This window comes from Camelus bactrianus, chromosome 12, assembly GCF_048773025.1.
Source record: "Camelus bactrianus isolate YW-2024 breed Bactrian camel chromosome 12, ASM4877302v1, whole genome shotgun sequence".
In the NCBI taxonomy this organism is placed as follows: Eukaryota; Metazoa; Chordata; class Mammalia; order Artiodactyla; family Camelidae; genus Camelus; species Camelus bactrianus.
In genome coordinates, this window is record NC_133550.1 from 54,739,965 (window position 1) to 54,812,053 (window position 72,089).

Here is a 72,089-nt window from a genome sequence, read left to right on the forward strand (position 1 = left end):
AAAAAAATGTTTTCTCTAAAAATAAGAATATGCAGATATTCTATTAAGATATAAAGAATACATGTTTTCCCTTGAGGGTTTTTATTAAAAATGTTTTTGAGATCAGCTAGTTGAATCTTGTTCTTAAATCTAATTTATGATGCAGCCGAAAATGTATTACTGTGATGAATCTAATGTTATATTTTAAATATGGTATTTTTCTAATCAAGTGGAGAGATTTTCTGCAATTTTATAAATGTGATTTGGCAAGTGGATAAAATAGTTAATCAAAAATATTTCCAATATATGTGTCATTAAAGCTTTAAAAGTGACAGTATGTCTACATAAAGACAGGTAAAATGAGAGAATTGTGTTTCTTACAAGTCTTTGTCACTTTTTTTTATAACTTAAATTTCATTTTTACTAACTAGTTTGAGACATAGAGTGAGGTGAAGCTTTTTAAATTTCAAATTATAAATGAGCTTTCAGTGTGTAATTTTGCTAATGGCTAGAATTTATTGATTACCAAATAAAAGATGGTTAGGAAGTGTTACCTACATTTCTCAGAACTATCTTGTCATGATTATCTCCATTTCAAAGATAGGAAATTGAGATTCAGAAATGTTAATTTGCTCAATGTATGCAAATACTTAGAATAACAAGGATTTTAATAATCCAAATCTTATATTTGTATTCATTAAATATACTGCCCCCTTCAAACTGACTTCCCATGTGTATTGTGTGTGTTATGTGTTTGGTACATGTGTATGTATATATATATATATGTGTGTATATATATGTGTGTATGTGTGTTTTACCTGTGTGAATATAGATAAAAAAATAAATACATCAATGTGTGAGTAACAGGTATTACTATACTAATTGGAACACTTCTGAAAAGAGTAAATACTTGCTTTTTCCTCAGGTTCGAAAGCCAGGAGTCCAGAACATGCAAGAATCAAAAGCAAATGTATTTCCATGTAAGTTAATTCATGACTTAATCTGCATCTTATTATCCCATTGTATGCTTGGAATTGTAATTGGTTAGGGGAAGTCAAGACCATTAGACCTCAGATAACCTTACAATTGCCTAAGTTAGGTTAGCCTAATTATTTACTTGGGATAAGGAAATTAACCTCTCAGATTCCCATTTTTTTAAAATTGTAAGATGGATAGCAATCTCTGCATTACAAGATACTTTTTAAACTAATAACATAATATAGAAAATACCAAGATAATTGCCTGGAATAATCCAGACTTCAAGCTTCGAACTGGGAAAGTAGACTGGTTCCTCACATATCAGAAATAGGATGCTAATTCTCTCTAATAAAACCGAAAGACTTTTTTATTTGTACTTAGATTGCACTCTCCCCAGCTAGGCAAAATCAATTACCGGTTTTAAGAAACACTATAAATATATGGCTTAACAAATGTATTCTGTAAAGATATTCTTGTTAATAAATTTATTTCTAATTTTGCTGTATGACATAAAGAAGAATGTCCATGAGCTGAGACTCTGCCTACTTCAAAGGAAGTACACGCTTACATTAGCTCAGTAATGCCCAGAGGAAGATAAGCAATGACCTCTTTGATTCTATAAGCAGAGACCTCAGGCAGCCACACATCTGAAATTCATCTATTTGTATTTTTTGAAAAATGTCATAGATGAAGATTCAAGAGTGTTGATATAAAAGATATCAATATTAATTTCATGGGAAAATATCAATATATTTAAATGCCCTCAAGTGAACAAAATTAAGAAGTTTAAGTGATCTTAATGATCTTCTGTATTATATGTGAATTGCAAATGTGAAATTGTTGGTATCATAAAGTACAAATACTGATAAAATCTTCTTATGTGGATGAACTGAAATTATTAGGGTTTATTCTCAAAAGCCACACATGTAACTATTTGACTTTGTTGACTTTTTCCGTATTTAATTTGCAAAAGTAACAATGAGGAGTTAGAACCCTGATCTGATCATTACTGTAGGACAAGGATGAGTCCTTCTGAAAAAACTATCCTTCTCTCTTCTAAGGAATACTAATGTTGAAGTTAATAATGTTTTTATTTCTCCTCAACTACAATTCTGAGGAACACTGAGAAATAAGATATAGATGATATATATTTCATCTATATGCACATATATATACATAGTAAGTTTTAACTTAAAGGGTAGACTATCTTCTTGATTTTACTCTACATTTTCTATGTTAAAATGCTTTTCATTTTTGGAATTTATTAAGACAGTACATATTGGTTGAGTATGTGTGTGCATTTTAATATTTTTACTTGCTCTAATAAAACATTTACAAACGTATGCCCTATATTTAAAAGCCAAACTATGGATTTATGAAATGTATCAATCTGGCACAGTCAGTGCATACTCTGGCACAACATCGAGGTGCTCCATTCAGAACCCAGGCAGTCATTCCTCCGCCTACCAGGTGTGTTGACTGCTGAGAGCTCACAGCTGAATCCCTCTCTAGGTGTGATCTTGACCTGAAAGGACATGCGTAGCCCAACACCAACGACTCTGTGAGTGTAGCCAGCACACCATGACTGATCCGTATTGAGCTACAAATGCCGAGTTCTGTTTTCATGACTGAAAACGGTTCTGGAGATCCATCCTTGCTCCAGTGTCCCTCGGAGGACTAGCCAAGGCCCCTGTTAAAACTATGTCTTGCAGATGCACCACAGTTTACCAGTGCAGCTTCCCTGACACCATTACAAGTACTGCCCCAGAGAAAAATCCCTAATAATTGACCTGCACATAAATCTCATTCTCAGAAATTTGTGTTTCTGGGGCAAACTAACTTCAGATATAAGCACTATTTTGGAGGTTACTCCAATCATGGCATTAATGACAATCAGTATTATCTCCAGACAATGCCAAGCGATACTCCACTTTAAAGGTAAGAGTTGCATTCTTTGATAAATAATATTTTATGATTATTTGTACCTTAACCATTACCGAGGTAGTAATGAGTGTGAACTTGTAAATGAGGTCATAATAAATAACAAGATAGCATTTACCAACTGCTTCCTGTATGTCGCATGATTATGCGTAATCTTAATTCACTACTCTTTACAAACATGTAGTGATGGGAAAAATCAGAGCTCTGGGTTAAGTTATTTACTCAACATAATTTAACAGGGCCAACATTCAAGACAAGATCTGTCTTATCCTAAAATCATGTCATACTGTAAATTTTCTGCCCTAAGGGCTGCGAAACAAACTGAGACCAAATCAGTAGGTCACACTGATGTAACACTTACGGAGTGTGTGAGAAAAAATAATGGATAAGGAAAATGGATACAGCTGTACTGAAAGGGCGGTATCCACGAGGAAAAGTCTTCCTGAAGAATTCCAGAAGAAAGAAAAGTTAATGTCATTAACGTGGTCCACACCAGAGGAAAGACGTACAGATCATGATAAATAGCTCACAACATAGACCTGTTGTTGATTTTAGAGATTTCGCTGGGAGTTAAAAGAAACCATGATAAGCTTCATAATTAACATTGAGTAATGCTCTTTGTAGTTGCTAAAAAAACGTTTTAGTTACTTTATTGTTAACGAGTTTCCAACTGGGGAAGAACCACATTGTTCAACAGGAAATATTTCTCGTTTTTGAGGGATGGGGTCTGAAAGAAGAGAATTGTGACACTCTCCCAACCCAGGCATACCACAGATAGTTTTAAAGTGCTCTTAATGACTGTCATCCTTGATACGAGGGTGTGTGTGTGTGTGTGTGTGTGTGTGTGTGTGTGTGTGTGTGTGTGTGTGTGTTTTCCAACTTTGATGTCACTTTGGCATCCTTAAAAAGTTGTGAGAATTGGCTTATCTATGGCACTGTTATATTTAAGAAGAGTACGAAAATATATAATTTTTTATGTAATTAATAAAAACTCGTCTTCTCCATAAGCTATTTTTGGAAGGGTTTTCATATAAACAGAATGAGGGGAATGCTGAACAGTGTTGTAGGCGGAGGGTATCCAATGAGGAGTCTCTGCACTTGTGTTAACTCATCAAGCGTGAACAAAATGTCCCACTCTCTAGTATATTGTTTGTTATAGAAGTGCTTCAGATTTATTTTGATGAAAGCACTTAAAAGAAATCCCTGTTTCAAGCACAAACGCTTATAACACTTCAGTTAAACATGAGTGTCTATAGTAGTCAAAATTGAAACCCACAAAAATATAAATCTCACACACTAGGAAAATATTTTTATAAAGTATATCTTGCTTTTATAAAATTATACAAAAACCTGTAAGATTTTTACCCAGTCTTTGAAATATAGGCAATACTTGTTGTAAGACATATTCAAGTACAGTCTTTAGAAAAAAGACATTTGTAAAGTGTGTTCTATAGTAAATTGATCAAAGTTCAGTTCTATATACTGAGATAAATTCATGCTTTGAAGACTTTCCCAAAGTGACTAAATGAGGAATCATTCAACAAGAAAATTAGTTCATACCAAACAAACAAACAAACAAAAAAGCCAAACCAAACCAAACCAAACAAAAAAAAAACGGTAATCAGAAAGGAAGGTAACTTGGAGTAGGACTTGGTCATTTTTTTATAACATGCATGAAATACTAAGGGATGAGGGTCTATAAATCTGCAAGTGTCTCAGAGGGAGGATATAGTTTCATTAGAATACAGTATGGGAAGACTTAAGTTAGCTAAGAGAAGGGGGAGTCTGAGAAATTGTCTAGGATGAATGCATCCTTAGATAATGCAGTAGACTTTTTGTAGAGGTGAGGAAATCATTTACAGTTGGATTGTAAAAGGGCAGCAGATGTTCCCAGCAGCTGAGAGGAAATCTTTAACACAAAAAGGAGAGGTACCGACAAGGGGACAATGGCAGGGATATCTAGCATCAGATATAGGAGTGAGAGAGACTTTCTAGCCAGCAGAGAACTGGGAATGAAGGAGAGTAAGCCAAGACTTGTCAGAAAACTACTGTATGTAATGCAGGATGAGAGACTCAATACAGCATTCATACTCATTCATTCCCCCATTCATTTATCTTTTCATTCAGCAAGTATTAATTGAACATCTCCTATTTGCCAGGCACTATTATGAACTAGGTCACAAAGAAGGTTCTTTACCTCCATGGAGATTACATTTTAATAGGAGATGCAGCCAATAAAAGTGGATGTATGATTACATACACATTTTGTTAAATTATAATAAATGGCAACAAATAAAGTGAAGGTTAGACAGTATGTAACAAGTATGGGAGAAACTGCATTTGTAGACTGGGTGGCCAGAGAAGGTCTCACACAGAAGGTGCCATTTGAGCAAAGTCCTGAAGGAACTGAGATGGAGAAGCATGCAAATCTGTGGTGACAGCATTCCAAACTTCCTCAGGTGGGGGCGCACCTGGACAGTGTGACCGTGAAGGAACGAGCAAGGTGAAGAAGAGCAGGAGATGTGGTAGATTATTTAGATTATTTAGATCTGTATAGGTCAGGAGGGAGATTTTGAATTTTAATCATTCCAGAAAATTAAATGTCAGAGAATTTTGCAATTCAGTACAAACAGGACTAGATTTGGCATCTATGTCTGAAAATCATTTCCTCATAAGAGACTCCTATTATATGCCCTGTTATGTCCTATTAAGCAGATTCAGCATTCTGTCAGTTGCAAATATCCTCTCCCTGTCACTGAATAAATACCTGAGTCAAAGGATAGTTAGTTCTCAGTGTCTCCTTAACATGGAGTCTCCATTGTCCTGTAATTCGTTGCTGGACTTTCAGGATAGACAATACAAGTTGTTTATTTAGATTCTGACAGCAGCAGTGCCTCTGAGTGCCAGCTATGTGGCCTTTTGTAAGTACCTCAATCTCCCCATCTGTAAAGTGAAGAAACTAATCATTTAAGTATAGTTTTGAGGATGAAAATGATACGACTATGGGAAGCAACTACATTTCTTTCGCAAAGTAAATTTCACTGAATGTTATTATTAACGTATTAGCATTATTAAGGTATTAACAAATCAAAATGCCAAAAATGTGCACATATGCCAATGATATGCGCCATCTTTGCGTTACCTCTCTCTGCTGCCAGCACATTTTCTTGATATTCTGGCATGTTTCTGAAAAGTCAAAAATAAAAACAAGCTTGGGCTAACAGCGAACTTTTGTTGATGCTAAGTTCCCTTGCACTTGAAAACAGACTTGCCCGTATCTGTTAAAGATGTATTTCTTGCAAGCTCTTCTTCCACACATTTATTAATTCAGACAGGCTTCCTCTGGATTTTGGCCTGTGTGTATCTTCATGTAAACAGAGCTACAGATGGTTATGACAAGTTCTCGTTTGTGCATATTGCAGGGCATGCTGTGTGGCAAATTGCATTCGTGTTTTTCCTCAAGTAGATTCAATGAATTTTCTTCCAGTTTCATTTTTCCCCATGATAGGGCATCATATGGCTCACAGTGAACAAATGTAAATCTAAAGTAGCATGGGTACAAAGTAAGGTGCTAATAAAATAACATTTCTATTGTATCAAGATTTAATAAGGCCTGTAATTGGTTTTGGTTGCCAAACATATGGGTCAGTGAGAATAACGCGGAAAGTAGATTAGATGCAATTCAGGCAGCTATATTAAGAACTCAATGTGGTGAATTTTGCTCCTATCACAGAAGTAGAGATGTTATGTCACTGATGTCAGTGTGCTCTCATTTCATCTAAAACCTTAAGTGTGCACTGAAAGCCAAAACTACAGAAGTCCTCTCAGGTGTATAAAATTAAAATCATTCCATTGTATGAATGAGATGGTGGAGGAAATTCATTCACAACCTTATGTTACTGATACTGTATTACTAATTAACTATACTAATAGTAAAATTGAAAAACAGGTAACCCCAGAAGTCTCCATAGAATCACAAAAAGGCTAATTTCCAGTGTTGGGTCACCAGATAAGTATTACTAAAAGGGCTTGACTTTGGTTTTTGCTACCATGGAAAGATTTAAAAATTTCAGTAACAGAAATTCCTTCCCTATACTGGTCCTTCTTCTAATACTAGCAATAATCAAGTAACTTATGCCAAAGAGGGCTTAAATTAGATCGGGGCCCAAAAGCATGGTATTCAACTTTATGGAATAACAGAATGAAGATTTTATTCCCAGGGAACCATGCAGAGTGCATGGAATAGGGTGTCTGAATTAAAAGTAATTTCCTTCTGTAATCCCAACTGATTTCCTTAATGTACCTCAAATAACATTTCTAATTAAAGCTCAGTAAAGTTCATATACATATCAATTCTTAGGAAATCATCAATAAAATAGCTACTCACATTTCTCAACAATGCAAAGCTACCAGACTGATTTATTATTTTCTCCCCTGTTTTAAGGAATAGAGATTGACAAAGTAAAGCTAAAAGAAACTGACAGCAAAGATGAAAATTAGGTTGGATAATTTCTAACTTTAATTCTGTATTCAGCCTACTAATCACTAGAAAAATTGAACAAAAATCCATAATTCATTCCATAAACCTATCTACATGTAAGTCATCATAACTTTCCCCCAATTGAACAATTTTTACAAATTTATCTTAATCTTTTTCTTCCACAATAAAAGCTCCAGAGCTTCAGGTCTCAGGTTTATAACTTCAGCTGCTTTTGGGTAATGTGAGTGCAAATGGATGCTGGAGGGATTTTTAAGAAAATTAACTTTTTTTCATTATCATATAAGTATAAAGAAAAAACCCTACTAAATTGATTTTGGCCAAACTTCCCAAAATATTCACTTTTAGGGTGAGAAGAAAAGAAAATTAATTCAGCTCAAAAGGACTTTTTGATGAAGTTATAAGATATTGAGATAGATACTCAAGCTCCAAATCATTTTCAACTTTAAATTCAGGGCTCATTATCACAGCAGTTGATATCCTGTACTTTTTATTGATCTCAGGAATGACAGAAAGGAAAAGATAAAAAAAAAAAAAAAAGCGAATCCTAGTAAAAGCAACAGGAAAATATAAGCCAACATGAACTTTCTAAAAAATAATATAATCTAATTTTGAAAAGGTTATAGAATTAGGGTGGGTATGGTTTTTTTTTTTGGAATCAAATATTTTATTTCTAGTAGGAATATATGGTAAGTAATTAGTTCACTAGTCAATTTTCATTCATAACTCAAAAATCTCATGTATCAGTCATTGATTACAAAACATAAGTAAAGATACACAAAAGGCCTCTAAAGTATAGATTATTTATTCTGGTAGGAGTTTTGCTGAGCAGGGGATATTAAGGAAAATTATATTAAAAAAATAACAGCCCTTGTTTTAAAAATTAAATTACTATGAAGCATCATGTTCACAGATGTATGAATACTAAAATTGAAAAGAACTTCAAAGACACTCAAGTTCAGTGTTTCTTAATCCAGTGTTTCTTTGCATTTTGTCCAGAACTTCGTTATATTTCCTTTTTCATGGGTTAGGAAACTAAGGCATTATAAAGCTAAAAGAAATTGACACCAAATATGAAATCACTCATTGGGCAGAACCACTGGATTGCACACCACTGTGAATGCCCTAAATGCCTTTTATTTATACATTTTAAAAATGGTGATCACATGAATTTTGTATCAATAAAAAAGACATTTCCTCTTGTGTTATCTTAATATATTCAACATGTGTAGTTATTATGTTCTATCACTACTTACTCAATGTTTTGTAAGTTGTTTTCTACAGAGTAGTGAATGAATAGTGAGGTGATAGGTATACATCACATGGAATTGGGCACCACTGTAAAAAAATCGTCTTTAATGTAAAGCATCACACTCTTTTACCAAATTACAGGAGAGAAACAGATACATACTTAGATCTTTTTGCCCCGGGCAAGAAATAAATTAACTCATTTAGTATATAAGCTATTTTCTTGTTCTTTTGCTTTGTTTGGTTTGCTCTTTGGAGCTAGGAGACTGATCCCAAAGTTTTTTCACCAGGTTGAAGTAATAATCAGAGAACCAGTGGGTATGAGAAATGTCTTTTGGATTTAATCCTTAAATACTGTCCACCCTCCCTCTTTTCATAATGTGGTCATCATCTTATCTTTACCTTCATTATTGAAGATATACAGTGTGGTGAATGGAAGGGAAAAGGACTAAAATTTCTCAGTTGTATTTCTTAGAAGTAAATTTTAGCCAATTAAGCTATTTGTTTTAATTAAATATTGTATTATGAGATTTCCTGTTGATTGAAGACTGCAGAGGTACAAATCTTGCTCCAAATCTTGTGTTCTTATATTTTATAACTAATGAAAAAAAGAATAAAAATTAGAAGCTATCCTAGACATATTCTAGAGATGTGAATAGTGTCGTGTTCAAAAGAGAAACCTTATGGAATTTATTCTAGCAATATGAGAGCTATAAATGTCCTAAAGATTATTCTTCTAGCATGCTTTTTTTACTTTGTCAATCCTATTAGGCTTTCTGAATGAACATTTGAATTTTATTTGTTTAACCTTAATAATGGGTAAGAATTGTAAATCTTTTTACCTAAAATTAAAAATTGGTAACATAAATCAGTACATCCCTTTAAAGATGGCTCCAACTCTTAAAAGGTATTTTGGAAATGATTTGGAGGATTTTGCCAATTATTAAAATTACAGCATCCCCATTGGCTTTCTGTGCATCAGGCAGAGATGTTAAACTTCATATTATTTGTAGAATTGCCTCCTACACTTAAGAATTTTTCCTGAATATGTGTGACTTATGAATAAATCATAGAAAATTCATGTATGTAAAATGTACTTATAACTCTCTCAGGCTAGAGCCTAAACTGCACAATATAAACATACACAAATTATTTTTTGTGTAGTGTAATTTATAACAAAATTTCAGGAGTGAAATTACAGTACAAGGTGAAGAAACAGTGTGCTTTGTTTTGCATGGAAATTAAACAAAAGTTGTCTTCCATTGTCACTGAAATAATACCACATGATATCTGAATTGCCACAATTACCTGTGTTTGTCTGCATTGTAAATTTGGCAATTCATGGTGACTCTACACACAGGTGCAAGTTTCTGATTACTTGTCATCTAGTGGAGTAATGTTCCAGCATGCACAGATTTAAATACATACACAGATTTAAATACATGTATGAAATTATGAGCATAGGTAGGTAATATAATGATTGAATTAACCTTCAAGGTAACAATGTCCCAAATGTCCCAAAAAGACAGTACAAATTATTTGTTGGAAAAAAGGAGATACTGAATTTGGTATGGTTGACAATTACTGATAACCATGCTTCATTATTAGCATCTTTAGCATGTCTTCCCAGTTTCTTTGTGTTCTAGTACTTATCTATCAGTCTAAATTTATTGTTCTCCAATCGTTTCTTCAATACAAGCTCCAGAATATTGACATTTAAGTTCCTCCACGGACCAGTCTTACCTGCTTGATATTATTTCTTCAGTTTACAATGAGCCCTGCCTGCTTCTATTTCTTGCCTAACTCTTAGGTCTCTTTTAAGCCTCAACTAACATTCTACTTCCTTAAAGAAACCTTCCTTGCTCTTTCATTAAAGACTATATTTTTATCCTATCATTGATGATATTTTAGAGTTACATATTTGTTTGAAAATTTGCTTAATGTCTGCATTCTAAGTCAACTATAAGACCCATGACCATAGTTAAACTGTAAGGACGATAGTTTTTGTTCACTTCTGTATATCCGACAGTTTTTCCAGTGCAGAGTCTATAGTGTGATTAAGCAACAAGTAATTAAATGAGTTATAGTCAAATGAAAACAATGTGAATTTCAAGATATGCCCTATAATAAAATAATAAGTTTTAGGTCTTTTATTCAGTAAATATCTTTTTGCATACCTACTATGTAATAATAAATGTTCTTAGTACTGAAAATATAACAGTGAACAAAATAATTTTTAAAAATTGCCTCATTCAGTTTACATTCCAGAGGGAAGTAGAATGCATATATATATATACAGTAATTTTAAATGTAGTGCTATGTCTGTACTAGATTCTAATCAGTGCTAAGAATAAAATCAAGGGTAGGAGGAGAGTTAGGAAGTGTTAACGGTGGTGAGATTTTTAGAATGGGTAACTAGGAAAGGTGTATTTAGAAAGTAGAACTTTAGTAGAAATCAGAAGAAAGAAGGACTAGTAGAAGTTAGCAAATATACAATGAGGATGTGAGGTAAAGAGCAAATTAGAAATTCATAGAGAAAAATGAAAGATAAATTTGATAATAAAAACTGGTAGAATATTCAGTATAAGTGAATAAATGGGTTATGCAAATCAAAAGATTGTTTAGAAATTTCCTAACAGCAAATCCAAAGGGATATTTTTTATTCATATCCACAAAACAAAAATCTATAGTAAATACACAAAAAGATAAAAGAGAAAGAAATAAGAGCATATCACTAAAGAAAGTAATCAAACACAAAGGAAGAGAATAAGAGAAGGAAAAACAATAAAAAGGAACTACAAAAATAGAAGACAATTTTAAAAAATGGCAATAAGCACATGCCTATCAATGATTACTTTAAATGTAGGTAGATTAAATGTTCCAACAGAGACTTGTTGAATGGATAAAATACGAGACCTATCTATATGCTGCATACGAGAGACTCACTTTAAATATAAAGACACATGTAGACTGAAAGTGAAGGGATGGAAAAATATATTTCATGCAAATGGAAACCAAAAGATAGCTGGAGTAGCTATACTTATATCAAACAAAATAGAGTTTAAAACAACAAACTGTAATAAGAGACAAAGAAGGGCTTACATAGTGATAAAGCGGTCAAACCAAGAAGCTAAAATATTTGTGAATATTTACACATTCAACATATTAGCACCTAAATATATAAAGCGAATATTAACAGACCTAAAAGCAAAAATGATAGCAATACAATAGCAGTAGGTGACTTTAATACTCCACTTGCATCAATAGATAGATCACCCAGACAGAAAATCAGTAAGAAAGTATCAGCTTTAAATGACACATTGGACCCAATGGACTTAACAGATACTTACAGGACATTCCATCTAAAAGCAATGGAATACACATTCTTTTCAAGTGCACATGGACATTTTCCAAGATAGTTCGTATGTGAGGCCAAAAAACAAGTCTTAATATATTTAAGAGAATTGAAGTCATATCAAGCGTCTTTTCCAACCACAGTGGTACAAATGTATAGATACTTAGATGAAGAAAACTGGAAAAATTATGAATATGTGGAGATTAAGCAATATGATGCTGAATAACCAATGGGTTAAAAGAAATCAAAAGAGAAATTAAAAAATACCTTGAGAAAAATAAAAATGGAAATGTAACATACCCAAATTTATCAGGTGCAGGAAAAGCAGTTCTAAGAGAGAAAGTCACAGAGATAAATGCTTACTTTAAGAAACAAGAAAAGTCTCAAATAAACAGCTTAGCTTTATACATCAAGGAACTAGAAAAAGAACAAACAGCCAAAGTTAGTGGAAGAAAGAAAGATTGGAGCTGGCATAAATGAAATAGAAACTAAAAATTATATGCTAACAAATTGGACAACCTAGAAGATATTAATAACTTCTTAGAAGCATTAACAACCTACTAAGACTGAGTCATGATGAAAGAGAAAATCTGAACAAATCAATTACTAGTAAGGAGATTGACTCAATAACCAAAAATCTCCCAACAAACGAAAGTCACATCCAGATGGCTTCCCTGATGAATTCTACCAAAGATTCCCAGAAGAATCCATACCAATCTTTCTCAAACTTTTCCAAAAGACAGAAGAAGAGGAAACTCTTCCAGACTCACTTTATGAAGTCAACATTACCCTGGTACCAAAAACAGACAGGGATGCCACAAGGAAAGAAAATGAAAGATCTATATCCCTGTTGAACACAAATACAAAAATCTTCAAACAATATTAGCAACAATATATTAAAAGGATTACATACCATGATCAAGTGGGGTTTATTCTGGGGATTCTAGATGGTTCAATATCTGTGAATCAGTCCATGTGATACACTTCATTAACAGAATGAAGGGTAAAAATCATATGCTCTTCTGCATAGATGTGAAAAAAGCATTTGACAAAACTCAACATCCATTGATGATAAAAACTCTGAACAGGGTGGGTTTTGAGGGAATGCACCTCAACATAACCAAGGCCGTATTTTCACTATTGGTGGGAATGTAAATTGGTATAGGCAATATGGAAAACAGTATGGTGGTGTTCTTCAAAATATTAAAACTATATCTACCATATGACCCAGCAGTTACACTTCTGGATATGTATCTGAAAATAAAAATACTAACTTGAAAAGATACATGTACCCCATGTATATGGCAGCATTATTTGCAATAGCCAAGATATGAAAACAATCTAAGTGTCTACCAGTGGATGACTAGATAAATAAAATATGAAAAAGATATATACATAGCCATATATATTCCATTATATGTGGATATACATATACATGTACAATGGAATATTACTCAACCTAGCCTTTTGCAACACCATGGATGGACTTTGAGGGCATTATACCAAGTAAAATAAATCAGACAAAGACAAATACCAAATGATTTCTTTTAAATGTGGAATCTATTTATATATATGTATTAAAAGGAGCTCATAGATAGAGAACACATTAGTGATTGACAGAGGTGGGGGTTGCGGGGTGGGAGAAATGTGTGAACTATTCTGGTTTTTTTTTTAGTGTAAACAAATTGAGTTTTTAAAAAATGATACTAAAAAAATATTATGTTTCAAAGTGTTGATTCTGATGCCTGACACGATACAAGTTGATTGAAACAATTTTTTTTTTTCTTACAGTACACATGCCTTTCTATGCCAAAGCTTGCTATCCTACTTTGTATCTACATCCTGAGCTGAGGTGTAATAACCTATTTCCACCTCTCTTAAAACATCAACTCCAAAGAATCCCGCCTGTGACATGATTATTTAATGCTCTGCTCCAATACTTTTCTTCTGTATTGGATACATGCATTTGCTTTGTATCTCTTCATATGATGACCTCCTTTCCATGTGATGCTGAGGGGATGACAGTTGTAGACCTTCAGCCTCCCTCGTTGTAATCCCAGCTGCCAGAGCCGCAGTTAAGCACTTCATGCCCCAGCTAAATGATTGGCCCAGTGGTGACAGAAGCAACGTCAATGCAGATTTAGTCTTTAGGGCTCATAGCAGCCGGATTGCCTGCCATGCAGGATCTCAACAGACCACCTAAACTAATTCTGTCCCTGTCCCTCTTGATCATGTCAATTAATAATTGTATTTGTTACTGAGCTACATTGAGATTATTTGTTTGCCATCCTCATCCTAAAAAGGTTTTCATAACATATTCACCCTTATGAAACTACTGTCTCTGCCTAGAAAATTGATTTTCTAGTTTTTTTTTCCTCTAGCATTAAACTTCTTATACAAAACTTACTAAACCTTAACTAAAATGGTACAGAACAGATTGAAGCAAGAAAGATGGAACTTCAGTCCCAGTGAAGTCTCATTTCTCTTTTGCTCCTGGAAGTGATTCTAGAAGTATTTTTAAAGAATCTATGCACTCCACAGAATATTAATAGAAAGAACAAAGTTCAATATTTTGAACCAGAAATTCAAACTTACCCACCATCTAAATCTAAATTGTCTTTTGTGCCCTACTTTCTACTTCTACATGTATTTTCTAGACCAACAAATGTCATCAATCATTCCTGACTCCATACAGTTATTTACATTCTTTTGCCAGTGCTTTTATTGAGGTTAAATTCTACATAAGTAGAATCACACTTGTATGTGGACGTCCCTAACAATTTTCCTTTGAAACCATTTCATGTAACTCTGAACGAGTCTACCAAATACTACCTGAACAGTTCACTTAGAGATTAACTCTGTGCTTATTCTTTTCATATCTAGTTTTATCATGATTTAAAAAAATAATTGATTTTTAGTTTTTCTGCATTATTTGGTTTCTTCCAAACTGTATAATCATCATCTTGAAATAAGAATTGTATGTTGATATTTTGAATTTCTACAATACCTTGTGCATAGTAAAACCATTTCAAAATAATACATATTCAACAAGTAGAAATTCTACACATTTAAAACCCTATAAATCTTTCCATATGTAGGAAACCCCCAAAGTTACCTTATTTACAATCCTGGCTTGAATTTTGCTATTGATTTTTAAGATTGCCAGCTTATGCATCAATACGATGGGAAAAACTAACAGCAGACTATTGACTGTAATTCTTTGCATACTAAATGTAGTACTGACAAATCTTTCCAGTTACCGGTTCGGTTAACTTTTTTTTTTTCCCAGTAACAGCTGAGGATGCCATTCTCTGTTGGGATTGCAAATTGGAAAGGATAAATATCCTTTACATTTTCAAACTTATAAATATGAACCATTTCTCTAAATATAATGCACACCATTCTTAATTCCTTTAGAAGCATAAACATTTCTTGACAAAATCTAAAGAATTTTTGGAATAAATATATTTTTCCTTGAAATTACATGGGTTTTTTTTTTCAGTCTAGAGTCACTCTCTTTCATTTATGCGTGCAGTAGTTTTAGAGTCTGTCCTAGCATATTTTTGCAATTTTAAAATATGTCAAAACCAGTAATAATCTGACTTACAAAGATGAAGCCTAATGAAATGATCTACAGCCTTCCTAGAATACTTTAGCATTATGAGTCCTTTAACTTTTTCATAGTGCAAAACTTACTCTCTGAGATATTCGTTACCTTTATGATTCAATAATGACATCTTTCTAACTTTTCTACATTCTGTGCTGGAAAGAATAGATTGTAGCACACTCTTCTGGGAAGGAGCTGATGGCTATTGAAATAATTTGATTCATAAAATAGCATCACTGCTAGTGATTGTAGGGGAAAAACTTGAGTTTGTATTTATATTTTTGAAATGATAAATTTCATAAATAATGCTGGTTTGAACTCTGGCTCTCCTGAACCACAATGCCATTGTAGTATCTGAAGTTACACCAGTAATCAGTGGCCAGAAGAGACATATGCAAGGTATTAACATTTAGCTAAATTATTTTGTTTAAGGGGCACATATATATATTCAGAATAAGTAAAATGTCAACATTAATCAACCATTACAAATTCTACTAGGAGATTAAAAAAATTTTGAGTACTTGACTGAAAGGTCTGATTTGTTAATTTTGCACTACAGTAAATGTATTTATACATAAAGAAAAAAGTCTATTGTACTCAAATCTCAGAAAATAAGTCAGTATTTATGCCGTAAATACATCATTACACTAATAAAAATAAGGTAGCAGAGTAAAATAGCTACAATAATCCATCAAAATCACATTTTTCTATAAATATAGTCAATAGATATACGTGATTATGAGAGTAAATACCTACATGGAATATACTTAACAGTTTTGTAATTTTATAGTTTCAAAGTATATATTCACATAAATCATCCAATATAATCCATATTGTATACAAATGGACATAATTAGAATACAAACATTAAAATGCACACAAAGCCGCAAAAACCAAACATGAAAAGTCATAACTCTCTAGACATTCATTGATAGAAACATGTCATGATAGCCTTCCAAAGCCTACAACGTCCCCCCTTTTCCACACTTACTAACACTGAGATCCTAAACACCCTCCTTTTTCATCAATCCAGATCTCATAACTTGCTTTCCATTTAAATGTAGCTATCCCACGTTTTATCCTATATACAAGCTTCTTTTCCTTATTTCTTCTACTTATCTCTATTGGCCTAAATCCATTTAAAATGATCTCATTAATGAAGTATCCAAAAGGAGCTGATCTTACATTATTTCTACTATTATTGTTTATATTATACTATTTAACTTACGTATGAAATCGTTTTCATTCATATCCCACCTTCACATCTATAGACTTTGAATTCCCAATGTGTGACCAGCATATATCTTTCTCAGATAACTCTCATTTTTCTGCTATAAATGAAATTTAGAAGAAGAAATGGCTTAGAAATGTATACCTTTTAAAAATACTTTTTTTTAAAACATTCCTACAATTATCCAGTTAGTAAACAGAACAGGACATTTAATTCTCATTTTTAAAAATGACCAACCTGATACCCAGGAAAAAAAAAAAAAAGTCACTTTCCCAAAGTTACATCAGAAATTTCTCTAAGGCTGAGAACGTCCCTGCTTTAAACTTCCTGTCACCCACCTCCTTTCCTCTTGGCTTCATGCTAATTCCCAACTAGCCTTTTAAACCTAGAAAATGGGAAAGGGGCATCTTCTTGAGCAGGAAAAAGTCTTCTTACTGTTGTGTTTTGCCAGTTCCAAGGAAAGTAAGAGAGGGAAGAACTGAGCCATAAGCTAAAAGTAAGTGTCAAATAGGAGAACATTTTTCTGTAATCCAATTTTATTTCTAATTTCTGAATCTCTTGCTTTAGAAACGCCACCATATAACACTGTTGTCTAATTATGAAGTTAGATTTCATTTTATCCTTTGAACACTGAACTTACCCTTTCTTGGGCGTGAGATGCATTTTGAGATGTAGTTAGAGGGAGAAGAAGGGAACTTTGAGGTCTCTAGTGTTTAATACGCTACTAACATTCATAAATACCTTTTACACAGAAGCAAGATAAATATAGTAAAGTTTGACTTTTTGCTTCTCAAATCCTCTTTTGCCATCTAAAGATGATTGACTTTTTGATTTCTGTTTATCTTTTTATTTTATTTTTTAAATTGAATTATAGTCAGTTTATAATGTTGCATCAGTTTCTGGTGTACAGCACAATGTTTCAGTCATACATATATATATACATATATTCCTTTTCATATTCTTTTTCATCATAGATTACTGCAACATATTGAATATACTTCCCTGTGCTATATAGTATAAACTTGTCTTGTTCTTAAGCCAGAATTATATATCCAAGAGTTGAGTGGTTCACAGTAACCAAAAAAATCAAGTGGGATGTACAATGTAGAGAAACTTTAGTTAAACCAAATTACCACAGTTTTAAGAGGGCCTTTACTAATCAACTCTCTACAAGGCATTGGAATAGGGTGCATGAATGATAAATCAAAACTAGTGACAGCAAAAAATTTCACCCTCACCTTTGAGAATTCATGGAGAGGCATTTTGAATTCTTTTCAGGCAGAATGATTTTGGAAAAGTCAAATAACCTACTTGTAATTCAGCTGAACTTGCTGTAGTCTTGAAAAATAATAGCAATTGCTAACTTACTCTGACTGGTTTACCAAATGGTAAGGATCAAAAGAGATGTAATTAAAGTGGAACGAATACACATTAACTATTAAACAGTCATAGTAAGTGTTATGCCCTGAGAATAAAATAATGAACAGACCTATTTCCCCTACCCTGGTGGAGCTTACAGTCTAATGGGAAAGATAAATTGATATAAATAATCACACTATATCAGTTATCTATTAATTGATAATTCTGCATTACTAATGATCACAAAACCATGGTGGCACACAAAAATAAGAGGTTATTAATCACCTATGTAGGCAGTTAGTGGCTTTGCCTGGTTGAACTCATTCACATGCTACAGGGGTGGCTGGCTGTAAGATGAACTAGGATGGCCTAGTTTGGGACAGCTGGGGCAACTTGACACTGCCCGCATGTTTCTCAACTGATAGCAGTATGGCCTGAGCACAGTGTCTCGGTAGTGTCAGAGACACAAGAGAGATCAAAGGAAAAGTAAGCCTCCTTTTGAGACTCTGACTCAAAACTGGCTCACCACATCGTCACTTCTGCCTCATTGCAAAAGCCAAATAAATTGCATGGCTGATCCCAGAATCAATGGGTGGGAGATTAATTCCACCTTTTTAGTGACAGGAAATTCATATTCACATGGCAAAGGGCTTGAATAGAAAAATGGGTGGAAAACTGGGCTCCTTACTGTCATCAGTCTTTCATGTACACACTTCTGTATGCATAATCTCAAACCTTGCCCCAGTGGAAACAGATAGCACTGTAACAATAAAAACTGACATAGACTGAGAAAAGTTTTGACATCTTCACCATTGCTTTGGAATTACAGGCTATATTAATTTTTTCACTGTTGCTGTTCCAAATTACCACAAATTTAGCAGCTGAAAACAGCACAAATGTATTATTTCAAAGTTCTGTAGGTCAGAAGTATAGTCAAGGTTTTGCCCAGTCTGGGATCTTATCTGGAGGCTCTGGGAGAAAAATCTGTTTCCAGGTCCACTTAGGCTGTTGACAGAATTTATTTACATGAAGCAATAGGACTGAGGTCCTTTGTTTCTTTACAGACTGTCAGTCTGGAAATTCTCTCAGATCCTTACTGCCTCCTGCATCCCTTGTCATTTTGCTCCCTTCATCTTCAAAGAGAACATTGGCAGGTTGAATCCCTCTCTGACTTTTATTTCTGCCCTGAGTCTGTCAATTTAAATTGGAGAAAGTTCTCTGCTTTCACAGGTTCATATGATAAGGTTTGGCCCACCAAGGTAATCCAGGGTAATCTCCCTAGTCAAGGTCCATAAATTAGTTACATCTATTTTCCTGTAATATTGCATATTCGCAGGATCTATGGATTAGGGCATGGCTATTTTTAGTAGGTCATTCTGCCTATTACTGTCCACCTGCTGACTTCCAAAAGTTCATGCCCCTTCCAAATGTAAAAGGCATTCGTCTAATTCTGAATCCCTAAAGGTCTCCTCCCATTACAGCATCAACTCAAGTCCCAATCATGTCTAAATCTCATCAGCTCAGAAATTCCAAATATCATTTTAAAAAAATCTAATAAAATCATCTACATTATGAGGCTGAAGTTCTCAGCATGATCTGTTAAACCTAACTGCTGAGGCACAATTCTTCTCCATCTGTGAACCCATGAAACTGAAGACATACGTTATCTGCTCCCAACATGCAGTAGGAAGACAGGCACAGACAACAGCCACAGATATCCTCACTTAAGAAGTGGGAAAACGGAGAATCAAATGGAGGCAGCTGTCCCAAGCATTTTTAAACTGAAGGCAAGCAAACGACATGAGGTCTCAATGTTTGGAAACAATTGTCCTCGGTCTTGACTCAGGCCTCTGGGTGCTTGGCTCCACCTCTGGAGTCATTATTCCTTCTTTATGAAACGTAACACATATTTTATGTTGAGTACTTTTGTCAGCCTGTTTCCTGTTGTAGGATTTTGGAAGCTGCTGGAGGATTTGCTCCAATAGACTGAAGCCATGCCTACAATCTCTTTGAGATAATCTTACGTCTGTTTTTGTTTCTGTTAAGATGACTGAAAAACAGTGACCTTAAACTTCTCTTGAGATCCTGGTTTGATTGATGGAATCTGTGGTTCATTGCCTTGATCTCTTCAAAGAGCCTTTTGTGTGACTGTACTCTTGAACCTATTGTCATCTGGATAAGCTGAGAATTTTCCAAATCTTCATGTTCAATTTCTTTTAGTGGAACGGTTCTTCCCTTAATTTACGTGATTCCCCTTGCATTTTACTACAAGCAGCAAGGAGAAACCAGAACTGAACTCGGTAATCTCCCCCGCTAAATATCCAAGTTCACATTATTCACAAATTCTGATTCCCACATAATCTCGGGACACCATTACACTTAGCTCTACGACACTGTGTAATAAGGGTCTCCTTTCTCAAGTTTCCAATGACATACTCTTCAGTCATTTCTGTGTGCTCACCAGAAGTGTCTTTGAAGTCCAGATTTCTATGAGCAACTGGTTAACAGAGGTTTAGGCTTTCTCATGATTCTCATTGCTTCCTTCTGAATCAATTGGCGTGGTGTGGTGAATTCTGGGGACTTCCTGACTTCATCTCAATTGCAGCAAATAACCCCAGTAAGATGAAAAATTTCTGCAGGACTGAGGATTGCCTTGTACATGAACACTGTCTGCCAGACTTCTGTATGATTTGCTAAGGAAGAACTTACTAAGAATTTATTTTCCATGTATGTTTTTGGACATAAATCTACCTGGCATCCTAAACTGTGGGGATGATAGGAAATAGCCACACAACAAATGTTGAAACAGAACTAAAACTGCCAATCTGCTCCTCAAGTATGTGAGAAAAACCATCTGGTGGTGTCTTCAAAGAGCGATTTCTCAAGAGTAATTTAGGTGAGAACCACTAAGCAAAGTGGAAAGGATCTGTCACCTATTCTGTGAACAAGATGACATGTTGTTCATCAGATAACAGGCATGTGCTTCTTCCAATGCAGAACTGGGCACATCAGGAAATGTAAAATTGGTATTGGGCATGGGAGAGAGAATGCAGATGGGTTTTATTTTTTAAGTCAAAATGAATAGCTAATGAGTTGAGAAATGAAGATGGAATTTAAAAATTGTCAATTAAACAGCTGTTGCATCAGACACCTCTCTATCATAGAAAACTTCACCATTTCAATAAAACTCTCGGTAAAACTGTTACAGATGTATAGTCTGTGAAAAAATAAGCCACTGTATTTGTCATGTTAATGAACCATTTTAAAGGAAATGCTTTTTGTTTTTTTTAAGTAACATCATGAAAAACTCCAGAATATGTAGACCATTTAATAGAAAAATCTCACGACTAAAATACTTGAAATTTGACATACACATTTATTCACTTAGACATCCAACAAGTTTATGATTATGTTACTTCTAAGAAATGCTTATGGGTTCCCACTTGCCTGTATTATAAACTTGAAGGTTCTAGTCTTTACTGTATGCCCCAGTATTGTGTTCACCTGTACCTTTTGACATACCCTGACAACCAGCTGCGTGGAGGCTCTCAAGACTGCACAAACAAGCCATTGCTCTGCTTTGAGTGAACTCTGTTCTTTGTTAAGCCCATGATTTTATGGCATAAGCTCCCACTAGCCTATTTCCTAGAAATAAGCCCCACTCAGTGTCTTATTCTGTTTTTGTTTTTTTTCCATTAGTTCCTAAGGGTGAAACAAATGACTGAGTCAAGCATTTATCTCATATAGGTGGTGGGTGCTTTAGATATATAACTTGTGTGTATTTCAAAACTAGTATTCTGGAGACCAAGGGGGAGTAAAGTTTAACCAGCACAAGAGAGATTAGTGTGTTTGTCATTTAACTTAAGAGGATAGCTGGTTGATGACTGTGACTGGGTTTGTATGCCGGAATCAACCACAGTCCCATATGTCTAAGTTATCACTTGGGAATCTCCAGGAATCACGATTTCCTTCCCTTCATGTCAGCTTCATACACTGAAAGAGGCAGAGGGAGTATTTTCCTAAGTATACAAGAGATTTTTGAAACCACCTGGCAGCTTAATAGAGAGAATAGAATATTTTTTAAAATATAGATCAGAGACTCTTTTGTATTTCTGTGTCATAACTGAATTTCTTTCTTTTTTTCCCTACTGTCTTTACATGATCAAGTCAAACAAAATCCAACAAGAAATTTTAAGATAGCTAAAAGGTAGTTTCAGAATTAAGTTGTCACCAAAAAAAAAAAAAAAAAAAAAAAAAAAAAAAAAAAATGGAGACAAGTGTGAGGGAGAAAGTAAAATATAGCAGTGAAAATTTCACTTTAGCAATGTCTACCAGTAGGTAAACATACCTATCCTTTTCATTTCATTCCTACCTTTTCTTTTCATTTCTAAGTGATCACAGCCACAATCAAACATAAATGAACCATTCACCATCTGTCCTTTTACTAATTTCTTACTCTCTTTTATCTCAGACTTATTTTGATTATAACTTACTGGCATTTAACATACTGCTTAGCCAACACTTTTTGTTTTTATAATATTGGTCAATCTGGGAATATCTTTTAGACCAATTACATCCTTTCATTTTCTTATTTTATTTTCTCTGACTCAGAGCTGTAACAGACAGGCAATCCATCATTTCTCTTTTCACAGTACACATTTTTACATAGTTTATTCTGTTTTCTTACAACTTAATAAAACTGCTATTCCTAAACAAAAAGTAATTGTCTCAGGAGCCAAACAGTCTCTTCACCACTGCAAATAGTCCCTCACCACCTCTAGTTAAATTTAATTGTGTATTTGCACGTATTCTTCAGATCTCCCCTGATATCTAGCCTTCTAATTGGCATCTTTTTTTTCTTCCTTTTTCAATAACATCAAACACAAAGGAGAGTTAAAATTAGTGTTTTCCTGGGGTGAGGTACAAATACATTGTCAAGCTCAAACCTCTGGCCTCCAGCCATATTGACATCATTCCCATCATTGTCTGTGAACCGCTAATCTGGGAGCTGTGGGGATTTGCAAGAGAGGCAGGAATCTCCACCGCTAACCCAGATGACCTAATTATATAAGGAAAAAGCAAGAAAAAAGTAACTTTACAAAGATACATACTTAGCTGCTATGATTTAGTAAACAGAGATGATGGGGGGGGTGCATAGAGAACTTTCCTACATAAAGATAGTAAAATAAGGTTGCATTTATCCTACATTAGATAGTAATTTGGTAGGAAAAAGAAAGATATTTCAGGTAAGTGGATGAAAAGAAGAAAAGATACAATCATGGAGACGCATATGTGGTAGAGAGAATATTTATTTTCAAGAAATATGGGAAAAGGAGATCAATGATAAAGTGTACTCATAGAAATTTTTGCTTAGAGTTTGCTGACTGGCCCATAGTAGTCACTCAAAATGTACTTCCTAGTTTTGTTAGATAACGTGGAGGGAGGAATTCTCAGATCTCCTCCGTAGAGGAAATGAGCAAATGGATCTGTGATTCATTGCAAAAACGTGCTTTCTATCCCTACATCTGTGCTCCTGGTGATGTGTTTTTTTCATCTCTTCTCATCAAGAAACAGAGTGAATTTCTCTACTCCTTCCATCTGGGCTTGACTTGTGATTTACTTTAACCAGTAGAATGTACAGAAACAACATCATGCTGATGTGAACACTTTCATTCTCATTCTTGAAATTTTACTGAGCTACTATGTGGACAAGCTCCTCCTGGAAACTAAGAGTCACAGAATTAATTGCCCCTGTGCCCCAGTCAATAGCCAGCCAACTTCCAGCAGAAGAATGTTCTGGCTGGCTGACAGCTGACTAGATTTATAAATTAATCTGGTTGAGATTAGACACTGGCCACCTAAGTCCAGGCAAACTGCTAACCCACAGAAAAGTTAAGTTAAATAGAGTTTTAAGTCTCTTAATCAGATGATAGTTTAATTCAAAATAAAATCATGCTGCATCAGCTGACAAATCGTAAATGTAAAGTTTAAATGCCGTAGTTGAATAAATATTTGTATTTATCTATATATTTATTATAATACTCCTGTTTAATACAGTGAAATCAGAATATTGAAACAAATATAAATCCCTGCTCTTGAGGAGCTTAGATTCTAGAAGGAGCGATACACAGTAAACAAAGGAAGTAGTACTTTTGATACATCAGGTGTTGTTCAAATTATGGCCAAAAATAAATTAGGAAATGTCATTGGGAATCACTGCGGGGAGATGGGAAGGAGATGTGGTTTTAGTTAAGGTAGTATTTTGAGGTTGAGTAACTATACACATACACACACACATGGAGAGAGGGGTAAGATGGATTCCCACCCAAAATGTGGTTCAGATAGCAAGACTGTTGACACTCCACACCTCAAGAGAATTTGAGAGAAAGTTTATCCCTCACAGAGGGACTCCCGGAGGAGGGGAGAGTGGGAGGAAGAAGACTTGGGCTGACTTGATGAAGGCAGAGGAAGTAGGTTATGCCTTCAAATTGCCAGGGGATGAGACTGTGGAAAGTACCCCATGACCAAGCTGGAGATGTGTAAGGTTTAAATTTCCTGTAGGGACCGCAAAAGGAGGCGTATATGGGCTTTCTTGTTAGCCTGTCCACATGGGGGGCCTAAGAGGAGCAAAAGTGAAAGTTTTAGAAGAAATTACTGGTCGAGCATGAAAAAAAATGACATCAGACTCTTTATTACTGATGATCAGGAAAAGCCTTACTGAAAAATGTGACATTTGAGAATAGATTTAGAGGATGTGAAATGCAGTATCATGAAGAGTTTCTGGTCTTTGTCCCAGGTTTCTGATATAGAACTTCTAAAACCTCTGAAATTTCCAGAGTGATAAGCCTGTCCCTGTTATGTTTATGAGGTGGCTTATGGCAGGGCACTGGATAGCTTCAGGATGGGACTGGTCACCCGGAAGACCAACTATGTGACTAATGAAGAGGAGGGAGGCTGGAGATAGAGTTCAATCACATGACTGATGATTTCCTCAGTTATGTCTACATAATGAAGCTCTGATAAACTCTCTGGACACTGAGGTTCAGCAGTGCTTCCAGGTTGGTGAAACACAGGGATGTACTAGAAAGGTGATGCAGTGCTGTGAGTCCATGGGGAGAGGGCATTAGTGCCGTGAGTCCATGGGGAGAGGGCATTAGAAGCTAGGCATCTGAGATTCTCCAGGCCTCACCCTGTGTACAGTGCTTTTCTGAGTTCTGCGAGTCATTCTTGGGATCTTTTGAATCTTAGAGGGTTGGGGAAAGTTCTGAATTTATAACCAGTTGGTCAGAAGCGCACATGGCCTGGGAACACCTGAAGCATAGCTGGCATCTGAAATAAGGACGGTCTTATGGAGAACTGGACCCTTAACTTGTGGGTTCTGATGTTAACTCCAGGCCGATGGCATTGGAATTGTGTTGCAACACACCCAGTTGGTGTTACATCAGTTGGATTTTTACCACATTGTGAGGGGATAATGTTGTGTAGGAGGAAGGGGACGGAGCATCCCAAGTAAAGGGAACAAGAGAAGCAGAAAGCTTGAGGTTGGATTGGGCCTGACGCGCTCCAGCGACAGCACCTACGCCATCGTGGCTAAGAGGTGCAGGTGGCTAGGTGAGTGGCCCGGACTTCAAAGAAGGGGACCCAACATGTGGGACCTTGTGGGCCACGCTAAGGGCTTTGTCTTTTACTTTGAGTGACACCATCGAGTTTCAACTAGAGAAGAAACATAGCTTGACTTTTAAAAAAATTAAGAAATGACTGCTTTTGTTTCTTTGTTTTGGTAGCTGGAAAGGCAGAAACAGAGAGATCTGACAGGAGTGCTACTGCAGTAATGAGGGATGATCATGACTGAGTCAGGATTTAACTGATGTGATGGAAAGAATTAAAACTCCAGACAAATTTTAAAGATAGAAAGGGGGAAAAAAAAGATTTTCTGATGAACTGAATATAGAGTGTAAGGAAAGGGTGGAGTTAAGATTGAATAATCTTGTTTTTGCATCTTCTAATTAAGGCCCAGTTGAAGCCTAGTGGTGGCTTCATCCTCCAGAAACGGCCTCGGAGTTCCAGAGTACCACCTCATGTCCCCTGTATCACCAGCCTGCACTAGGCTGCCGTCTGCGTGTCAGTTCTCTGACTTAGCCTCATAAAATTAATCTGTCTTATTTAGTCACATGATCAATGTTCAGCAATACAATTAAATGATAGTCTCCTGATCTAAAAATATGTTTATATACAAGGGGTTGTTTAAACACTCAGAGCTATTTTTTTCCAGGGGCTATATTATCAAATTAATTTTGCTTCAAAATTATTAATTAGAAAAATAGTATCATTTTACTACTGTAATTAGCTTTCTATTTCAATAAAAGTGTCACTGTAAAAACAAATGCATAGTTAAAAAACTATTTCCCCATAGACAAGATTTCTTAAAATTATTTGGTGACATTAAATTACCCTGCATATATTTTGGGGAAATTATCTTTCCTGGAATTGCATATTCATATTCTACAATACCTCAAAACATGTGCAAAATATTTAGCTAAATTTTAAAGGAAAAATATGTAGAATTTCTAGAGCATAGAGTATTAGTTTAATGTTTTGTTCAGTTTTTTTTTTAATCATAACAAGCTAATTAACCCTCTAAGTTTTTAAAAATTCACTTCTGTCATAAAATACAGACATTTATTTTGTAAATTACTCTGGATATTTTCTAATCCACATGTAATACATAAACAATTTTTTTGATAAGTTTTTAATTGATGCTTAATTTGGTTTTACCAAAGTGCTCTAATCAATATTACATCTCATATTTGTCTTCTGATTGTGATTCCGAATAATCAGCTGTGTTGATAAATACTGCTACAATCACAAATTTTCTCCTACTGCCCTGGTGACCCCCTCACAATACACACCCACCCACCCACCCCCACAGACACAAAGCATACATGCATATGTAATTAATAAACAGAAGAGGGATTCATTGTCAGCCAGTTTAGTGCGCACTGGGATATCTCAGTTAAATGTGTTAATCCGTCATGTCTACTGTAAGAGTTAAAAGAGCAAGAGTCAGTGTAATGTGTTCTAGACCCCATTATTTCCTGACAGTGGGACCCATGTCTGTTCTTCTTCAGGAACCTGGCAGTGATTATGAAGAGCATTATCAAGTGGGGATTAAAGAATAACAATAGTTGCAGTAGAAACTAACGTGATTTACAACATGACAAGTTTTCACATAAAATCCTCATTTTTTACTTTTAATCTGCCCTAATGTTGTGTTAATATTGCTCTTTCTTAACATAATTTTGACCTTTTTCTTCACCTTTGCATATAAAAATAACTGCCTCCGTCTTCTTAGGAGGATCATAACATACAGCTCTAAGCCTTTTTAGTGTCTTTCTTCTTGTAACATTTCTTAAATTGAATAATGGCTTTGAACTTTTCTGGAAGAAAGCCTTAAGGTGAAATAAAAGAGAAAAAAACATTTTAATGCCAACCTTATTTACTATTTGTGAGAAGTACATAATGTGAAATAAAACAAACAACTAGGCAGTTTTTGCAGTAATGACGATTCCAAAGGAAATACGTGAAACTAGAGCTCAGAACATGGGTCCATGCAGTCCACTTTCTCCTTGGATATAATGTTCCTATTGCACAGGAATGTTAGAAGAAAATTAATCCCGTTAGGAAATATATGAGAATCCTCTGAAAATGCTACATAAATGTATTGTTTAATTTTTCAAATCAATATTAAAAAATTTCTTTTAATAGTAAAATGATCTTTGATGATTCAGAAGTATGTGTTATACTGTATTTAGACAAAGCACTGCGTAGGGTGCTTCGGCAAATCCACCGTTAACAAAATGCCACTCTTCCCCACAAGTTATTCACAAGCAAGTGAAAAGACATCATACACAGAGTTAATGTTAAAAAGAGTAGGATTAATTAAATGATGTGTTAATTGCAAAGTTCTAAAGAGAGAAAGAATAGCAGTGATTAATTCAGAACGTAGCACCAGTCAAGGTTTCATGGGAAAGGTAATTTGCAGGGTGTGGCGCTATACACTCCTTTATTACAATGCCAAAAGTTTTAAGAGGCAAACGTGGGAAGTATTTTTTTAGGCAGTAATTGACCACTGAGGTGAAGGTGTTAAATAGTAACACAGTATGCCAAGAACTGTGAAGGACTTAGATCTTAAACCACTTCCAAGGTAACAGGTGACCTTACTACCATTTCAAGGATGCTGGCAGAAGACACAAGACTCCTGGCTCAGATGCAGAATGCTTTATTGCTCGTTGCACAGCAGGAAGCATGTGCTGCATGTTCCTATTGGTTCCCCTTTTCCCCCTGTGTCTCATGGAAATAATGTGGAGTAGTCTAGGAGGATGCTCACACTTGTAGGAGATTTGCCTCCTAGCTAAGGAACTGAGCTTAGGGAAACTCCTAAATTATAAGGGGGCAGCGAGCAAACCTACCCAAATTCTGCCACAGGAAAGCATTCTGCTTCTTACCCTGCATACGAAACAAATCTGCCCTTGCCCCAGAGGAAGACAAGTGTCTGTCATCCGAGGCTGTTTGCTACACAAACTTCCTTGAAAATGTAGTCTAGAACCAAAGACAAAAGCTGTCAGCAAATGTGCAGAAACGTGAGGGGCTAATGAAGAACTGTCATACAATACAGACACACAAACATACTTTTCAGCAATAAGTTTAGAGGAAGGAAAAAATTTCCAGACATTGCTTACTTTCCCATTTTCTCTTAGAAAGCTATTTTTAACCCAAAGATAGAAGGATGGAAGTTGATAAGCACTCTGCATGAGGTCTCCGTTACATTTTAATGCCAACTGTTTTTTTTTTTTTAGCTCATTCCTTATTATATCCAATCTTTACCTAGATTTAGTCAGCCAATTTAATAAAAAGCAAGTTTGATCTAGTGTCTATATATCTGTGTGTGTGTGTGCATGTGTGCATGTGTGTGTGAGTAAGGGGGCATTCAAATTTAGAAAGAAGAGGGGGCAATAATGAAGGGAGCCCTGGCACTAGGAAAATTAGAATTCACTTGCCTTTCTTTACAGAAAACAGAACCTGACTTTCTGTAAGCAGCCTTTCCATTTTGAGAAGAGAGAGATTAGATGTCTAGAAACTCAGCTTTGTTCTGGTTGTTCTCCACTACAGAATCTTCTGCACATATTTTCAGGATCTATCTAAGAGATCAAAGAGAGGGCCTTAGGAAAATTATATCCAAATCACTCAGATCTCACAAAATTAAGAACTCTGAATGCCCAAAGCTGCTTCAGAAAATTTTAAAGAAACTGATGGCAAATAAAGACAATTCTCCTACAGTGGCAAAAAAGCAAAAAACCAACAAAAAAATAAACTTTAATCTCTTGCAAAAAAAAAAAAAAAAAAGAAGAAGTTAGACATTCCACCGCTGATATGGTAGATCTAATAATATTAGAGGCCCAGGCTCTTTCTGTCCTTCTACTCCGTTTTTCTTTGTATGTGTGCCTTTATCTCCACGCTTATCATCTCATGGCTGCAAGACTCTTGCTGCAATGACATTTGTTGTATATTCATTTTAAAAGGGGAGAGAATTGTGGGATATGTGTATCAGAAGATACGGAATTTTCTCAGATACCTTTAGCTGTCTCATTTGCCAGAACATTGAAATAATGTCCCTACTCTCTGCAAAGGGATCTTAGCTGACACGGTTCTGCCAAATAAAACTGAGGATTTCTTGGTAAGGAAGTAGGAAAAATATATATTATGTTGTCAACCAGCAATGTTGGCCACAAGCATTTCCTGGACCCAGAATAGGGATTTCTTTTAAAGATAGGAAAAAAACAAATGGCCACAACTTGAGAATGGAGGTCATCTGAATGATTTTGAGGCCAAAGATCAAGTGAAAATTCTTTCTCTTGCTTTAGGCTGGAAGGAACCAAGTGGATTTTCTCACATTCTTGTTCAGTAGTATTTGCACCCACATTCTCCATCTTCCTGCCCCATACCTTGAAGAACACTTACGTTTTTCTTAAGCAGATCTCTCTACCTTTTCACCATATCCTGTCTCCTCTCACTTTTCAAATATTTTTCTCTGTCAATCATTCCCTCTCACCATAAACACTCTCCTGCAGCATTTCTAACAGCAAAGAACAAACAAACAAGCGAACAAACAAATGCCTTTGTTTGAATCCAGTTTCCTGCCAGGTACAGCCCTAATTGCTTTGTGTCTCAAAACAGTTGTCTATCCTCACTGCTTCCAATTTCATGTTCCTGTTTTCTCTTAAACTCACTTCCACCAAATTGTCCTGCTTTAATTCCAACAGAACTGCTCTTGTCAGTAATGCATCCAGTGATTTCCATTTTGCTAAATTTAGTGAACAATCCCTAGTTTTTTATTGGTTTATCATCATTATTTGACGCAATTGATCATTCTTTCATTTTTTGATATATGTTCTTTGCTTGGCCTTTAGAACACAACATTCAGGTTTTCCCTCTCACTTCACTGGCCATTCCACCTCATCTCTGCTGCTTTTCACTCTTCTCCCTGGACCTTATAATGGTGGAATTGTAATGTCAGTTCATAGAAGGAAAACCCATGATTAAATGAGCATCACACTACTAGGTATTCAGGCATGTCTAATGGAATGTTCTAGAAGGTAGTCTAGGCTTTGAAAAGATCCTTTACACTACCCATGACAACAAATTAGCATATGTTTTTCTGTTTTTATTTTTATCCAGATATCTGACCTACTTTTTCAATTATTTTCCAGGCCTGACCTTTTCCCACTTTTCCCCCTAATCTAATATTAAATAGGAACCCAGCTTAGCATAATTCTGGCAGGGCTGCTGTGGGTCTGACCTGGAGTTGCTTTGGTGTCTCATGCACGGACTATGGAGTAGATGCTGGTGGCAAATAGAATCCTTTGTTTGTAAATCAACACCAATGTACAGATTTAATATTATCCCCTACTGTGTGGCCATTAATTTTGAAGGGCTGAATTCAAGTCTCTGATACTTACCTCAGTTTCCAGCTTGTTCTAGAACTGAGCCACACACCTTAGCTTGGAGAGCTGGGTAATCTTTATACAAATATTTGATTTCTGTCAGCTTCTTTTACTGTAAGAAGGCTCCATTTATAATACTCCTTATATTAATCATAATGTGTCACCAAGAAATACCTGCAGGAAGTCCTCAAAATAAAACATAGGTGTTAATTCTAGGAAGATATCTAGGAAGATGTTATTAGAATTGTGTACGTTCCCTTGAATAGTTATGCAACTATTCCATCGGGCCCACACTTCTCTTTCTTTTAGATTTCCCTTGTCTCATTTGGTTGTAATTAGTTTCCTCCTGCCCATCTGGAGTTCACTCATGATCAGAGCCAAATAGGATTTGTCTTTGTTCTTCACCATAAGATCTAGTACATACATAATGGATAAATATTAAATCACTCTTGCTTCTAAAATCCTGAAGCAGATTTATATATATACATATTTATATATATATATGTGTACGTATGTATTTTTTTAATCCTCTCAAAAAGAAATATAGAACAGTCAAAACTATAAATATCAGTTATCCAGAAATCCCAGGAGTTATGCCAAGACTCATTTTTCCTACTTTAGCTAGATTCATTATTAGTATATTAAAAATTTTAGAGACAAAATAGTGACTGATTTCCACTGCATCCATAGCATCCTTCTTCCATCCCCATTTCCAGAATGCCTGACTTTAGTTTGGAGATCCATACGGTTTTGTGGAGACTGACTCCTCTTCTGGCTTCAGTGGATGGAATATATATATAATATATATAATACAGCTAAGCCAGTGTGTGGGCTGAATTTTGCTGCCCCTACCCCTCAATTCATATATTAAAGTCTGAACTCTCAGTACCTCAGAATGTGACAGTATTTAGACATAAGATCTTTCAAGAGTTGATAAAGTTAAATGAGGTCGTATAGATGGGTGCCAACCCAATGTAATTCCTGTTCTTACAAGAAGAAGAGATTATGACACCGACTCAGAGAGAAGACCATGTGAAGACACAGAGAGAGGACGTTCCGCTGATAAGCCAAGGAAAGGACTCCAGGAAAAACTAACTTTGCTGATCCTTGACCATGGACTTCTAGCTTACAGAAATGTGAGAGAATGTATTTCTGTTGTTTGTTACCCAGTCTGTGGTATTTGTTAAGGCATTCCTAGGAAACTGGTATAGCCAGGTACTGTTATTGATCCAGGGGTAGGGAGGAGACCTCAGGACTTGTGGAGGGAATATGGTGAAGCAGATATCCCCTCTTTCTAGTGGAGAATAATAAGGAAGGATGTAGTACTCAGTGCTGGTATTTATCTTAGGGGGGAGCCTTAGGATGAAACCAATCTCATTAAAGCAGAATGTTGAAAACATGCCGGGTCTGCCTGCAGATTTTTAAGTTATGTGAGCCAGTAAATTAGCTACACTTGAGCCATATGAAATAACTAATATTTGACCATTTTTGAGCATAAAAAAGGGCAAGGTCATGTTGATCAACCCGATGTATTGCTTAATCCAGAACTTCTGTTAAAAGCTAATGAAACTGTCTCAACTGAAGAAATGGACACATAAAGTCCTATGCCTCTGAGAATTTTTAACTTGTTAAACTACTGCCAAAAATTAAAAATTAAAGTGAAAATATACGTTATACAAGGAATATATTGATATCACTGGAGTCTCTGATGAAAGATTTCAAAAGGAATTTTGAGTCTGGTTATAGAGATATGAAGAAAATTAGAGGAAAATGTATGGGTAAATTTATTACTCTTGATATAAACTTCAATTTCTTCCTTCATATCTGGTGGCTCTCTGCCTTTCAGCCATTCATTAATAAATTTTTAGTAAACCTTTCCCATGTATCAGGCACTGTGAAACTCATGGGTATGGAGAGTAAACAGAATGCACAAAGTCCCTGGCCAGAATTGCTTATTGCCCAGAGGAGAGAGGCATTAAGCAAACAATTACAAACATGCATAAATACACACATAAAATTCCTTGTACTGATTAACCCTTTTCCAGTTGAAGAAGCTCTCCTTAACCTAATTCTTTGCAGTAATCTTAGCATGGGCATAGTATGCAGGCTGGGTACTTAGAGAACCTGTGCCCTTGCCTATAATAATGGTTTATGGATGGATGGATATGTGATTAAACTAAGAGAATAGTAAGTCCTCTCAAAGTCTTTGCCAGAGCCAGTCATGAGAAAGCGCCCTCTTCTCTTAATACCTTTAGCTGTAATGAGGATTCATGCCTGGAACTGATGATAGCCATTTTACACACCATACAGGGGAATAAAATCAATACAAAAAATAGCAGCAGAGATAGACAATCTTGATGGTATTTTTGAGCTTCTATCTCAATTGTGATGGAAAGAGTTTAATCCCTGGAGCATTCAATTATGCAACACCATACATTTTCTACATTTTTCTTTTCAGTTGGATGTATTTAGGTTCAACCTACTTGGATCAAAATTATTGTTAACTAACACATCTCTCTGTTCACTTGGAGATCTGCATATCTGCAAAAAGTCAAAATACCTTTTTTGTCCTGATCTTTATATTTTAAGAGCATCCTATGTTTAAGTCTATCATTGAATGTCACAATGTACATTACAGTTATCTATTCTTTATTTTATACTCTGTTGGAATTAGAGATCCTTGAATAGTACAATCTCTCATTTATCTTTCTATACCTGGAGCATAGTACATGCTAATATTTATTAAAGGAATGAATACTCAAAACATAAAATTTACGATTACTGACATGCTCATCAGCTTAACATACTACAAAGTAAAGCATTTAAATTGGAATTTAATGAGATAAAAGAAAACTTACCATTTTAAAATTCCAAAAGGCAAGGTGTTTTGATTCTATAATAAATCTTCAAATATGTATGCTTTTTTCACAGTTCACAAATTCCTCTCATAAATATTTTTCCCATTTTATTCTCACAAAAACCTTGTGAAATAAGCAAGGCTAATATCTTCATTTTGTAGAATCAGAAACTGAAGTTCCTGAAGTTAGAGAGAATACATTACTTATTCAAAGACATGTCTACAGTAAGTAGCAGATCCAGAATTAGAAACTAGATATATTATGTATTTATAAGATACCTTCAATAGCAAAACTTGGTAACCTTTATTTCTTCTTCTGTAGCTTGTACTCGCATTGGCAGTCTGTGGTGAATAATAATTTTTCCAAATAAACATGGATAGCAAGGTCTTCTTAGGGTGTTTCAGAGACTCATGTATTATTGATATGTAAGTGGAAAATACCCTCCTATTTGTGGTATTTAGCCATATTTCCTGACTTGGAAGGATTATAAGATCTCTGTTGAAATATCTCAAAACTTGTCCACACATTTAGATATAGAGATATCATTTAGAAAGTGTTAGAAAGTGTCCCAGTGGAAATTAGATAATAGAGAGGACCATGGGAACTGAGAGAGAGACAGGGAGAGAGACAGAGAGAGGGGACACATGTGAAAGTAAAGAGTATGGCATTATGTACTTGAATCAGTAACAGACTAAGAAGAAGTGAGCAATTTCTCACAGTACAAAAATGGACTTCATACTTGAATCCTCCTGGTCCAGACCCTAAGTTTCTTATAAACCCTTGGAGAGAAACCAGTGTTTAGCAAAATGAAAAGAACCCCTGTCTTCAGTGCTCCATGGGATTTTTTTTTTTTTTCTGGAAATCTCTCTGCACTCTACCTCCTTCCAACAGATGGAGAGCAAGAGGGGCAGTGGAAGTCACAGTCAGCTCCTCACTACCGTGTGGATGTTCTGAAGAGAGGCACGACCAGTGTGAATCCCATGAGAGAACTGGGAATCCAGAGCTCAAAATTGAAGCACCAAGAGAGCAACCAAATGAAGACCAGTAGCCACCAAGGTTGAGGGAGGTCAATGTGGATGAGTGCTTGTATTAAGATAGTGGATCCCTCATGCAAGCAGAAGCCAAAATTGCAATGTTTTAAACAAAGTGATAGATTATTTTCTACTCATGACATAAGCACTTTAGGGCTTGGATAGTGACTCCATAGCATGATTTTGCTCTGCTGTGCTTAGGAGATAGCTCTTGTCTGCATGATCCAAATGGCTCTTTAGTTCTTCCACAGTTTAACTAGGTCCTGGGGCAAGGAGGAAAGAGGATAGGAAAGGTATGATGTATGCCTTGAAATTTGCATCTATCATTAGCCAAAGCTTAGTCACATGGTCATACATAGTCAAAGAAAACTAGGGAATGCTGTCTTTATTATGAACAGCCATATGGTTCTGCTAATAATTGAAGATTTTATTACATTGAAAGCAAGGGGAAGCAGTTATTTGGGGATTTACTAGGAGTCCGTAACACAATGCTATCGTATAGGCAGCTTAAGAAGAAGGTTGACAGGAACAGATTTGTGCAGTGTGCAGACAGAACAGGAGAAGACAAAGGCCAAGAGGGAGGGCAGGAGTAGCAGCTGGAATAGAGAAGTCTGGCAAAGGTTAATTTCAATGGACACACTGTATGTAACGACTGTTCCCTTAGAAGGGTCCAAGAAAGGTATTAAAGGGAAATGCCTTTCTTTCTGACAGATGAGAAAAAATAAGTCATTCATCATGGACGCTTGGGCTTTTAAAGCGGCATACTAGGTTCCATAAGATAACAGACAACAGAACCAAGGGGTCATTTTTAGATACATGTGGATTAGAACTTAAATAGCACTCACATGCAAAGGTAAGCATATCCATATGTAAATGGAGTCCCTTTATAATTGTAAATTTATATTTTTAAGTTGTCTTATTGGTGATATGTGGAGTAGACAGAAAAATATAAAATACATATTAAGCCCAAGATAAATATAGATGTGAATATGAAGGAAGGAAGGGATTCATCTAAGGCACTAAAAGCGAATGAGTTTCAGAACAGATAAAGTCTATTCAAGAAAAAGCTTGAAGAACAATAATTTTGAGATAGGATTTAAGCTGGCCCCTTTAGAAAACTGTAACCTTAAGAAAACTCATAGTGTGAAATCCTTGGAAGGTCCAGTCATTGACTACTGTCTTATGTGTATCCAAGAGAGAAACTTTGACTTGACTTTTGGGTTATATGTGGGTCTTAGCTAGAACAAGGTTCATTATTTTTCTAAATTTCCAGAAGGCAGGAAACATGCAAGTAAACAACAACAATAACAACTGGGTTCAGAAGTCAAAGAATTTGAGCCAAAAGAATGAATTAATCAACAAACTATACTTTGTATCTATAGCATTACATTCTTCTTATAATAGCAAGATTCTTCACACTGTAACCAAAAATGTTTGCTAAAATTTGTTAAGTAGGTGATGCATTAAATAATTCTCCACAAAGAGATTTAGAGGAAAAGACAGTACAAGCCCCCAGCTCAAACTGAAATGATGAGAAATCACTTAATATACCTTGATTCATACATATATCAATGTATAATATGACTTAAAAAGAGTTCCCCTCTTTAAGAGTGGCCATGGAATATTTCAAAAGTTTGATGACCAAATCAGTCTTATTCCACAAACAAAAGGCTTCTGCAAACCTTCTATAGTAAGGTGTTTTCCATCCAACATGGTAGTCAGAGAATGTGCTAAGGAATCTTAACTACTAGATTTGTGGTTTCACTAATGACTGGTGTGTGATTTGGGGTAAGTTACCTAAATGGTTTAGGTCTATTTTTTGTTTCATTTTCAAAACGTTTTAAAGGTAAATTTACTTAAGAGAATTGTTGAGACTATTTAATGCGATGACGTTAATTAACCATTTGCTAGCTGTGTTACAAGCAATGAGTACATGCTTAGGTTATGGTTACTCATAAAGAGTGAGTAGAGCTCTTTGTAGTAGGGCAGGATGAAAATTCCGTAGCAAATGGAATCTACAGTGAAGGACTTCCATATTCTCACTGCATTAGTTAGAAAATTTTGTTGCCTTTATTTGAGGTCCTTTCACCAGAAGTTGTCCATATCTACTTCTACTTTGATTTGGCAATGAGTCCAAGAAGTTTGTAGTTTCAAGTTTTGCCCCAATTTCCTACCAATATTCTTGCCCTTCTACTCCATGAAATTCTGAGGTGGTAGATGACATTTGAGAGTTGGAATTACTTTTTTTTTTTTTCACTAATTTACTTCAGATTCAGTTATTACTATGTAATTCCCTGAACTGACTTATTTTCCACTTTTTTTTTGGATGGGTGGAGATTTATTTTCATAGAAGATTTATTTCTAAAAATGAGCCCTGTAATAATGTCCTAGGACTGCTATAATAATTCTTCACAAATTGGTGGCATAAAAGAATAGACATTTATTCTTTCACAATTCTGGAAGCTAGAAGTCTGAAATGTAGCAGGGCTGTGCCCCCTCTGTCGCTGTAAGAGAAAATGCATTCTTTGCCTCTTCCGGCTTCTGTTAGCTGCCCTGGTACCCCTGGGCTGTGGTCACATCATCCCTGTTTCTGCTTACATCTTCACATTTCTTTTCCACTGTACCTGTGTTATTTCCCTTTCCCTCTCTCTTGTAAATTGTGTGTGATGGCATTTAGACCTCACTCCAATAACCGAGGGCAATCTCCTCATCTCAAAATCCTTAATTGCATTACGTCTTCAGTCCAGTTCACAAAAGTTGAAAAAGTTACTGGTAGAAAATTGTGGAATGTATAGAGAAACCACTTTCCATATATTTTGACTTAAGAGGAGATTCATACTCGTGTAAAAAATAGAACTGTTGATATAGAAGTCACTTTGAGAGCACCTTCTTCCTGGAGTTCCTGACTTTATGAATGAGAAAATGGAGTCTTATAGTAAGTGGTTTGAAAAGATTGGGCCCTCTGTCAGAGGAAGTGAGAGGGCTAGAAGCCAGGTTTCAGTTCCAAGGTTTTTGTGCTCCCTCCAACCCTTGCTGGGAAAAGCTTACTAATTCATTAGATCAACTTCTCAATTTCTAAAATTACCTGACACATAAAGGAATAATTCTGATTATTTATCAATATAAGGTAAACTAAGTATTACACTATTTTAGGAAAGAAAATATAAAAATAAATGCAAGAAAATTCACCAGATATCATCTAAAAGCTGCAGAGAACACAAGAAAAAAAAATCACTAAAGCAGAAAAAAGAAATCTTAATATTTCCCATTGTCTTAGTAACAATACACCATTTTATCTATTCTTAACAAAATATATGAGTGCAGGACTCCCTCACTGGTAGATGGGGGACACAGCTGCTTAGTAAAGGTTAAACAGCTGTACAAAATATATTTTCTCCTGCTAACTAATTTGAATATTTTTTTCAATAGAGTTAAAAAATGACAAGAAATAGAGCACTTCTTGTCATTGTTTAACACAATCAGGGGAAAAAAAAAAAGCCCTCACACTGATTGCAAGAAAAGAAGTTAGTTACTGTCTTGCTCTCATGAATATATTATTCCCAATTGATACACAATATTGCAGTCAGTTATTAGATTAACTATTTGTAACCTCATAAATCTGAAGCCAAGAGCTTGTGGAATTGGAACTAATAGAAAAAGTCTGATGGGGATGAATGAATAAAAGACAATGCCTGGAAGTGCTTCTCAAGCTTTAAGGGGCCCAGGAGTCAACTGGGGATCTTGTTCAAATGCAGATCCCAGATCTTGTTTGATAAATCAGGGGTGGAGTCTCAGATTCTGTAGTTCCCAGAAAGTTTGCAGGTGATGCTGAGGTTGCTGGACCACGATTCAAGTTTCAGGTATTGAGGTGGGAGATTCCACAGCGGGGGAAGAAGCCGCACAGAAGTGTGGCTAAACATAAAGCAGAAATCTTCCCAGAGCTCATGTATTGTATATCACAGTTCTGCTGATGACCAGAACTGTCCAACACATTTACACTTGTGCAAGTCCACTACCTCAGGTCTGACCAAGGTGCCTTGAAGATTCCTTCAGTTTTATTAAATTTTATACAGGCTTCTTAATCTCAAAAAAAAAATTCTCAAACTTCCATGAAAACAGATTCAGAGCTCAATTACTGGGTCCCCTTTCCATGTGCTGCAAACCTGTCACTTTGGTCTAATAGAGGAGAGCCACCTAGAACTGTCCTCCCCAATCACTGATTCATCACCATTTACTTTCCTCTTCAAATGAAAAGCACAAGCTCTCTAAGTGTCAATTTATGTATGACTGACAGATGTCTGAGACTCCATATTCCAAATTTCTGCTTAGATATAGGTGTGGTATCCTCCCATGTTTGTTTTATGAATTATCAAAGCTGATATAGTAAAATCTTTTGCTTTATATGTGCACAAGGATTACCTGTCTATCTCTCTATAAATCTACCTATAAATTCTTGCTGATATATTCATCTCAATATATGTCAAGGAAATAAACTTTACAGTTGGAAAAAGTACCACCTAAATAAATAAACTGAGGCTTCAATAGTCTTTTACTTCTAAACATACATGATATTTTAAGTTAGCACATATTTTCTCCCCATTATGGTATTTACTATATTCTTATACTTTGTAGTACATTAAATATAACCATTTGATAGCTACCTATATAAGGTGACTAGCACTGCATGCATAACATAAATATTTTTCTAAATACTTTGCTATAATCCTTACAATAATCTATAAATCAGGTATGATTATTATCATTATTATCATTATTTTACTCATGAAGGATCTTGAAGCACAGAGAGGTTAAGTAACTTGTCTAAGGTCATACATTGTCAAGGAGAAGGAAATTTTCCTATCCCCTTCTAAGTAATTCCAGGTGATCAAAGAATTAAATTGACATGAGACAGACTAACAGAAAAATTTGAAAAAAAAAAAAAAAGTTTAATGACACATACACATGAGAGAGTCCTGGGAAAACTAAATGACTTGCCAAAATGGCCAAGATTCTCACCTTAAATAACATCTTCAGCTAAAGACAAAAGAGGATGTTGGGGGTCATAGTTTGGGACTTCAAAGGGGAGGAAGGCCGTTCACAGGGAGGTGGAAAATCAAATGTTTAGTAAACACATGTTTGCTGGGCCATGCAGAGACAGAATGTACTTCAATCTCCACACACCAACCCATATTCTTTGCAGGTATCTCCGGTGATAGCTCTATTTCAGGAACAGGTCCTTTATCTAAATTCTTTTAGGCATTTCAGGGAGAGCCAACAAGAAAAAATTCTGGGGTCTTTTGTTTCTTAACAATAAGCAGTCTTAATTAATCCTTATGCCAAAGAGACACATTTTGGAGTGGCAAATTTTGCTTCCCTACCTATCTGGTAAGTGAAGAAACTTGGACCCAAGAATTTTGTGGCTTTGATACAGGAAAATAGCAGGGTGTGAGAGCTTGACCATGTCCCAGGTCTCCGCTGAGTCCTGGGACACACACTGCCAAATGAGGGTCCTTGGCGTTCATAGGAAAGAATTCAAGAGCAAGCCACAGTTGAGTAGAAGTAGGTTTATTTAGGAAGACATAGACAGAGTGTAGGCCATCTCATAAGGCAAGAGAGAAAGACAGTGAGAGTGACTGAGAGGCACAGTGTGGCTAGTTTTTATAGCTAGCAAGTAAGAGGATTATTACAACTCCTTTGGGGAGGGGGTAGGAATTCCCAGGAATTGGGCCGAGACCCTCTCTTTGACCTTTCAGCTGTCACAGTGCCTGTGGATGTGTCATCCACCATGCTAGTGCGTTAAATGTGTATAATGAAGCTCCAGGTCCACTGGAGGTCGGATCTCCCACCTTCTTGGGCCTCCAGGTCTACCGGGAGTTGACTTTTCTGCCATCTTGGTGCTAACTGCTGTGTCATCCTTTAAAAGCTGTGCCCTGAGCCCTTCCTTCCCGTCTCAGCTTGAGAGCTTAGCCATCAAACATTTTGTGGGGTGCAGTGACTATTCATAATCATTTCTTAATGTACTGAAATTACTTGGGAGTTGGGAAATGTGGGGATTACAGCTAGACTTACCTCTGGGCACTTGCATTTTAACAAACAATAGAGGACACATTTGAATTGAAAGACAGCTTAAAACTGCAGTAGTGCTTTGAATGCTGCTCTTAGTTCTCAAACAACTGAACTGATAAGCAAACACTCACTGTACTATTATAACATACATTTAATATAATATCAATGGGTATTATATAACAGAATACTTATACTAACCTCTTTCTCTATATGTATAGAATATGTAGATTATAAATATGCTTTATATATACATACACATGTCAAATGCTGAGATTTCTTGCTGAGATCACAAATACTTTGTCATAAATCTTTGGGATAAAAAAGTTGCAACATTGTAGACAATAATTTTATGAAAACTCTGACTTGGAGTTCTCTTTTATATTGCTTTCATCAGTGATTAACTTAAATGACATCTAAAAGATGATAGTGATGTCGTTTTTAGAGATATGTGAAGCACCTAATATTGCTTTTACTAGAAATGATATTATCTTAAAAGAATAAAAAGAGAAGCCACAGACTGGAAGAAAATATTTACAAAATACTTATCTCATATAGGACTTCTATCCAAAATATACAAAGAATTCTTAAAAATGAATGATGGAAAAAACAAAACAATTTTAAAAATGGGCAAAAAATCTGAACAGACACCTCACCAGTAAAGAGGCACAGATGACAAATAAACAGAAAAAGATGCTCAAACTCATGTCATTAGAAAATTTCAAATTTAAACAACACTGAGATACTACTGCACACCTGTTGAATAGCTACAATTAAAAACAAAGGCAGAACAAACAAAAACTTGACAACGCCAAATACTAGAGTGGATACGGAGCAGTAAGAATGCTCATCCGTTGCTGATGTGAATGCCAGATGGTATATCCACTCTGAAAGACAGTTTGACAGTTTCTTGCAAAGATAAACATAGTCTTACCATATGTTCCAGTTATCATATGCCTAGGTATTTACCCGACTCAGTTAAAAACTTAATCTACACAAGGACCTAGACACAAATATTTATAGCAGTTTGGTAAAAACTGGCAAAAAAAATTGGTCACAAACAAGATGTCCTTCAATAGGTGAATGGCTGAACAAACTGGTATATTCATACAACGGATGTTATGAAATATATTCCACAACAAAAAGAAATTAGCTGCCATATGATATAGCAGTTGCACTTCTGGATGTATATGTGGAAAAGGTGAAAGCACTAATTTAAAAAGATACATGCACCCCAATGTTCATAACAGCACTGTTTACAATTGCCAAGACATGGAAGCAACTCAAGTGCCCATCAAAGGAAGACTGGATTAAGAAGACGTGATAAATAGGTGAAGCACAGGAAATTTTTAGGGTAACACTCTGCTATACCATACTGTAATGGTAGATGCATGACATTATGTGTTTGTCAAAGCCAATAGAACAGTGGAACACAGAGTAAACCTTAATGTAAACTGTGGATTTAGTAAGTCATAATACATCAGTATTGACTCATTTATTGTTATAAATGCACCAGACTAACACAAGATGGTGTAATAGTAGAGGAAACCGTGCACACATGGGGGTTGTGTGCACTATCTTCTCAATTATTCTGTAAATCTAATACCATTAGAAAAATCAAGTCCATTAACTTAAAAAATGATACTGTAAGGATTAGTAACAACAATGTTCTTGCTATATGTTCATTGCAAGCCACATAGAATCTTTTTGAAGTCCAGTTATAAAATAATTCTGTATGAACAAGGTCAAATCCCCAATGCCAATGTAAATAGTAATCATTCTACTATTTGAAAATCTGCCCTGACACAAATTAACTTAAAGCCACGTTGATGCCACAGATAAGTAAAAATAAAAATAAAAATGTACTTTCTGAATTATTTTACATTTTTCCTTTAAATGAATAAACCAGGTGAAAATAGATCTGTCAGAAATGAATTGATCATTTCTCTTAAAAACTTAAGTGGCATTAAAATAGAATTTTAAGGATGCAATCATTAAAAAAGGTAAAGGCAGATAATTAATTTAAGAGCAGAATCTTCAGTTAAAAAAAAAAAAAAAAGACTGAATTCAAATTCTGTCTTCATATGACCTGCCAGCTGAGTGATCCAGAGTTCATCTACCCAAACTCGAAGTCTTGTTTTCTCACAGATAACATGACGATAATAATGTGACCTCATTTACGTATCTGTCATAGTAAATGAGCAAATAGGCTTCAGCCTGCTACCCGGCACACACTAGGTGCTCAATGATCAGTCATTCAGTGTTGAAGATCTTATGCTTAAGCTGTTGCTCAGTCCCAGATCACTAGTTAATAATTAATTACATTTAGTCATTTGTTTGCTACAGTCTTTACATTCATGCACATCCAATACCTCAGATCTGACCAGGATGCCCTGAAATTCCCATCAGCTTCGGGGAAGTTACAGTGACTTTTTTCCAGTGTCATCCTCTTCCAGAAGTTTCGACTGAAAAAGAGACTCCTCCTCTCTTTTAAGTAAGTGAAGTTTAGTGGAACAACACTAGGATAGTTGAAGGAAAAAAAAAACAAAACCTGGTTAATTCTGATTTTGCCACTTGCCAAAAACGTTTCCTTTGTGGAGGGTGTCATGTTCTCTTATTGAATCTTCAGTCTCTTCAAATGTTTACTGGCTCATATTGTAGAAATTATTAGCAAGTGCATTTTTTGTGATTATTGGAAGGCTACAATAAAATGTATTTAATAGTGGTATGAAAACCACAAAGTGCTACACAAATATAAGGTATTATTATGATATCTGTGACATTATGAGAGGGACTTGAAAGCAGATTACTGTAAAAGGAATTCACTGGACTAATAATTGTAGCCACCATAAGAGTGCACATTCATTTGAGGAACAGGAGGTGTTTCAACTTGCTTTCACTTTTCCCTAGTGTTATGAGCAATGGATAAGACTTAATTGTCATTTTAATTAAACAACATAGCAAATTAAAAGGATTTTGTCAGGATTAATGTTTGACAGGGTTGAAAAAAGTGTGGTGCCTTAAGCTCCGGGATGTAATGCAGTATATACTGATAAACATAGAAGTGTGCATTTTAAACTTCTTTCTGTTCTGTAGCTCAATGCTGAAAACGTAGGTTTTAGCTCCAACTTTTATAATAACGATTTATCTTTAACCTGAAATGAAGCTGTTAATGCAAAAAGACATCTTTAACATTCAAAATCAAAACAAATACATATCCTGAAAGTTTTAGGGTATGTATGACCTCTACCCTATCTAACAGAACACTAGTATCGTTATTCTTCATTAACAAAACTAGTAGGTAATATATTTAGGGAGTCACTAAGTCACAGTCCTTTTATAAATCTTGCTGTTAAGTTACAAAAATAGAATTAACAGTCTATATTTTAAGTAGATGTGCCTTAAAACACCCTACCAATTTTACTGTATGTGTGTTATATTTAAACCATATTTAAATTGTGATTCTTTTCATTTACTGTAATAAAAAGCCCTTACATTATTTATTTAAAGATTACTGGAAAGAAGAGAGAAAATTAACTGGTCTCAACTATTCCTACACAGGACGTAAGAGTAATTTTATTTATAAACATTCCTGAGCAGATGGTATTTTGACAAAGGTATAGGAGACTCTTCTCAAAGACCCTGGGAAATGCATTGATACATTTTTAAAAATTTCGCTGAGCACCTGTAAAAAGTGTGTGTATTCCAAAAGGTCTCAATCAATGGAATTGGACCTGATGACTTTGCAAGTCAAAATGACAAGGTCCCAAATTGGAAAAATGAGGGAATAACAATTAGCAAACTAACAACTATTTCCACCTCCTAAGCATAAAGTTTAACAAATGTGTTACGTTACTGTCTGCTTAAACATACTTCCATATGAATGAATTGACTAGAACACATCTTTCTAATGTCAGATGCAAAACTTCAGAAATAAAAATGTAATGCAAATGTAAACACAATTTGGCTTTTTCTTGGTCCTCAAGAATGGTAGCTCAAGAATGTAGGTGATAACCCTAACCAATACCTATTTAATTGTAAATGTAGAAAAGGGCTTCTCTTTAGGTGGCTATTCTTTCACACCGGATTTCTTTCTGGTTTACAAACCCAGCGGGCTGGATTATCTGATTGCTCTCACAATGCCTCATTCAGTGATAAGTTCTAACCTTTTCAAGTCCAAGGTCTAAATTAATTGTCTGCATTTCCATAAAGATAAGATAATTGTGAGGCACATCAAGGCTTAGAGTAAACTTACAGTTCAGTATGATATGGTTCATTCTGGGAAATACTTTCCTTCATGCATTTCCTTGCTATTGAATCATTTTCTTTGCCTTTCTAAAATTCTCCCTTTATATAACTGAAGATTATTTTTTCAGTTTGTGTTTGAGGATAAATTCCAGATTAATATTTCATCCAAATGTAACCAGTTCCAACCAGCATTCATTAACGACTGTTTGAAGGAAATGTGTGCTCAGTGGAGTAAATGAATTCTTGTGAATTTTTTTGAAGAATCACTTCAGCTAAATTTGAAAAAAGGAGTGGGAAGGTTGTGTTTTAAGCACATGTTACTTTAATCCTGGTAGGTTAATTTCATATATAACTATCTCAGCAAGTTTATTTATTGAACAACCGTTTGGGCCACAGTCTTCCATTGCACTTGCCAACAATTTATGCAAGTCAACCACCAAATGTCAGCTTTCTTTAAGGGTGATAATGTATCCTCCCACAAGCCTAACATTAATACCCAAAGGCCTTACTGCCTCTCTGTTTCCCTCATTCAAATAGACCTAGCAATAAACATTCCTAAACTAGATGATTGATAGAGAGCTGGTGATAAATAATACAGAGCCTTGTATAAATTATGGCCAAAGAAAAATACTGTTGGAAATTAATAGTTGTAGTAAGAGGTACCATATAGTCCATTGCAGCATGCTGCAAAATTTACTATGGAATGCATGTTATAAATTTGTCACTGAACAGGGAGAAATATGGAATAAAGCCTGTGGAACTATAGACTCCAGGATTTGTTGTGAAAATGAAAATTTTCAAAAACTTTTTTACAACAGTCAAAATAAACTAGGATAGTAGGAGACAGAGGTTATCAAAACTTTATCAGAATATCATGTTAATGACAATAAGGTTTAAAAATCACTGTTACTGGTCAGTGTGTCTTGAGTGGAATATAATGTAGATTAAAACTGTTGCTTTATTTTATGTGTGTTCTGTTACCAAGGTGTCTGCAGGGCTGTATTCTTTCTGGAGGCTTGAGGGAAGAATGTATTTCCTTGGGTTTTCCAGCTGCTAGAGCCCTTTCTTGACTCATGGCCCCTTCCTCCATCTTCATATTCGGCAGTGGTAGGTCAGGTTCTCCCATGACGCCACTCTGACTTAACCTCTGTTCAGTCTTCCATCTTAGGAACCTTGTGATGATACTGGGCCCACCACAGGTAATCCAGGACAACCTTCCTATTTGTGACCAATTGATTAGCAAACTTAATTCCATCTCCAACCCAGATTCCTCTTTTCCATTTAACATTAGTTTATATTCCATAACTGTGATGTGGATATCTCTCTGGGAGGCCATTATTCTGCCTCTCATGGATACATACAGAGTTTCACGATTTGTGGTAAGTTCCACTTACAAACACAACACGCTTCAAAAATACATTTGCAAGGTCATTCTCACCATAAATAAGGAGTAAAAGGACATACGAAGCTTTATTTTTTATTCCATTTACAATTCTTTATTTGAATAGTGACTTTAATTTCCTATTCAATGAAGATTTAATTAGAAAAAAAAGTGGGAATGGGGGAATGCTATCATATAATCATATATATCATATATATATATATATGATAGAAGAATATGTGGCTTAAAATTATGGAGAATGCAGAAAAAGTGACAGTCTGCAATCTTCCTGAACTGCACATTGCTTTTACAAATCCAAGACTAGAGGATTTATGCTTTCTATCCTGCCCCAGTTCTGTTCTGAAATGCGCTCAGTACTATCCCCTTATCATTTTTAGCTGCTGTTTCTCTTCCCTATGTGTGCCAGGTTGGGAGATTAGAGGTCTGGGACTTAAATAAAAACAGAATAAATCAGCTGCTGTTCTCAGAGTGCCCCAGGATCAAGTAAGTTTAAAAAATATACAATTATGAAACAGTATGTTGACTTTATATGTTTCATATATAACACCTCTTACTTCTCTTTCCAGTATCATTGTCATGTTTAAATGTGTCAAGAGAACATCTGGTCATTTTGTTTTCAAGTACCGTCTCCATAATCTTTTAGTGTTTAAGGTTGTGCCTACCTAGTTAAGGGTGTAAGGTTTAGTGTTTGAGCTGTGAATCCTGTCATATACCATACATTGCTTAACACTTGCAAATATCAGTTTGAAAATACCATAAAAGGTCACCTCCATCCTCTGATGCATAGGCAAAATTAAATATAATCATTTAAGTAGATAAATATCTATTCTACTTGATTAAAACAGGTAGAGAGGAGTTTCATTTTTTTCCCCCGTGATGATTTGTAATACGGTGCAGAGTAAGGCAGCGTGAGCTGGGATATCAGGGTAAGAGTTTTGAATGAGAATTTGGAAAATAGAAGTCAGACTCAGGGACTAGCAGTAACTATACTGACTCCAAATACAAGTAAATAAAACATTGGTTCTTTCAAAAAAATATCTGTCTCCATGTATCATCACCTCTCTCTCCCTTCCTCCCTCCCTCTCTCCTGCTCTCTCCCTACTAGAAGTTTGGCTACATGCTCCAATTTATGTAAGATTTAGTTAATCTACAGTCTCTAATCTGACTTGTTAATGTACTCTGGTGATTTTGCCATCACAGAGGTTAACTTTAAGTCTCTATTGTTGTGTTTATTATACTAAATTTGTTTGTCTAGTTGCCTGTCTTTCTAAATCTTATTAGCCCCGAGATGGTACCAAAATACGTGGGAGGAAGCTGTCTCTGTTTTTACAAGTTGCACTGATGATCCAAGAGTTGTAATACTGTGGATAAAATAAAGCTCCATTTATAGTTTAAAGCCAAATTTTACGTACTGATTAGGGTCAGAGAAATAACTATAAAAATAGCACATAAGTCATCATATCCTGTTTTCATGGGCTGGTGAGTCATATCTGCATAAGACAGAAACGAAAACAAGTTGTACTAATTTTAAGAAAAACTGGACTATGATCTCTTCTGTCCATGAGATAGCATCAGATCAGACAGCTCCATGCCTATTAAAAGATAAATCCTTCTTATTCCAAGACAAAAGAGATAGTTTAAATAATATAGCAAAAAGGGTCAATAAATCTTCTGGCTAGAACTATATTTTTGTTTTCTGCTAAAAAGGTGTTATTGTTTATATCCATATGTCAGTCTCTAGGTCAGGGATTTGTGACCATGAAAAAGCAATATAATTACATGGGGAGTTTGCAATAGTAAAGATTCTTGGTTTCCAACCTCAAAGATTTTCACTCAATAAATTAATGTATTTATTGAGTGTTTACTATGTGCCGTTCAGTATTCCAGGCACTAGAGATGTATCAAAGAACAAAAAAGTAAAAAATATATATGTCTTTGTAGACTATATATTCTAATGGGATATAGGGATGATAAATATAATAAGCAAATACATTTTAGAAAATGATATAAGGCAAAAAAAAAAAAAAAGATACAATAAAAAAAAAATCAGGTCAGAGGAAAACGGGAGGTATTTTAATTTAAATAGTTTACCAGGTAGGCCTCATTGAGAAGGTAACATTTGAAGATATTTGGAGGAATAATTCATAGTTATAAATCAGAGGCTTGTCCAGCAGTATAAGGAATAGCAAGCAGGTCAGTGTGATTGGAACAGAATATGTAAAGGAGAGATTACTTTAAAAAAAAAAAAAAAGCAGGGGACAAAAGCATATTGGATTTGGGGAAGGGGCCTATGAATATGTATTTTAAGCAATAAAGATTCTGAAGCACAATGAGGACTGAAGAAGTACCCTCACTTATGTGTTTTATTAACCCTGCGTAGTAATGAATACTAATTTCCGTTTACAAAGGGTTGGACTAGTGTTACATCAGGATGAAGGAAACATCAAACAGCTCAGAAATATTCTTTAAAAATTAAACATTTCTGAAGTTGTATGATTAATGTAATAAAAGAGGCAAATATGGACGACTTCTGAGCTGTTAATCCAAAAACATTGGATTATGTCTAATGATATTAGAAAATATATTGACTATCAGAAATAATATGACTATGAAGAAAATGGGCATAAAGAAAAAATTTGGAAAGAGTGTGATAGTGTCCTTAAAAATTTAAGACATGAAAGTTCCATTCAGTAACTATAAACGTTTCCATATTTTTATTTAGCCCAATATTCACTTTGGGTTTTGACCTATTATTTTAAACTTTAAGTAATAACTAAATACATGGTAAAGAATTGTTATTGTAGAATATAGAATTTTAAAAATCATAAGAAATATAAATTTAGTTTCAGATATCAAATAATTCATTATATTGTAAACTTGACCTCTCAGTAAAGCCTTGGGGAAGAGAAGACATTAGTGATTAATAAGTACCTAAGTAATAGTCACTCTACATTGTCAACATGACTTTCATCCTCCAAAACCAGTTCCACCTAGCATTTTCCATATTGCTTACTGCCACCACCCAAAATACTTGGAATTAGCTGAGACAATCCCTAAATCTCATTCCACCCAGAACTTCCAGAAGACTGTTCTTTTCATGTCTAATGTCTAACACTGATTTAGTACCTCGAATCTGTCTACTCTCCATTGCACTGCTCGAAATCTGAATGTTATCACCTCTCACCTGGACTATAAGAACAGATTTTAAGTGTATCCCTGCCCTCTGGTACCATCCACTACCAACTAATCATATACCAGAGTCTTCATTTCTAAGTGAAAAGTTTAACCATATTATTTCTCCCCCTAAACCCATTTGATAAGCCTCTATCAACTGGAGAATTCATACGTGTTAGTAAGGCACAAAATACTCCTCCAGTTTCCAGAATCTGTGTGTCCTCTAGCTTTGTTTCTTGCAATACCCATCCTCTTCTCACTCTATCCTTCAGCCACTCTGAATTCCCCCTTTTCTCAATGTGTCATCTGATCTCATATTTGCATGCCCTTAAACAAGAAAACTGATCTTCCTGGAATTATTTTTGGTCCTTTATTTCCCTGGTAGACTATAACAACACTCAAGATCCAACTCAGGCATTAAATTTCCAAAGAGTCAATCACTCCCTCCTCTAGAATTGTATATCTGTTTAGAATTTTATATATATATTTTATATATAATTATATATATATATATATATATATATATATGTTTAGAATTTTATATATATAGCATATCTCCAATATAGGGCTTTATCACAAATTACTGACATCATTCTTTTCACGTCTAATGTCTGCATCATTAAGTAACAAAGTGGTTTTATTTTCGAAGCCTACTTTCTTAGAATTTTTTCTATTCCTCTGTCTAATTTAGTCTTGAAAAAGTTAATTTAATAAATACTTGAAGGGAAATGGATGGCGAGAAAGAGAGAAAAAGGAAAGATGGCAGTGCATTGGTATTTATGGCTCTGTCTTTTTGAGAGCAGCCATCCTATCTTTCTAGCTCTATTTCCATATTTCGAAGTGGTTATCCCAGATGTAAAATAGAACTTACACAGAGTGAGAATATATGCACTAGCTTTATATCTTCAACTAACAATGAATTATCCAGGTTATAAAGAAAAGAAAAGCTAGAGTGTTCTCCCCCCCCCCCCAATGTCACTGCAGTCTGTTAAAGTGTTATTCAGAAGATGCGTGGAAAGACAGAGCATTCTAGGCATTTCTGAGTTGTGATGCTACAGATCCCAATTAACCTTATTTTTCTCTTCACATTTGTATGTTCTGTAACTTAATTCTATCTGAATAAGAAAATTTATTACAAAATAAAAATACAGAAAATCAATTACTTATCAAAAATTTTGAGTCATAAAAAGAAAGAGAAATTCTTTTTATGAATTCTTCAACAATATGTCTGACATAGTGACCACCTGAGACACTACATTTCTACTGAGAGAAAATGTACTTTTCTAAAAACACTCTGTCTTCATTGGTCAGAAATACCAGAAAGTCTTTTTGAAATCAGACTCTTTTTCCTTTATCCCCTGAAGCAATATTGAGTAAATTTAATTTTTAGAAATTGAAAGACTTCAAAGAATTATGTATGTGTAGTTATTCTTATTAATCATCTTTCATCCATAATAAAAATACCCAATTCCTTTTACCATTTCCTAAAAACAAGCTATATCTTGTGTTATGATCTCAAACATTTTTAATAAGTTTGTCCTCTGAACATAAAGCATAACAAGGACCTGCATAAATTGTTACAGATAGAATTGTTCAATGTATTCTGACTCACATGGCTGACATCTAGGCCATATACTCTGGGGACACTACAACAAAATTTAATTTTCAAACATTCAGAAAGAAAATACTGTAGACAGTTTATTTTCTAGACAGCTCAAAATTAAAGCCCAGTCTTATTTCACAGATTCTTTTACATCCAAGATCATATCTGAGTGTTTAGAGATTTGATTCAGATTCTTTTCTCCCTTTCTTTTTCTTTCTCCCTTTCTCTTTCTTTTTCTTTCTTTCTTTCTTTCTTTCTTTCTTTCTTTCTTTCTTTCTTTCTTTCTTTCTTTCTTTCTTTCTTTCTTTCTTTTCTTTCCTTCCTTCCTTCCTTCCTTCCTTCCTTCCTTCCTTCCTTCCTTCCTTCCTTCCTTCAGAAGATTATTCTTATCTCTTTCTTTATGATTGGTTAGAATACATTGTGAAGTTTTGATTTCTTGCAAACTTGAATCATTTTAAATATGGACATTGGTGGAATCTTCCTTTGTTTCTCTCAAGGTGTTTTGTTCTAAATTGCTATCATCATCACTTCCTTAGTCAATCTGATGTCAAGAATGTCATTCAATAACTAGTACAAAAATTGTTTGTTCACTGTCTCCTGGTTCTTCAATGTTAGTGACTACTTTATCCTTGTTTGTCATAATATTTTTAATGAACCAAGTGTTATTGTTTCTTCATTTTATTCCTTAGAGAGAAGAAATTTCTTACAAGGTCATCCAGTCAATACTATATCAGATTTTCTAAGTTTAGAACAATGAAGCTTCTATTGGTACCCAGATATATACACATACATGTGTGCATATGTTTACTTTGTTTACAAATGAGTTACATGTTGGGTACCAGTAGGTAGATATCTTATATTGAGATTTCTATATATCTCATCATCCTATGTGTTATATTTTACTAAAAGTTACAGATTTATCTAATACTCGTTACTCTCTGCTATGTCTATTTTTCTTCTTAGTGTCCAATATTACAATTTTCCTATGATATTTTTCTCTCTCCACTATATTTAAAATTTAAGCCATTTTATTAATTCCAGTAAATATCTTAGTACACCCAGGCTTCCAGAATTTTGTAAAGTATAGTTAGTCCCCTTAAAAGGATTCATGTTAATTTTATAAATTATAATGTAGGAAAAAAATTATTCCTGTTTTCAGACACTACATATATATTTGCTCTTAATATACACCCTCTTTTCTCAATCACCATTAAAATCGTTAAAGAAGCTGATGCATTAACTCTGCCTCTAAATCTTTAAGCTTTCTATCTTGGCTTCATTCCTTACATCCATCTTTCAAGAAACATTTTTAAGTGCCAGTTATATGGTGGGTACTAATCTTATGTGTACATAAGAATAGATAGAATATACTCATTGCTTTGAAATAATTCATTTACAGTATAGTGAAGAAAATATACCTATACAGAAGCTGTAATGAGAAAGTGCAGCATTGTGTTAGCAAGATGAAGGAGTATTTATTCTGCCAGAAGAGTTAAGGAGATAAAATTTAAGCTAAGTCATTTTTTTTGCAGATAAACATTTCAAATGGTAGGAAAGAAGGAAGAAGCTCCTGTCCAAACAGAAGAAACTAACATATCAAAAGGCATGACAAACCAGGGCTCACTTGAAGAATCATAATTTGTACCAAAAATTTTGTATAAAGTATAGGGTTTATCTATGAGCCAGGAAGGAGATGATCTTAGAAAGAACCATGGTCATAATATGAAGAGTTTTGCATAATATCCTGAAATCCGACCTTGTATTTTAAGCAAGGATGTGACAGATTTGTATTTTAGAAGCATTATTTTTATAGAATATGGAGAATGGATTAGGAGGCTTAGAACTGGAGAAATAATAATCTACATACAAGTTGCTGATGAATTTATAGTTGAGAAGATGGCTAAAAACAGAGCTCAAGGAAAAAAAGAGGAATTCTTAATATGAGAAAATACATTAATTTCAAGAATAGAGTCATAAGCAGGATCAAACATCACAGAAAGGATAGAAAAGCGAAGTAAACTAAAGGTTGAAAACATTATATTGGAACTGGAATAATAATCCCGAAAGAATGGTTGGAGTATTAGCCATACTGGAGGGCTTTGAACTCGGTATGAAAAGAGGCATTTTTAGACAGGTGTAAAGACTGCTCTTTAAACAATGAATATGTGCACGAATGAATGATTTATTTTCGTAGTCTTTATTCCTATGAATATTTAACATATTGATTCAGCAAATATCCATGCCAGGAGCTGCTTTAGACGTTAGCAATATAACATGAACAACAAAAAGCCCCAGCCCTAAAACCTTAAAGAACTTAATAGTATAATAGGTAAAAAGCTCTTCAGTGTCTCTACTGCGGTTCTCTCAGCAAAAACAATAGTTACTTGGGCTAATGAATCTTTCTAGGAGAGAAACTAAGAGGGAGTATCTTAGATCCTAAAGTGATGCAGTCCATTATCTTTCAGCAATGTGGCAATTACATTTTTATGCATTAAGAGTGGAAGAGGCATGTATCTGCAGTTAAACTTTTATGCATCACTGTTTACAGAAATGGAATAAATATCCATCAATGACATCATGTATACAAGAACATCCATCAAGGGTTAGGAAAAGGGAAGGAGTATCTGTGATTAATTGTTTATTCTTCAATTCATCAAGCGGTGAAATAAATATGCTTCAGTTTAACCGCTGACACATTAGAGTAAAGAGTGGGATATTTGTTGGTTCAAATTGTGTATGTTACTAATTTCAAGAGTGAAATAAAAATCCATCAATGACATAGCAAGTAATTGGAAATGCTTTGGAGGGTTTGTCCAGAGATTTTATTTGCTCAAATTGCCTTTTCAGAACTTGTCACATCAAAAAAAGAATTCTGCCCTGATTTGTTGATACATCAAGTTCTGTAGGAAACTAGTTATGGGTCAAAGATTTACACAACTGTTTGTATGACATCTGACAAACTTAATGCAGGCCAAATGCTATCGTCCTATTTGTAAGTAATTTTACAGAAAACTCTATCATCAACAAATGTTGGTTTTACTGGTAGAAGGGTCTTATTAGTTAGATACCAAAGTGTAGGTTCAATTTTTGTAGAAGGCTTTTCCACTTTATCTATCCACTATTATTGGACAATATTTTACTTAGTTCTGTATCGCTCTGTGTGACATCATTATGGATGACATGTTAACCTTGAAAAGTGTACAGTTTCTCAAATATGTTCAATAGTATAAAGCTTCATAATATTTTTAGTCCATTCCTGGAACACCTGCCATCATACTAACAATATTACTTCAAAACTTTATCTTGCTTTACATGATCAGTATTGCACAAATCCAAGTTGCTGAGGACTGAAACTGGACCAGAATATAAATGTTTATCTACCCTGGAATATCTGAACAATATTAAATAAAAATGAGATTATTTATTATAACTATACATTAATATTTGACTATGTAAGATGACTTGATGTCCAGATCTCCATATTACATTTTTTTTAAAATTGGATAAAAGTATTTTATTTATTTTTAATTCTTAAATTTTTAATTAATTTATTTTTTTTGTTAATAGAGGTACTGGGAATTGAAGCCAGGACCTTGTGCATGCTAAGCACAAGCGGTACTGCTGAGCTAGACTCTGCCCCACAAGAAAAAGTATTTTAAGTATCTATTCAGATTGAGGAAGAATATAAACTGTGCACCACTGTGGCTCTCATAAAAATAGGGAGAAGATTATTGAATCCAACTATTACTTGCTCTTTACTTTGATAATACAACTGTGAAATGTAAATTGGTTTTTTTCCGCAAACATTTAAGAATCATTAGAACCAAAAGACTTACTTCTTTGAGTGACTCTTTTCATCCCATTTGCAGGAATTCGTAGGGATTTGTTTCATAAAGAAAGAGTTTTGCTCTTTATAGAACAATTCAAGCCAAAGGCATTAATGATTGAATTTTTTTTAAATGTCAAAGTGAAGTTAAAATCTCTTCTTCCTTGTTCCTCATTCCTTCAGAAATCCATCAAGATCTCAACTTGAAAGCTGTCTAATTAGGAGCATAATATTCATATCCCACTTGAGAGGCAAAAAAAGTAAAAATACAAAACAAGGAAAAACACTGTAATTGCTGTCTCCCAACCTTTTTTAAGTTCACAGAAGGCTTAAAAAGAGTATTTGCATGGTACTCGAGATAGACTGAGAAACGGTTTATAGGCAACCAGTCAAGTTTCAAATTCTAGAGCTAAACCCTCTAACTGGTCTAACTCAGGGTTAAGTGCACTTTGACCAGGAAGAGAATAGAATGTTTTTCTGAAGACCTCGCCAAAATTTAATCTAATAGGACAAGAAGAGTCCTCCGAAGTAAAATCAAGCTGCTTGTAAAATTAACAACCAGAAGAAGCACGGATGCCACAGAGGGAAAGATGTTGTTAGAAATGTAGCACATATATATTATCCCAACCTTAGAAATTTAAAAAGTGCACATACACACACACAGGTAAGACACACACGGACACACATAGGGGTGTGTGTGTGTGTATGTTGTCCATGGTCATAGTCTTAACAAGTGATTAGAAGGTAGAAAGAAATATTTTTCCTATAGTTTATATATATACATATACACATTTTAAAATTGGCTATATACTTTTAAAGATGAACAAATTTAATATGGATAGAGAAATGGACCTAAGTAATAGGTGTTCAAATTCCTGTGCTCAATGAGTGATAATTATTTCCCCTGCTTCTGTGAAATCTGTATGTTCAACGGGGAGTAGAAGGTTCATTAATTTTAAGACAGGCTCTTTAAAGAAAGAAACAGAGGCTGAATCTAGTAATCACTAAATTGTGCCAAAAGAAAAGAACAGTAGCAGTTAAGCGGCTAGTTAGTTTTTATTTACATGCTTAGAGATTAATATAATTGCTCTAGTAAATATTTTCCCTTGCATAAAATCCGTGTTACAAAAATATATTAATTCCTTTGGAAAATCACATGAAGTACCTGCTTCTATTCACCGTCACTGGTGTTCAGATTGCTGTTACGTGTCCAGTGATTTGGATTAACAAACCAGGTCTTTAGTAAGCAATTAAATAAGATGGCATCGTTCACATTTAATCATCACTATCTTTTTACTTCAATACTCTATTTTTAAGAAAAGGGCAGGAGAGAGGGAGAAAAATTATAAATGAGCAAACAGATGAAGATATATGGTAAAATGTTGCTTCAACAGGCTACTCTTAAAAACAAGTTTCTCTTTTATCTGAGGAAATATATAGTGAGGCTTTCCTTAAAGTCTGTGTCCTCTCTTTCAGCAGGTAGAAAGGGACATAAGTTTCTGTTTAAAAATACCCATGTTGAATATTCTGCACAAGTTCATTATTCATACACTCCCAAAGACACTGTTTCATTGTGAAGGCACACAAATGACAGTGTATGTTTTTACACGAAGCAGTCGGAATCTTTTGTCCTTATCATACAGCCCTGAAAGAGGAAATCAATATCCAGACACCACTGCCCTGGGAAGCCATCTGGGCTGGCAGACCCAGGTGTGTAAAGCTGGTGCTGAGTTCATGAGGCTGCAACATGGGTGCATGGAAGAACAGAGATGTCAAATGCTAATTGGTGTTTGTACCAATGAAAATTATCTGGGTTTACAAGCTGATTAATTAATTAACGTTAATTAGCTAATTAATTAATTAATTTTGGTGACTTTTTCTTCCATTTTTGTTGAGATATAATTGACATACAGCACTGTGTAAGTTTAAAGTGTACAGCATAATAATTTGACTTACATGACATGATTACCACAGTAAGCTTTGGGGACATCCATCATCTCATATAGACCCAAAATTAAAGAAATAGAAGAAAAAATTTTTTCCTTGTGATGAGAACTCTTAGGATTTGCTCTCTTAACAGCTTTTATATATAACATACAGCAGTGTTAATTACATTTATTGTGTTGACCTTATTTATTTTATAACTAGAAGTTTGTACCTGCGTTTATAAACATTTCAGATCACCTATCATCTATTGTAACTTGTAAATTGAAGAAGTCAGTGAACGTTTGAATTATATACAAAGTGAACACAAAGGTGACCTCGGTGGGGGTGGGGGGTACATGGTTCTACTTTTTTATCCATTACTCAGGGTCTTGGAATAGTGATCTCAATAATCACCCCCAATAATGCCTTGCATAAAGGTTAACATAATGAACTGAATTGAAATTGGATTTTGTTCTACACGAGTTACCTCTTCAGGGGAGAGGACATAAAATGTGACTTAAATCACTTAACAGGTATATAATTTTTTTCCTAAAAGTAAGTGTAAGATCAATGCCAGGTTGATTAGGATACTTTTAACAACGGTGGACAGCAGCAGCAGGAGGCAGATGTAGACTACCCACACGGCTCTAATTTTAAGAATGCATGTTAGATTTCTTTTTTTCTTTCTTTCCTTTTTTTGAAGGCTCTCACATTTAATCTCTTCTCCAACACAGGTTAAATTACTCAGAAATGACACATATTTCTGTTCAAATGCTACTAATGTTGTGTAATTAAAATAGATTTTCTGACAGATATGCCTTTTCTGGAGCAGAACTCTTTTCTAATCTTAATGCTAGTATTTAAAAAATTGTATTTTCTCTACTTTAAAACGCCCATTGCTTGCTCAAGTCTGTGAGTACATCTAATATTATTGCACTATCGAAGAAAATGTTTTTATTATAGCAAAAGTCAACAGTCACTACATTTAAGAGAAGCTGGGCATAAAGTCTAATCCTGATTTTATTGATGGTTTGAGAAATAAAGTGAACCCTTCTTGAAAAATAATATGAATTCTCTTTGACTTATACCCTTCATTTCTCAGCTGAAATTAAATTTCTTCTTAGAATAAATAAGCCATAAACACTTTTATACATGTGAGATATAGCTAGGGCAATAATACTCACTGAACAATTAATTTTTTTCCCCCAATGAGTCTGGTCTCGCAGTGTCTCACAGAAGAACTTTGAAAAATAATTGCACCTTAGAACCTGCACTGAACATGTGTTTAACCATAGTCCAAAAAGAGTGAAAGGATTGAAATCATTAGAAAGAGATTACATTTGGGAAAACTTATTTCTCCACAAAAGATTTAATTTTTTTTTCACTTTTTGCCATCACTGACAGTCTATTTGTTCATCACACTCAACATTTAATCTTATGGGATCTTTAATATCTTTATAAAACACTTTTTAAATTTCACTTGGAAAAATCCTTTTATTGGTAGGACATCTAACTGTTGATTCATGGTCGGACCAACATGCAGCCTCCTTCTTCTCTGCCCCCATCACATTGTCTGTCTCCACATCTCCTTCCCTCATCTACTCACGTGCTCTTTTTCTCTGCTACCTCTGATAGCCTGAAACAGCTTTCTCATCCACTCTCAACCCCGTTTCACATACGCATTAACATACTCCTTGCCATCAACATTTATTAGTCTGGTCTCAAATATCCTTTCGGGACTTTGACTTACATCTTCAGATGTGATAAATGAAAGGGGCTGCCATAAGACACCGTCTCTCCCTTTTAAGAATAAGATACATTTTAATGGTGAGTGACACACAAACAGTATATTAATCTCAAACTTTAATTGTGTTCTTTTATAAAGTAAGGCTCTTTAGATCTAAATCCAGTGATAACTGTTCTTCCTTTTATCAATAAAATGTTTATTGAACATTTATATTTAGTCAGGTACTGGAATAAATAGTGAACACAAAATGAAGGATAGGTTCCCCAATTTGAGAAACTCACGTTTTAGTATGGAGAGCGACATGTTTAAAAAATGTATGTGACAAAGTGAGATAAGCTCCTTTCTGCCTTCTGCTTCCTGATATAGTTTATTTGCTAATTATGCATAAACCTATCTCAAATGTGAAATGTTTCTTCATTTTTCCCAGTCCTTATGTAATCCGGTGCCGCTTTCCCTGCGCTTTATGGCGCTTCGTTACTTTACCACTCGCTTATCACAGTCTCATAAATGTCTGTGTTTAATTTACATGACTCTCCCCAGGAATTGTGGCTACTCTGTGTTACTCATTTTTGTATTCAGATACTTTAAATCTTTCAGAAGCACACCAAGCTTCCAATCTGTGTGGTAGAGGAAATTACCTTGGTTCATTTCACGCTCTAAAATAGGAAAAAAAGTTAAACATAATAAAGATAAGAATTAATGTGGAAGTAAAGAATTGTAACATAATGGATCCCCAAAGGTTGTGGTTTTATTATTATGATTATTGATGTAGGATATTTAGACATTTATTTCAAAAGCCAAGGGCTTAAGAAGTGACGGTATCCTCTGGGATCACTTTCTAACCAAAAAAAATATGAGGATTGGAATCCTCCGAAAATGAGTAACAGACTGATGGGCAATCTGAGCACAAAAATAATATTCAATATCATATATTTCTAATAAAGACAATCAAAATATATATTTTCCCTAGCTGATTAGAAAGTTCTTGGAAGAGTAGAAGAAAATAAATAATTGGAATGATTTAGGGGCACAGAATTAGTACAAAGAGTCTGAGAATATTTTCTGAAGGTAGGAAATCCTGATGAAATTCTGAGTGCAGTCCTGAGGGAATGTATAAAATTGCTGTTTATTTAGATTTGACTTGTAGGAAATGAAGTGAAACCAAACAAGCAAACAAGAAGAAGAAGAAAAAAAACCATAGAGACTGCAGGAATAGGAAGGCATCAAGTGAATATAGTTATAATAACAGAATTATGTCTGAATACAAAATTGGGACTTCTGTGCACGTATGGCACTATGGTCTGAATGTTTGTGCCCCACTTTCCCAGTCCGTATGTTGAACTCTTAATGCCCAGCGTGATGATGTGAGAAGGTAAGGCCTCTGGGAAGTGTTTAGGTCACGAGGCCAAAGCCCTCATGGGAGAGATCCGTGCTCTTACATAAGATCTGCGAGAGCTCCCTCACCTTTTCTGCCATGTAAGGATACAAAGTTGAGTCTGCAACCTGGAAAAGGGCCTTCACCCAACTATGTTGGCACCTTAATCCCAGACTTTCAGCCTCCAAAATTGTGATTAATAAACGTCTGTTGTTCATAAGCTACTCAGACTGTGGTAGTTTGATATGGCAGCTGGAATGGATTAAGACATAGGTGTACCGGTCACAGTGGGATTTTATCACCTACCAAGTGGAGCAGAGTATGTGCTTTCAGGATGATGGTGAACTAGATTACCTGGAGCATCTTCCCCCTGCAAAACAGCTAGACCTAGAATGAAAAGTTTCTAATGTATTTCTCAGCACTTAGGGATTTAAAGACGATCTTCAAATACCGCCAACTGACTCCTTTCCTCTCCCCATGCACAACCAGTGTTAAAAATCACACATGCACACCTAAAACACATGATCCAAAACCTGATCTTGAAACTCAGTGTTGAGAGCAGTGAGAGAGCCAGTAGAAACAGAGTTTCCCTCAGAGTAAATATCAGTAACAACTCTTTGGCAGAGGTTGTAAGCCTCGGACAGACGAGGAGGGCTGACACCCAGATGCCCTCGTTAAATCACAATTTTGAAGGGATCTAGAGTAATCGAGGTTGATAGACTCCTCTCAATCAGGCAAAACCAGGCACAGACCTCACAAATAAATATGAATTGACAATCCAAGGACACAACCACCCAAGAAGGTAGGAGACCATGAAGTTTTGTTAGCATTGGTGACAACCATTTTAGAACTCCCTGGTCGGCAAATGTTAGAATTAATCATGACAGCATAAAGGGTAACTACATTTGAAAAGAAGAGGGATATACAGGATGAATTCATAAGCTTGAGCATGCCATGAAATGTTTTTCATTAATAACCAGGCAATCTTAAATTCAACTTAATAAATTTTCAAAAAAATGAAACACATTCAAGATGAATGAGTTTAACAACATACAACAAAATGAAAAATGAGTTAAAGAGCAGAAATATATAGCTGAAGATAATTTTTAGAAATGTCAGCCAAAAGAGAAAAAAATAAGTTAAATATATGAAAGATGATTTAAGATACGTAGTGGCTAGAATGAGCAGATGCTTAATTATAGTTCCAGAATATATGTCTGGAGAGAACTGAGACAAGGCAAAGCTTGAGGAACAAATGACTGAGAATTTCTTAAAACAGAAATACGACAGAATTGTTAGGAAGCACAATATATCAAAATGGACGTTAATTTTTTCTTGAAAGTCCATGATTAGACGCACCATATCGACACCTCACAAGAAAAAGAAAGCAATTTTAGAAGCGGGGAGAGGCAAAAGATTGACGAACCTATCAAAAAAGTGAATATTAAATTAACAGCGGACCTCCAAATGACAACACTGCTATCCCAGAATAATAGAGTTAGTATTCTAGAGTGTTGAATGAAAATAATAATCAAACTAGATTTTTTCACCCTGTCAAGAAATGGATTGTTTTCTTGGTGGTAATGGTGAACACACCCATTGTAAACCAAGTCTCTAGCTAAGAGCAACTGGAAAAGATATTTCTTCAGAAAAGTTATTTATTGGCATTGGAAAACCACCAAGAGAACACGGACTCATGGGGGCAAGATTGAAGGAAAGAGAAATATAAATTGCTTAATCCTGTATTTGGATCTACTTTCCCTTGAAGCATGTGCTGATTTTCAGGCTGAAAGGCTGAGAGAATAAGCAGAAGTTCAGCAGTTCTCTAGGGCTGGGAAGGCAAAGAAAACAGTGATCTCAGCCTACAAAGATCCAGTTGTTTCTCCAGAATTTTGTTGCAAAGATCTGTCTCCAGGGATATAAAGACAGCTACAGAAGGATATTTGAGGATGTTCGTAAAGCATTACTTGTCATTGTGATTTTAATTGTAAATTAAACAAACAAACAAACAAAACAAGGAAACAAAAGGTTGGAAAAATATAAAAATGATGAAATTAATTACAGTAGTTCTATTCCAGACTATATTCTACCCTAGACTAGGGTGTTTTTATGTCTGAGACATTGTGCTAATTACTCTATACAGTAGTCATTTCTCCATCCCACCCCCATTTTGTAGATGTGAACAATGAGGTTTAACAACGTTACTCTTCTCAGGCACATCTTCTGGTTGACTCCAAAGTTTCACTGTAATCCGCTCTACAATTCTTTCTATAATACTATAGGGAGAAAAGTATCTGGGATGCAATATTATAAAATATTAACTATGGAATAGTAAGATGTTTAGATGGTAGATGATTGGTAATTTTGTCTTTATGTTGAGTTATTTTTTAATCTGAAAAGAAGTTTTTAAAGGTGTACATGCCTTATCTCTTACTATGCTCTGTGTTTCTTAAGAACAGGGTCTATGTTAGAAGTGTCTTTTGTGTTCCTCAGAAGGAACTGAAAATATTATTAAATTCATGCTAAGTGTTTGATAGATATTTATTGAATAACACAACACTGATAAAAATCTTCATGACAAAACTGGATCAGCTAACTACACTGGAGCAAACAAAAAGAGCTGATGGTTAGGCAGTGAGGGACCTGGCCTGATTTTTATAATTGAATGATTTGTAATGATTCCTCACTGAAAATGCAGGTGAAAATGAAAACCATTTATCAAAAACTCCTTAGGGCATCATCATCAATTTCATATAATTAAGTATAGGATATTTCCAAAAGACAACAAATCTAATCAGTGTTTTCATGTATAAGCTAGGTAATTAGATGTCATCTATCAACAGCTCAAGAAATATTTGTTATCTCTGTAATTTACATTAGGCCCTGTGCTCTAACTGGAGGATAAAATGATGAATAAGTCATTTTCTTTGTCTTTGAAGAATTTACAAGGAAGAGAAGCATATAAAATTACGTATACATACTATGACAGTCATAAATCTAAGGACTTGCAATGTGTCTGAAGATGTGGTCATTAATTCTTTTAGCAGTGAAAGGTCCAGACAGGAGAGTCAGGAAGCATTTAGAACTGGACGTGATGTTAAAGAGATGAAGGCATAATATAACTAGCATTTTAACAAAAATTACTATCAGCATTTGTCCATTAATGCAGAATAAAATATTAAAAGGTGGAGGCATAAAATCACTAGATTTCTAATAAAAATTTATAAAAGGACAACAAAACAATACTGTCCTCATTTTCTTTTTTTAGATGTCATCAAAAAACAAGAATGTAAATTTGAAGGACAGAGTCTATCATTTATGATACTAAGAGATATCTATAAATCTGAATAACAGTATATGAGGAAGGACTATTGTAAACAGAGAAGGGGGCAGGAACTGAGAGGGTGCTTATGGCTGAAGACCTCAGAAGGAAGCTACACACAGTTCTCAAGTAGAGGTCCCACTTTTTAGAAGAAATGTGTTAGGAACTTCCCTGGATCCAGTTTATTATTAATGAAGATCAGGGAAAGTTGAATTGCATTGATAAGCACAGACACATTCCATATTTCCAGGAAACAAACTTTTGGTGAGCCAGAGTGAAGAAGAAAGTGATTGTTGCTTTTTAAGTATTTTTAAGTCTTCAGAAATCTATTAGACAAGAAAAAGCAAAAACAAGTTAAAAAAAAAAAATGAAATGTGTCATAAGAAAGAGATAACCAAAGCATGGAAACTGGGTCCACCCCAACAGGAACATCCTCTAAATACCTGTTCCAGGTAGCAATCAGTGCATTCAAAAATATGTAATAATTAAAAAAGAAACAGCACAGAGTCCATACAAAGATATTTTAAGGTAAAATGTAATGGGAATGAGGGAAGGAAGAAAAGAGTGTCCAAGAAAGTGTCCACGTGAAAATACTACCATGGGACATAGACTTTTACATAGAAATCAAAAGGAGGAAAGCACCTCCTCATCCCAAAGCCAGAGACCCAATAATTTTAAAGACAATAAGGCAATAGAATGAAATTTAAAACTAGCACAATTAAAAAATAAATTCATTTAGAAATAAATTCCACATTGGTAGCTGTGCAAAAGAGATAGACACTGCTAAAAAATTAATAAAAGATGTTGAGATCAGGATTAAGAAAAGTGAACAAAATAAAATGGAAATCAAACAAGATTAGGAAGCAAATCCATAGACACAAAACACTGATAAAGGAGATCCAAAAGATGCATAATTTTTGTCTTTGTTTAAAAAAAAAATCCAACCTCGTAGATTCAATTACAATTTAAGAAAACTTTCCAGTGCCCAATAAATACTTGAATCTATAGTTTGAAATGGGGAACCACATTCTAGGAGGAAAAAATACAGACATAATTATTAACACCCATATGTAAAAAAGGGATAAAGAAAAAATTCTTCAGGTATTTAAGCAAAATGTCATATGAGCTATGAGCCTGGTCTCTGGCTTCCCCACAGAAGCACTCAATACTTGACAACAGTGGGGCAATGACTACCGAGTGCTCTAAGAAAAAGAGAACTATACAGCAATTGCATATACCCAGCTAAATTGTGGTTCCAATGCAGAGTTGAGAGATCAATGGGATTTAACTCAGCCTAGATTTTCTGGAAAAAACTCCTGGAGCACTAACTAAATGTTAAAACATGAATTAGAAAACTACAACAAAAAGATTTACTGGTGAACAGTGATTCCATTTAACTGCTTAACCAAGGCTTAAAAAAAAAATGCGGGTGAAACAAATTTAAATTCCCTGGGCCCACGATGCTATGAGGAACACAGACTATGTAGAGAGGCCATGCATTCTGCTGCTCCTCATCTCCCAGCGAGGTCTCAGTGAACAGCCATCATCAACCACCAGATGTATGTGGACACCTGGAGGTACTTCCGGCCTTCAGCTAGCAAATCAGCCCAAACCACTGAGTGTTCCCAGGTGTGATATTGTATGCAAAAAGATGTCCTGTCCAAATTTTTGACCCACAGGATCTATGAGCATAACAAAATGGTTGTTTAATTTCACTAAGATTGTACTGATTTGTCATGAATCAATACCAACTGAAATAGCATTAACCATTATTCTGAAATTTTACCTCCCAAAACACTGAAAGTAATACGCACACACAGAAGAAAATATAGAATATATTGTGGGAGATTTGGAAATGTAAATAATAATATACATACATCTGTCTGAATTCATGAATAGTCTCTTGTTATACTTAAATTATGTCTCATTAAAAATAAAACATAATTAAAAATGAGAGAATTAAGGATATATACTTGTAAGTGGGCCAAATCTCCTATTAAATCAACTATTATATCTGTACATTGACATGACAGTCAAATATTCAATATTCAAATATTTTTAAAATGAAGCTTTTCTATATAAATTGTTATAAATTATTTCCAAAAATTATCTAACGTATAGAAGAGTGGGGTTTGTAGTCAACGACTTGTTTTTAAAAAAACAAAACAATGACAAAACCACCTAAATGTGTTTATATACAGAGCATATCTTTAGAGAAATACATAAATGATAACATTGGTTTCTTTCAGCAGGCCAAATTGGGTAAAGTAAAGTAAAGTAAATGAAAGAAATTTATGTCTTAATACATGTTCTTAGTACTTCTTGTGTTGTTATCATGTGTATTTGCTTGTTCAGGAAAAAAAAGCTATTTGAAGAATAATCAAATCAGACTTACCTTGAAGAGGTTATTTAGTAAGTTCTACAGAAGGGAATTAATTAATGGAACAATGAAAGAAGAGGACTGCCTATTTAGCAAACAGTGAGTAAATTATTCATTGGAAGTGAAATTCAATATGTAACCCATTCTATTTAATTTGAATGGTTAGTCTCTTCCAATATGTACTCATTTAAATTTGCATTCTATGAGATTTTCACTGGTTTCGGTCTCAGAGGATGAAGTTAAAAGTTTTAATCAGTTACCTCTGAACTAATTCTATGAGTGTCTCCAACAACTGAAGTTGGAAAAATCTTAACTCCTTCAAGAATCATCCATCTTTCAAACATAGTTTTGTGAATGAATGTCCTGCTGATGGAAGCATCACAGATTCACAGGTACACACAGCTATGCACTATTAATGAGGGTATTCCCTAAATAACTAAAAGCATTCTGTATCTTATGTCATTAAGAGAGATTTATAGTATAAAGTAACTCTTAATTTGTCAAAACACATTTTCAGGTATTTGTAAATGCAAGCAAATATTGGATAAGATAACATAACATAGGACATCGTAACATGGTATGTGAATGATGGATTCATTTTGCCGAAGTACATAATCTGAGAATTCTTGAGAATCCAGAATATTAACTTACTTTTAAATACAGTAGTTCTGAGACTTTTTTTTTGTAGTCATATAACAATGAACGTAATCTATAATCCTTTCTGCCTCTAACGCTAATCATTGCAGATTTATGATGCGAAAGATTATTTAGATAGCTTGCTCTTCAATTCACTGGGACAGAAAAACATTTTTAAAACATCAATAATCAGATGCCATGTGAGGCACTTTATTGAATTTTTCTGAATGATAGAACGAAATAAAGGGAGTATTCTAAAAAGGACAAATAGGTACTAACTTTATATTTACTTTGGAATTTAACTAGACTCAAATTGACTATTTTCCTTCAATTAGATTCATTTTCTTCATTTATTATCATAAATAGCTAAAGCCAAATATCTAATAAATGTATTTTATGACTTGTGAGAAGATAATTTTCTTTAGTAAGATAACAAAAACTTTCCTTTAACAATATGAAACCATGTTGTTTGGTGGAACATATTTCCTTTCATGCAAGATATTTGCTCATAAAAGAAAATTTTCTTGTTGATTATTTCTAACATTTCCCTCATTGTATTAAGATAAATATACACTAACATGAAGGAAGATGTCTGTATGGCTAATATTAATTAAATTATGAAGATACATTTCTACATAATATATATGACACTCTCATCTATACAGATATTATACCAGAATAATTCAAACCAGCCTTATTTATGAAACCTAGCACTGCTTCTTTCTTCTGTATCAAGTGTGCATCTCAACTTTTCTCTTTTTTCTTTTCTTTCATTTGAAAATTTAGAAAATGTTTCATTGTCTCTTCCCCATTCTGAAAGCTTTCTCCCCCAACAAACCTGTCAAATATTCTTTTTTCCCCAACTACATCAAATTTTCCTAAATCCAATTCTATAATGGCTATAGTTACATAACAACTACAATAACTTCTGCCACAATATTTTATTATAATGGTCTGATTTTTACATTTATGACTCATGCTTATCTTAGGCTGTTCAAGACCACATTTTCTTTTGTGCTTGACAAGTTCCATTTTTGGTTCCCCATTGTAAACTCTGTTTGCAAAAATAATATAAGGAATAATTTCAAATATTATACCAATGTAACACTGTAATCACTTGTGGCATGTCAGCTATCTGTCATCCATTCTTCTTGTATTAAAACTTTTAATTTAAAGTAATAACTCTACAAAATAGCACATCAGATATGTATATTTCTTTGATTATAAAGATATAAATAAATATCAAAAAGACACTCCTATTAGCAAGATGGATAAGAAAAAATAATGCTGAGAGAAGGAAACTGAATGCTTTAAAATACATGGCTTTTTTTGAGGCTGACATTTTAATAATACTTCTTTGGATTTGCATTGTCCCCATTTTCTTTGCAGTTCCCATAAAGAGAGATTATTATCCTAATTAGAGCTGTTAGATCTTAGAAGAGAAAAATGTGTGAGGAAGCTCTTTCTTTTTCTTCTCCCAGGGAAAGTAAGTCTCCTAAGTTATGAAGATAAACTCAGTAAAATTGTTCACAGAAAAGGAAATTTTACTTCTATAGAAACAGTATAGGTCTCTAATACAAAACTCAGAATTGTGAAACCTGTATAACCGTTTCTGTTTAAAAACTCTCTTTGGCTGAAGCTTTTAAGAAATTGTCTCCTATTGAGCCAGTCCTTGAAAATGGATGTATTTTCCAGTGTTCATCATATTTAAATATATAGCCCATAATGAGAAGCAAACAAAAATACTAGTATTCAAACCTAAGAAGTGAAAACATTTTAATTTTGCACTCTGAACTTCTTTAATTCTGCAATACAATTTACTGCAAACACTATGCAAATATATATTAATTTACATGTACCATACTCTGCTGTTACTTTCTCAAAATCAGCTCCAGTATAGTACCAAAAAGGGATCAGAACTATTTTAGACACCAAAAGTTCATTTGGATGCCTTTTAAATTAAAGTTATGAGTGAGAGAAACTATTTGCAAATGACATAACCAATGACGGGTTAATATCCAAAAATATAAAAAGCTCATACAACTCAACATCAAAACAAACAAACAAATAATTTGATTGAAAAATGTGCAGAAGGCCTGAATAGACATTTTTCCAAAGAGGAAATTCAGATGGCCAACAGGCTCATGAAAAGATGCTCAACATTGCTAATTATCAGGAAATGCAAATGAAAATTACAGTGGGACATATCACATCACAGCTGTCAGAATGGCAATCACCAAAAAAGATCAAATAAGAAGTGTTGGCAAGGATGTGGAGAAAAGAAAACTCTCATACACTATTGATGGCAATGTGAATGGTGTAGCCACTATGGGAAACAGTTTGGAGGTTTTTCAAGAAACTAAAAATAGAACTGCCGTATGACCCAGCAATTCACTCCTGGGTACATATCCATAAAAACAAAAACTAATTCAAAAAGTCACATGCACCCCAATGTTCATAGTAGCATTATTTATAACTGCCAAGATATGGAAGAGACTAAGTGTCCATCAACAGATGAATGGATAAAGAAGATGTGATACATACACACAGTGGAATACTACTCAGCCATAAAAGAATGCAATTTTGCATATGCAACACCGTAGATGGATTTTGATGGTATTATGCTAAGTGAAATAAATCAGACAAAGACAAATACTGTAGGATATCACTTATACGTAGAATCCAAAAAATACAACAAACTAGTGAATATAACAAAAAAGAAGCAGACTCAAAGATAAAGAGAACAGACTACTGGTTACCAGTGGGGAGGGGGAAGGGGAGAGGGGCAACATATGGATGGGGGTTAAGAGGTAGAAACTATTATGTGTAGAATAAACGACAAGGATCTATTGTACAACACAGGGATAGCCAGAGTTTTATACTAACTATATATAAAGTATAGCCTTTAAAAATTGTAAATCACCATAATGTATTCCTGTAACTAATATAATATTGTAGATCAACTTTATATGAGTTAAAAAAACAAAATCAAAAGAAATGAAGAGGGTCTGAACAGTGGCATCAATGAGAAGACTTTTGAGACATGTGAGAATTAGAGTATATAAGACAAAATGAGTAGGAGTGATAGAAGAGGGGTGTGTCTCTAAAGAACAATTCCACTTTCCTTTCTGACCCCGGTGAGAGTGAAGATGGGTACACATTTTCTAGATTAGAGGAAGGGAGTGGTGATTTTCCAGGAAGGACAGAAAAAGTAGTGGCTGATGGGTGGGCAACTGGGGAAAATAATCGTAAGCTCAGGTTTGATAATGATTCAGTGTTGATTTACATTTCCTCTCTTATCCATGATTTATCTCAGTTTTTTTGTTTGTTTCTCCAGTGAAGAAAAACAATGGTTCCGTTCTTCCAATAAGACATAATTAGTCTTAAAAAAAAAAAAAAGAAAGAAAAGAAATCCACAAAGTCTTCAATGTCTACGTTTTAGATCTTCAAATAAGGAGTCAGCTTCTTTACCATCTGTTTCACCTGCTTACCTGAATGGAATAGGTTGTTCCCTATTTCAGCTACGAAGTTGCAAACATTATTTTCATGGGGGACTCTGGAACTGATGTCAGGCCTTAGTGAGATTTTTACAGTATGACTCACCATCCAAATGGAAGTAAAGGTTTTGAGGGCTATTGAACAGTAAATGTTCCCCATGTATCACATTGCAAAACACAGACCTGTGTTAAAGAATTTGATGTCAACTTGCTGTGAAAATGCAGTGTTCAATTGCCCAAAAAACATCAAGATCTACACCTGTAGTAAGATTTTCTAGTGCTTACACAATGAACTACATAAAACAGGCAATGACAGACACTGATGAAATATTTTTAAGGATATATTTAACAGTGTATGTGAGGGACGTTCATTCATCTTTTTCCTACAGTCTTGACTTCTTTGGCTTTATATTACATTCAGACATATGTAAGGGCAATTATGGAACATTTCAAGGTAAAAGAATGTTGTGGAAAAAATGCAGGGTCTTCCTTTACAAATATAACCAAGCATCCACAAATCACGTGCCCATTCTATACATAAAGAATAATAAGGAATGCTGTTAAATTTCCTACTTTAGTGCACAGGGCATATTAAATTAAAGGGAGGAGATACGGAGTTCAATCTTTGCTCTGAACAGTTTTTTTTCGTTTGCCTCTCTGTCAATTCATGACCTCACTTTACAAAGCTTCGCCTTGTGTTTACAGAATCTTGGTCTGCAGTGCCTTCACTAATGCAGAATTCAACATCAACACAAATATGCCAGATGCTTAGAAAGATTTTTAGCACAATGATTATCAGAAAAATGAGGTCATTCAATCAATGTTCAGCCAAACATGTGGAAGCAATTGCGAGCAGAGGGCATCACAGAAAAAGGATGTTACAGCAGAAGAAAGTCAACAGGATCAGAAAGGAAAGAATTAGCTTAAAATGTGGAACCAAGGATGGAATTTAAAGAATATTTGATTTGGGATAAAATAGTTATATTATTTCTTCAGTCTCTTTCTTGTTACATTGAAAACGTCTCTGTTAAGAAAGTCTGCATTATTTTGCTAAATCAGACTATTAAGATACCATTTGACTCCAGAAACATTTCGGTAATATCAAATCTTCAGTATCACAGCCTAGTGGGAGCTAAGTTCGTGTGTGTGTTTAGTCAGAATGTTTTAAAGTAACCTACCGTTATTATAACAGGTAACCAACCATCTTAATTTACCTCATGATGTTATTAATTTAGACAGTGTCAAAAATACATGTGAATGGCTACATACACATTAGCTTTATTTTCATTATCAGAAAGAATTTAACGTAAATGTCAGAATGCTTATATTTGTTCCCCATGAAGTAACGAGGACAGTAAAGTAAAAACAAAAAAAATTAAATGTATTCAATTATGAATGTCTTTTGTCTTTTAAGGTAGGTTTGAGAAATGTGGATTTTTCTCTAACACATATACTTTATTTTGAAGGACAACACAGACCTTTTTTATTGCATTGTACAATAAACGGAACCAGGAATCACACATTATTGAAGAGGACTTGCTCAATTTTCAAGTTGTAGATAATGGTCTATAAAGGATTTCACGTCCTAGAGCAGATGAATAGTAAAGCCTGTGAAGAGGCCAGTAAAGGCCTTTTAACGTATTAAAGAAACCTTTTTTGTTGAAAGAATAGACAAACACAAGAGAGCACAAGTTAGATATGTACTGCCTGATCGGCACAAATGAGCACGACTGTGTAACCATGACTGAAGTAAGAAATGGAGCATTAGCAGTAGCTCCCTAAAATGCCTCCTTCCAATGTCTGT